This window comes from Caloenas nicobarica, chromosome 3 (assembly GCF_036013445.1).
Source record: "Caloenas nicobarica isolate bCalNic1 chromosome 3, bCalNic1.hap1, whole genome shotgun sequence".
Lineage (NCBI taxonomy): Eukaryota > Metazoa > Chordata > Aves > Columbiformes > Columbidae > Caloenas > Caloenas nicobarica.
In genome coordinates this window covers 21,514,543-21,586,631 of record NC_088247.1, presented here as the reverse complement: position 1 = coordinate 21,586,631, position 72,089 = coordinate 21,514,543, and the positions used below count along the sequence as shown (strand labels likewise).

Sequence of the window (72,089 nt, the reverse complement as noted above, 5' to 3'; positions counted from 1 at the left end):
GGGCTGACATATGTGCAGTGAATGAGACATCTGTTCCGAAACAAAGCTGTCTTTTAGTCTGGAATAAACGTCACTTGTACTTCAACTGCAAACAGCAGAGGTAAGGATGCAAGCCAGGTGAATGTTTCACGGTGCATATCAAAAGTGATTATAATGATCAGAGCTTACAGGACATGTGATTTAATTGTTGCCTCAGAAGCCAGGGCATTTGTCTGCTTTTTGTTTTTACAGAGACCTCACTGTGGTTAACCAGGTTTGTTTAACTAGCTGAAGATGACGTCGCAGCCCACCTCATGAAGGTACACGGGGCAGTATCTGCGTAAAGCCTCTTTTCTCTTTGGCCAGCTGCCCGGATTCAGCAGATGGGGCTGGGACAGCATGGCGTGGTCTCTGAAGGACTCCTGCTCACCTCCAGCGGGGTGTTAGCGTTCCCTGCTGTGTTGAGTGTTGGTGATGGAACCTGGCTAATCTCTCCCCATGGAGGCAGCTGTCATGGATGACTTCACCTCTGACCTGTGAGAAGGTGCTGGATGCCAGGGAGGGACTCCTCTCCTTCTCTGGAGACATTCAAAACCGGCCTGGACACATTCCTGTGTGATCTGCTGTAGGTGAACCTGCTTTAGCAGGTGGGTTGGACTAGATGATCTCCAGAGGTCCCTTCCAACCCCAACCATTCTGTGATTCTGTGACTGTGGGGCCAGGCTGGGAACATTCCCTCTGGCAGGGACGGCTGGAATGTGGTACCAGCCAGCACCAGCACGTCCCTGTGGTGCTCCTGTCCCGCTGGTGTCCCAGCCAGGCTGGCCACCTTTGCCAAGCAAGTGGGACCACAGAGTGGGAGAGGTGCCACAGTGACAGGGGAGATTGGGCCTTGTGTCTACAAAATGATGGGGTGGGGAGGAATGAACTGCACAAGCCTCTTGGTTTATGGGGTTTGATGGGACTGCTGAGAGTTGAAGGGCATAGAGTCAGACAACTCTTGATTTTCTAGTTTGGCACCATTTGTAAGGGCACACACAACACGAATAAACTGGGATGTGGCAAAGTCAGTATTCAGCCCTGAGCTTGCCAGACATTTTCGTTTCCCCTAAAATCTATAAAAATGACAGGGTTTGTGTGTAAAAATTTGAAATAGGTCCAGCAGCTGAAACATTTTTGGATGCTTTGCAAATTCAAAACAACTGGCAACCTTCTGGCAAAAATGCGAGTGCTGGCTTTCGTGAACTGTGTCATTTCTGTTAATACAGGCAAGAAATACTATTTTACATCCCAGAGGACTGTTCCTGAAATAGAAAAGACCATCCCCACACTTTTCATCCAGCATGGCAGCTTGGTCACTGTATGGCAGAGCTGGATGCATGACCGCGAAGAGACCACACTTAGTGCTCCCCCAGTTACTTGCTACAAACAACCAGCCACAGTGAGAATGAAGGCGATGACTCATTTGGACTGAATTTGAGTTCTGTTCAGGGTTTGGGCTTCTGGCTTCATACAGCCACTTAGAAAGGTAGTGAAAATTTCATTCATTTTTAGACACTGACTCTTGGGAAGGTCATTTCAGGGCCTGATGTGATAGATGGATTTTCTTGACAGAAATGTTTCTGCAGGCTTCAGTGCAGTATGTACATAATGGGCTTAATACACCTGGGAAGTATCAAACTTACTGCGCCTGCGTTCATTCTTCATAGTGAGACATTCTGAGCATGTCAAACATAGAGCAGAAACACAGATCATCTGTGAAGTCCATGCACTAAAATCAAACCCCTTCCACTCCCAAAGAACCAGATTTTTAAATGTTTGCTGAAGAGCAACCTTCCTCCTCAGTGAGCATATCTGTGGTATCTGGATGTTGGGCAAGTCAGAAATCATGGACAAAAGCAGAGAATCCTCACGTTCTGCCCAGGTGGCATTTCTGGGTTGGAGAAATGAGAGTGGCAAAAGACACCCTCTTGGGTGGGACACTGTGGGAGAGAGGTAGGAGGTGGGACAAATGAGATGCCGTGAGAGGCTGCCGGCAGATCTTAAGAGGAAGAAATTCCATGGAAGAGGCCTTTTCTGGTGTTATTTCAAGCTGGTCTTGACAATTGCTTGGACAAATTTAAATGGACACAGCCTACCTTTTTGGGGGATAGCAAATCCAGGTAGAAGTCCCATGTTTTACTTTCAAAAATCTCAGAAGATATATTGGCGTGCCACAAGTACAGCATATGCACAACTGAGCAGGAGATAACAGGATTTCTGCTTGAATTTCAACTACAAACCACAGCTGGTATTCAGCACAATTTTTTCACTGATCTGCAAATGTACTATGGTTCATTATTAAAGCTAACTTCTCTATTAAATTCTTTAAGTACTTTTTACAAGGTTGCCCCCAGCATCACCGAAGACACCTATTAAAGGTAATTGAGACCTGCCTAGAATAAATGTCTTTATGCAAGACAAAAAGGAAAGGGGGAAAAAAACCAGGAAATCCTTCAAACAGATTAGTGTCAATAGTGTGACTTTCTCTCCTAGGGGGTCAATGATGTTGACTTCATGTTATTTGTGCTCAAATTTTACAGGGTTTTAGGAGAGTGTGAAAGGTCCTCCCCAGACAACAATAAGCCATTTTTCATCAGTCTAATTTTGAGCCTTGTGATATGGCTTTTGTTTCCTGGTGATCTTCTGTTATCATCTACTGTTTGAAGTGACACGGCTGTAAGAAAACAAAACTCCTTGGTACGATGCCCATGCAGAATGAATTCAATAACTGCTCTTACCTTTAGAGTTCTTCCAAACATAGTAAGTTCTCAAAGCAGCCATGAGGGGAACTTTTCTCATGGTAGCAGTTGCAGAAGACAGCTGTCAATACCTATCTTGGACTTGTTAAACACAAATAACCTGCTAAGTTACTAACCAGCAGTTCAACATCAAGTGAAAGATTTGTGCCTCCTTTTCCATGTATCCCAGGTACCAGAAAATGAGAGCTCCTAAGGCTATAGTGTGAGTTGCAGAGAAGACAGTTTGGCCACAGTAAATTAAGCCTCATCACGGGCATGTTGAACTGTGATGACAGCTACTGCAGGGTGATGTTAAATGTGTGAAAAGTGCTGCAGGAGAGGGCTGAGGGAAACGAAGGGAAAACATGTTAAAATTTGCAGAGTCTAGTCAGGGAAGGACTGGAGAAAAATGTAGCGCAGATGAAAAGGTTTGCAATCAATTCTGGTAAGAGGTAGGTCTGCAGTTGTACTTCTCCATGTGGATAAAAGATTTGAAATTGAAGGCAGAACCTCTGCCAGTGAACTGGCAAAAGGGCACAGGAGTGATCAGCTGACGAAAAAGTAGTACTCAGCCCAAATGTGTCTCTACTGCCTCTTATTATAGTCGTTCTTCCCTCATCCAGGCTTCTCTGTGGAAAGACACAGAGCTAGAAACACATTCCTGCATCCACTAAAATGAAGTATTCATGCAGAACAATAATGAATGTTTTTCAAATGTGGAAATAGTGTTAAATTGCAAAAGGCCTTTGCAGGATTAAAAAAAAAAAAAAAAAAGGGTTTGAGCAGAGACTAAAACGCCCATGAATATTTTGAGAACAAAGCTAAATAAATCCAGAAATGAAACAGATTTTTGAAGTGTGAGAATGAAAAAGAAAATAAAACATTAAAAATTTTGGTGGATATTCGTTTTTTTAAAGTGCAACACCTCATCCCTTTACAAACAGTAGCAAACCCAGTGTAATAAAGTATGTGAGAGTCTTACCAGTTCGCAATTAAAAGAAAACAGTATTTAATGTTTTTAGGCACAGGCACCAATGCATTTCAAGAGGTTTCTTTAAAGTGAAAGAAAATACAAATAAAAACAGGTCACGCATTTTTATTATTATTGAAATTTGGATTTCATGTTTTATATTTTTTGAAAATGCACAAACTACTCTGAATTATTTTGGTCTATTTCATGGTGTGTGAGTTTTTAGATACTCATTTTCAAGCCTGTGTCCACAACAGTGAGAGCGGACAAAGCTAATAATTATTATTTTAATGAGCCAGGATTTCCACATAGTCATTTAACTTGAGTACAGGATTTTAAGCAGGGCGTTAAATGTTATGATACAGCTCACGTATCTGATAACACTATTTCCATCACAAAACTTACTACAGAGCTATTGCAAGTCAAGTGAAGTGGCCTTACATGAGAGAGCCTTAACCAGCAAAATTAGCTAAAAAAAGACCTGGTTTCCCATGGTTTCATAGCAGCAACATATCAGTACCTCAACAAGAAAGGCAAACCCACTGACTAGATGGTCTTATCTCTTTTAGTGTTTGGCCTTATGACTTGAGAAAGAAGTATGGTAACAGCTTTTTCCAAACAGGATAATCTACCACTTTAATTGGCCCGCTTGTTTGATTTGAGTAAATACTATTCCCTTGCATGCTGGTGCAGCAGCTCGGTCATTTAGATAAAGAGCTGTTGCTTGTTCTCCTCCTATCAGGCCAGCTCTGCTATGAGAGAAAACAGAAGCAAACTCCTGTCTGGAAACTCCTGAGGAACCGGGGATTAATTTCATGAGGAGCCTGGCACGGGACTTAATGTCTACCAGATCCTGACGATTACTTGATGAATCCTGCATTTACTTACAGAGGGCTTAATTGAGTTGACACAAGAATATTCCCTTTGCAGTGCAAACAAACAAGTTAAAAAAGGCTTAGTTAGACTTGCTTAGTGGAGTCAGATCCATCCTCAGTCCTAGCAAAATGCAGATATTCCCCTTCTGGTTTGTGTGATGGATAAGCAGCCTGTTTTACTGAACAGCACGTCTTTTCTTACACTTAGCAACAAAAAACTACTCTGTTTTTGCAGCAGAGTTCAATATTGTAGAAATGGGCACAGTGATTTAAACTCTGCACTCCAGTAATGTTAACATCTACCTTCTTCTGCATCCAAAGGGTTTTCCTCAGAGATACTGGAGATACTGTAGTCAAATGGCCTTACAGCAAAGCTTTAAACTTCCTTGAAATTAAGGAGAAGAAGCTTTTAATACATATTCAATTTTAAGACAATTATCAAATAGGTATTGTAATCAGTAGTAAGCCACAGAATTTAAGTTAGTTGTCTCTCCTTTTACATCTTCTGGCAGCTTATTTGGGGCATTACTACTATGGATTAGATCATGAAAACAGAAACTATCTCACCTGAGACAGCTGCCAGTTTTCAGCTTCACAGATTTAACTGTGTGGCTCAATACTGCGACATTTTGTCAATGCACTTACCAACAAATATTACCAGTGTGAGCCCTGACACTGTGCTTATTCTGCAGATGTGGATTGACTGAGAGAGGGCTGAAGGATGTATCTTACGTTGTTCATCCTGAACAAATCCTCTAGCAGGCATTTACCTCCATCACGATTCAGCCTTTATCATACAGGGGTACAGTCACCCTACCCCATCACGATCTTTACGGCCACCTCGACCCTGCCCTGTGACAGCTGCATCGGAGCAACTGGGTTGTCAGGTAATCACAGAATACCAGCTTGGAAGGGACCACAAGGATCATCTGGTCCAAATTTCTCGGCAAAAGCACAGACTAGACAAGATGGTAGTTCCTCGGAGGAGCTGGATGATGCCAGACGTATTCACTTAGGGGCTTTGAGGAGCCCCAGCATGCAGAAGTCACCATGTCCATCTGTCTTTGCAGGACCGAACCTCTCTGTGTAACTACACCCATATTGTTCTCCTTGCCTTTCAATTCTGTTTCATTTGTGGTTTCTTTTTTCCTGCAAGCTCTTTGGGAGGCATATTCCTCCGTGCCTGCCCGGTTTCTGTTTTTCAAGGTCATTTTACCCACAGAAAGTGATGTTTCTGCTGTTTTTCCTAAAGAACTTTATATACATACATATTTATAAAGGCATCATTACACTACATTCAGACCACTGCCCAGATTTATGATCATGGAAACTTGTTTTGACACTGTTGGTCCTCAGTGAGGCTGTGTTATCAATCTGTAGAAGTGGAAGACAATGTTTGCTATCCTACCTCACTGTCAGCTCACTGCTTCATGTATCAATGTTATCACTGCAATTCAGTTCATAGTTGTGAAGCCCTGGTAAAATGTTAAGCACTCTAAGAGTGCTGAAGATTAATATTATTTTGCCCTGCAGAGCACACAGCTACTTCAACAGGACAGAGTGGTTCAAACAGGTCTTGACAGTGCCTGGATAAGCAAACAACTAACACCAAGGAACCCCTCATTGAATTTGTTTCTGCAAGCAAAAAACCTGAGTGGTGTCTGACTGAAGGTCATCCTTCTTTCTGCGTGTTTCTCTAAAATACCTTAGATCACAAGATAACTTGCAGGAAGAAAGCTGAAGAAGCTGTCTTTATTAACATTTCTTTGCAGCCCTGATACCTCTCCGTGTTTATAGGAAGTGCAGAAAAGCTCTACTTGCTGTGATTTATTTTGATCTCGGACTTGCACCTGCTGGTACAGGGACCTGGAAGCATTCAATGAGTGATGGTACAGCAGCAGTCGGCTACAGCAAGGTTAGAGATCATGGGCAAAGGTAGGTCCATACTTCCCACTGCGCTTTCTTCAATCCCATCTCTAATCTTTGTAGTATCTGATTGGAGAAGTAACAGCTGTGAAAGATGAATAGCAGTTCCAAGATTACCCTTCCTGCCTGTCAGAAAGCCTTGTGCAAGTGCACTGCAATCAGCATTTGAAGGAATGCATGTATTTTTCGTTCAAGGAGTCCTGGATGTGCTTACACCTGGAATGGCCCACCTGATCTCACAGCTAAAATGGGGTTGTGCACTGTGTGCTTCCTAAAACAGACCTCTCCTGGCAAGCCACAGGCACTTAGCCTGATTAGTGGTCTTTGAAATACAATCTAATGAGTAATACAGTAAGAAAGGAAGAAAGTAATTTGGAAAATAACAGAGAGAAGGGGAACAGTACTTCTTAAACATTTTACTGCTGCATTTGCTTCTGCTTGGCCATATTAATCAAGTTTAATAGCCAATGACAGAAACAATCCAGATTTTTTCAACAGTTTCAAAGTAAACCACAAGGCACGGAGGATTTTTTTCTGTTCGATTGCGTACTTGAAAAAGTTACAAAAAATGGCTTACCACATCCTCACATCCACTACAAGACCTGCTTAGGCAGTGCAACTCATGGTGGAGGGGTGAGAAATTTGCCCACACTGCCAGGCCCCAGATCCCGGTGCAATCACAGGAGACAAGCAATCTTGAAGATTGGATTCATTCACTCTAACTAAAGCACCTAGAGTTCAGCCCATGTTTAAGGATTTTTCAAGGCTGTGGCATATGCACTACTCATCTATGGCAGATTTGCCTTGCCAAGCAATCTTCTTCCCCCTTTGCCTATGCCTGAAGCGAGTTCTGAGTCAGGGTGTGAGTATTTCTTTGAGAAGGATAGTTTAAATTTCCCCTATCAGCTTGACATTTTTAATTGCATAGCAAGGTACAGAATTACTAGACTGAGAATAATACGACAAGTCAGTAAGAATTACATTTTTAACCTGAGGCTTCAGAAATCCCTGTATTTTTGTAGGTGTGTTTCCTGTACATGCTTTGAAGCCCAGGACATATATAGCTTAAGGGAACTGTACAAACTTCTTCATTTTATATAGGCAGCCTTGTGAGTGAATGGAACTTACAGCTTCGGTCCACACCTACAATAATTTTCCAGTTGTTGGGAAATGTTCCTTTTTTCAAGTACACGGGAGCATTAAATATCTTGAAAGAACAGAAATAATGACTCTGCTTCATAGCTCAACTCCAAACAGGAGACTTCTGACAACAGACACTCTGCCCTGCGTTTACACCTGCAGAAGAGCTGCCCACATCTACTCTTTCTGGTTTAGGAGTCACTGGGAATTTGTGACATGAAGTGGATATGAAGCCAAGTAAACGTATTCTCTGCCCAAGAAAAAGAACGATCTGTGTTTTATTCCCTTGACTATCAAACGAAAAAAACATTACATTTTTACCAAGATGTTTTCAGCCTGGCAGCTAATGAGCCCTTCCCTGGGGCTCATGCACGTGGGATGGAGAGGCTACCATCTCCAGCATCATTGCCAGTCCAGAAGTTACCATCCTCCTAAACCTTCTGGCTCAGTGCAGACTCCTTGACCACCATCACTCGAAGTGAGCTGGCTTAGCAAGGCCCAGTCTCTATTGAAACCCTTCGGGCCAACCCTGGCCTATTTCAGCTGGGAGGAGCAGGAGGTGAGAGGGCAGTAACGTGCACAGACAGTCCCAGGTGAGGACCTGCACCAGCAACCACATGTATGGATGCATGTCCATAGATTCTGCCCAGCCGTGCCTATGGATTGACCCCAGCCAGAGCGCAGTTTGGCAGGCAGATTTTGCCTGGAAGGAGGACAGGGTCCAGCATTTGTTCAGCACTTTGGGGAATTAGTAAGTAAAAGCATCTGGGAGATCTCAGTCTAGCAAGGCATTCAAGTACCTGTTAAATTTTAATCGAATCAATAGCTTGTCAACTTTAGTGGGACTAATGATGTGCCTTCATTTAAGGCTGTTGTTTAAGTGCTTGGCTGGGTTCAGGTTTGAAATATTAGTTGCTGCCCAGTTTTGTGTATTGTAATGCAGTTAAGTCTGGAGAAAATGAAAGGAGATACCACCCCTAGCATGAATACAACTAAATGTGTTTTAGAAGAAGAAGGTAATTGCTGTTCAAGGTGGCAAACCAACCATCTGTTTTGAATAAGCACATGTTTTACGGTTTCCTCTCCTTGCTCACTTTAGGACACTCTGCCATCACTGGATTTTATTTGCCTTACCCACCTCCATGTCTCTTCTACTTGTTTTTCTTCCTTGTTCCACCGTTCTGGGAACTGGAGTTAAAAGGAAAGCAGAGCCCCTTTGAAACTGCAGCAGGTTTGATTAACTGGGACAAGCAGCCCCCGCTCCCCTCCCCTGCCCTGCTGTTTGCAGCTGAGTGATAACATCAGCTGGCCCTTGTTCCTTGCTGTGTCCCATGTGTTTTCTCTTTTTCTTTTTTTTTTTTTTTTCTGTCGCTGGCTTTAATTCCACATGCACCAGTGAGCAGCAGCCACTAATGTCTGATCTAACCACCGCACAAGAAAAGCTTTTACACAGGCTGCAACCTGAGCTCCCGCAAACATATTTCAAAACTCCAGCTGGTCAAGGTGCACCTCGGCTCCCGTTCCTTTTATCAAAGGGCTGCAGGGGACTCTGCTAAGCAAGCTATTTACTCTGCTCTGTATGCAGCCTTGCTGACCTGTATTATCTGGGGCAGCATTTTATATTGGAGGTTGCCACCCAGTAACTAAATATGAGATAAGTAGTCGTGGGTAAAAAATATTTGTTATTTGCAGAATATAGTAAAATCATTAGGGGAGCACACACTGTTCATCTACCCAAACAAGCGGGCAGAAGCCGAGTAGCGGAAGATTGTCTGCACTGAGTCTCTGTTCATTTTTAACCCTTCTTGGCAGCATAGCTGGGGATCCAACATGCGGAAAATAACCAAGACTGCCAGTCTGGGGCCCCCAGAAGGACATTATAGAGTATGGTGGTAAGGTATAACCATTGATGTGGCTTGCTTACTGCCCAGTGTTATTAAAAAGGATTTTGAATAGGAGTCCGACCCTCAGTGGAGGCTGGCACTGAACGCTAGTTCTCTATCCAGAACAGGGGGGTAAGAAAGACCAAACACCATGAAAAGACCAAAAGGAGTAGAGGAAAACCACATGTAAATATGCAGGAGGAACACGAAAAGGCTGTTAAGGCTGTTTCCTTCAGGATTTCTTCACTCCTGTCTGTTGTTGGCTGGCAAGGAGAAGTCACTTCTGCAATGATGTGGCTGGGACTTGGGGTGCGTTTCACGGGCAGGCTGGGGAGACTCTGCTCCCCCCTCCCCAGTGACTGCGGAGGAGGGCAGTGAAGCTCTGGCTTAGCCTCGAGTGTAAGGCACAAGTTGACACCCTGTGTATTTAGCAAAGAAGCAAAAATGTCCTTGCAATGTGTGGACATGACAGGCACTTTCTTGCTCTGTTGGATCTTCTCGGGGAGGTCTCATCTAGTCCGTATCCTTCTGCATTGCACCACTTTGGGGAAAATTATAGTGCTCCCTCTTGTAACGATGTTACGTAAAGCATCTGAATATGCCAGCCTCTGAGAAGATGTACCAGCTCCAAGAACCTCATTCAGATATTTCAGATATGATAATGACCCATTTAAAGTACTAATTAAAATAGGATTAGCTTCATATCACCCCAACTTTAGAAAAGAAAAATCGCAGGCCCAGTATAAATTTCATAAATGCTTGATAAAACCTCTGCAGGAAGGAATTTGGCAGAGGGCATCTAGACCAGGCACTTCTGAGCAAATGAAAGTACCTAAAGCAAGACTTTGAAGTCTGCCCTTCAGATCATATAATAATACACTGGATGACAAAGGTAATAAATACCACCGAGTGGGACAAAGTATATCTAATTAAGCAGTTTTAGTGATGCTTTGGCATTCTTTTCAAATACGCTTCTTACCAGAAGGATTTTCAAACTTATCATCACAGCTTTTCTGTGATGTTACTTCTGAAAATACTGCTTTCTTTTTCTCCATGCAAAGCAGCACATCATCATCAGTCATGTTATAGTCACATCCACTTCAGTGGTGTAGTTTCCATTACAACGGCGGAAAGGCCTGAGAGAGCTGTGACTAGTGATAGTCATCACTTCACAAAGAACTATGGACCAAACATGTTATTCTGCGCTTTATGTTAAAATCAATGGATAACCTAATTGGCTAGGCACTGCCACGTGAACTGGAACCCCAATGACTTCTGCTCTGAGTGGATAGACTAAAAGTTGTGCTTTCTTGCTCTTGCTGTCTTCTCAAATCACAGAACAAATGAATTGGAAGGGACCTCTGGAGGTCTCTAGTTTGACCCCCTCTTACTTATTTACACCTCCATTGGTTATTTATACACAGTGACAAGATCCCCCTGAACCTTCCCTTCTCCAGGATAAACAGTTCCAACTCTCTCATCTTCCCCTTGTAGGACACATGCTTCAGTCCCTCTATCATTGCCATGGCCCTTTGCTGGACTCCCTCCAGTATGTCCGTGTCTCTCTTGTACTCTCCTGTCCCTGCTTCCATCTCCTCTTTGTTTCCTTTCATGCTTGAGTTTAATGAGGAGTGGCATTCCTCCTGCTACCTTTGCTTTTTTATCTGCTCAGGAGGATGGACCATTCTTGCGTTCAGAGAAGATGATATTTAAAAATAAACAACTCTTCTGGACCTCTCTTCCTTGCAGGACTGTATCCCACACCATTCTTCTAAGCAGCTCTCTGAACAGGCCGGACTCTGCTCTCCTGAAGTATATGGTTGTGATCCTGTTGCCTTGCTCCCTCCTCTCAGGATCCTGAACCCCAACATCTCACGATGCAGCCAAGGTTGCCCCCCAGCCTTCACATTCCTGAGCAGTTTTTGTAAGCATGATCTTTTGAGGTCCATCAGAGCACCTCCTCTCATCAGCCCTTTTTTCTGAGCTGTTTAAAACTCGGTGGGTGGAGGGAGCTGGGTCTCTGCTGGAAAAGCCCAGGAGTGGCTGATGAGGTGAACCTTACAGGCACTGGTCACAGATAGGGAGGCATGGCAGAAGCACATTCCTCATTCTCTGCCTGGGATCTTGGTTCAAGGACCCAGCACAGCTGTGCAAAATGATTTTGCATAATTCATGCTGCCAATGTGTGTCATGAAACCTTTTCCCAAAAGGCACCCGCAGCAAGGATGTTCTGGCACTGGCCCCGTGCCCCAGGTGCTCGTTTCACAAACTGTCCTATATAACAGGAACTTGCAAGGCTGGGAAAGGGTGAGACAAAGCACAGATGGCTTAAGGAGCTTTAGGCAGGGGAACAGACAAATCTGCTATCCCAGGAGCTTTACAATGCTTATGCCAGGGCCCAATACTAATACACGGAGAGCACATTTGAAATTCTGGAGGCTTTTACTTGTGGGGTCAGTTCAGTCATTTTATGTAGATCTGTGTGTGCTCTGTGTGAGCACTTGCTGGAGGAGAAGCGGACGACTGTGGAACTGTAAGATGCAAAAGGCCACTTTTCACAAATAAAGTTATGCTGTACGCTGGCACTGTCTGAGGAAGAGGATGCAGACTTGCATCTGGTTCCCTGCCCAGTCCAGGGCATATGCATCATGCTCTGCAATTGAGAAAAATCCTCTGAGGACATCAGAGAGACTTTCCAAACTGAGTGCTGTAAGAGGTGGACATTAAATGGTCCATTACAAGTTACGACCAACACTATCTGGGTATGTATCACAGAAGTTACCCCCCTCATAATCCAAGAGAGAAGATAGCATGTTAAAACCTGTTAACACCAGTACTTCTGCCTGGTCCTGAGATTCACTCCTTCTTTCTTTTCCTACTTCTTCCAAGCCACTTTTCCCAACTATCAAACAGTCATCTTCTTTGCTATTCTCTCTTCATATTTGATTTCCTCATCTAATGCCGTAACAGCATGCAGCAGAGTGGACATACTTTTCAGTCTTTGCCTGATATTACTTCTCATCAAAAACACCTGCCTATGTGGAAATTAATTTCTGATTGCATGCAGTTTGCCTAACCTAGATTCTTGAACTGTACTTAAGCACCCAATGCTTGGTGAAGCAATCTTGCTGCAATGAGAACTTCACAGGGACACTAGTTCTCGGTAGTTTTTCACACTTCTCACAGAAGCACTCGGACACAGACACAAATGTCCTGCTGGATCATATACCCACTGGGGGATGTCCTTTGTCCCCTGGCTGAACTCATCTCTGACTCCGCGTGCCATCACAACAAGGTGACATGCTTTCTGCAGACTGACACGTCACTGGGGCAGTAATGGAAGATGGTCTTTCCAGTCCTCACGCTTTGAATTGTGAGGAGGGAGCAGCTTTTATTCCTTGCTGAGCTGGGTGACATGTGCTTCTTGCAGACTCATAGAGAAAATTTTGGGGCAGATGTGGATTTTCTCCATGGGGACCTACTGCAACATGTACCTAACCTGGAGGCTTGGCAGTTTGAGGTGCTGCTGTGGGACACTCCAGTGCTGCCCATGAGAGCTGAGAGATCAGTATAAGTATATAACCATGGTAATAATTTTTACATGCATCTATCCATCTTCATCTTACATATGAAAGATGATTAGCAGTGCAATTTATAGATAGTTTTGCACTCCACATGTTGTTCAAGGCTCTTTGTTGTTGCTCCCAGACTTTGCAAAACTTCAAAAAAAATCACTGATATCCTTGGAATACCTTGTATATTATTGCTTAATTATTTTACATGCCTCCTATTAATTAACCATGGCTGGTAGGCACATGTTTGTGCACTGCACTGACTGCACCATAACAGGCACATACCTGAATATTATATAGCATGATTAATGGTGAGTTCTTCTTAAACACCAGCTTTGCTGGTAAAGAGATTGAGTGCAGTTATCTGGGTGACCTAAATTGCTTCATGAGCTGAGGCTGCTAAGAGAAAGTAAGTGATGGCATTATGAAATCATGTTTTCTCTTGTGTAGCTAAAAGTGGCTCCAGCCAAATAACACAGGCTCTAAGTTTGCTTCAGGGTGTGATGAACTTGTATGTTTGCATTTTCTCATAGGAAAGGAATAAAAAAATCCTTTATTGGAAGTGCTACTTCACTGAATTTTAAGAGGATTGGGCAAGAACTTCATCTTCTTGCTGAAGGAAACATGTCCTAGTTGTGTTTGCCCTCTGCCAGTGGACATTTTCTTAACTGTTTCATACTAAAGGGTTGACAACAACCGCGACAAAGCACTGCAGGTACCTGCCCCAGAGCTCGCCTGCTCTGCCACCAGCGGTGCTGGCAGCTCCCAACAGCCCCTGGCCTGTGCAGCACCAGCAGAGCAGCTGCATTGAAAGCCCAGCCTGGACAGTGTTGGATGTTCTAAATTTTCCCTGATAACATGAAGGATCATCATGTTTCAGGTTTTCAGGGGAATCTTCTGCATCTAAGGGATGCAACAAATAGTGACTATTCCAGTCAGATCTCGATAAATGACCCATTAGAAAAGAAGGCAAAACAAGGTTGCTTCTGACGTAGTAAGCAAGCACTGTATGGCTTTGAACCTAGGCTTTGCACAGCTCTTGTTTTTCTTGTTTATAATGAATATACATATGAGGCCTTTAATTGGTTTAGCAAAGTACCAATGAGTAAAGGAATGTTCAAAGCAGCATTTTGCTATACTGTGGAGGGAATTCTTGAATATCCCAGAGAAAATCAAACCAAACTCCTTAAAGGCATTCAGATGCATTTCCTGTCGTGCCATGGGAATGATGATTTTTTTACTGTGATAAGGGTACACCAAATCCTACATTCCTTTAGAAGAGGAAAAAAAAAAATGAAGACATCTTCCAGGGATCAGAGAAGTTGTCAAAATTAACTGTGGAGTTAAAAAGCTGTATTCCCATTTCACATTTCCTGCTCTAAGCAAAGACTAAGGACTGGATAAACTCTTTATACTGGGAATCATGGAGCAAATGGAGGCACAAACTGAAAAGCTGTTTTTATTAGTCACTATAAATGAAATTTGTTTTGTTTTGAGACAGCAAACATTTGTGTTGCTGAATGCTCTTAGGGTTACGGTGGCTTAATTGCAGCAAAACCAGTTGTCCTCAGAAGAACGCTTTTAGGTAGGTCTATGGCTTATGTGACTCTAGATTCGACATAATGTTTAGAGCATCTCGACTGATGAGTGTGTGAAGTTAATTTTTATTCATGGGACACTGAGGAAATCCTTACAATGTCAAATCCAATATTCTGCCCTCTAGTCCTAGTTATCATTGTCCCCTCCAGAGAACAGGTTTTACATTTGTTTCTATTTCTCTTGAAAAAGTCAAATTGCAGTCCTAGTTCTCCTTTCACTGAAACGATAGTGGGGTTAGAAGCCTCTGTGACCACAGACTGTACTGCTGCTTTTCAGAAGAAAGCTCTCAAAATTGTCAGCTTAAACCTTTCAAAATCACTGGAACCAAATGTTTCAGCGGTTCCAGCAGTTTGATCTTGTACAAAATGAAAATAAAACCCATTCATATTCAGCATTACCTGAACTTCTGTGGTAAAAATTTTCTTTTTGTAATTTTATTTTTAATAGTTCTGAGATGAAAGCTTTGATTGTCTTGCTAGTGTGACATATTCCACACCAACGCTTAATAATCCTGTGATTAGTTAGTATTTAAGGGGTTTATGAATACTGTGAAGAGTTTATCAATTTGACCTTTCTCTTTGGCTTATTGCCTTATCAGGAACATGACTTTGATCATCTTCCATTTCAGCAGGTTTTGGTGCTTCTTTTGTGTAAACACATGTGGAAGTGGCTCTACGTATCACAATGATTATTAAATCGTTAATATCTGCAAACTCCAGAAATGTTTGTGTTGTGATATTCATTTTAACTGCTAACCAGGCAGTGTTAATGAGGGAAAATCCATTATATTGTAATTGGTCTGTCAGCTGTTCTCTCACAGTGTTGAAACTCTCTTACGAAAGTCACTGAGGAATTCTGAAGAGAAATTGCTCTTAATGGGTGAAGCATACAACTAAATGGAAAGATCTATGATAAAGTAAAGATAAAATCACCATTTAATGATTTGGAATATTAGTCATGGTTCAAAATTATTTATATGTCTGCCTCTCTTTCTGCCTATTCATCTATTATTTCATAGGTCCATATTGCTCTCCAAAAAATGACAGGTATTTCTAATTCTACAGAATGAAAGTGAGTCTGTGTGTAGCTCTGTTTCATGTTTCAGGTTGTTGCTAGTATCTTCAGATTTTATTAACTTTATTGGTGGATAGATAAGAAATTGGATGAGGCACACATGTTTACAAACAGGTCTGCCAAAAAAAAAAAAAAGGGAAGAAAAGAAGAGAGGGAAAATGTTGACGTATTTCATAATTCTGTTGTGTGCTTGTATCTCTTAGAAGAATGAATCTTTATCAAAAAGAGACTGGAAAGATTTGTCATTGTGAACTGTGCTCTTATTGATATTTTTTAAAGCTCGGTTCAAATCCATTTGGTGATCTAATGTACTTTCCCTTCAGCACTGCTAATATTGAAGCATTGAAAGAACAGTGAAAGCCTACTCTGAAATCTAAACACTGAGTGCAGGTTGAGCCTGTATGTTCAAATATGGTATTATAATCAGGAATCCAAACCAAAATTCTCAACATTTTAAACTACCAACTACAGGAGACACATTGTCAAGAAGGGGTGGGTTCCTATCTGGCATTTTTGCAAAACTAGACTGACAAACATGTCTGAAGTTGGCCTTTCTGAATCATATCCGTTAAAAATCCCTGCTTACTGTTGTAAAGCTCAGTCCTACACTTGTGTTCACGCAACAAAGTATGAACATATTTATTTATTTATTTATTTCAAGAATTGGAGAACTTTCACAACCATTAATGGCTTTAATGAGGACTGTGGTTGAGTAATTAAGTTGCCCAACTATAGATTAAGATATCGAGCAGTATTCTGAAAATGTTGGCTTTGTTTTAACTCGTGCTTGTTGTCTTCAGCGTATCTGTCTGTCATTTCTTTACATCTCTTAGCATGTGAACTGCTTTTTCTGCAAATATAGTTTTGGTTTGTGTTTGTGCCGTGTCAAGCAGCGTGGGCACGTAGGAACGCAGGGTTTGAAGGCACTGCTGTCCTGGTGCAGAGCACCATCCCACAGCTTTGGGTGGGATCCGAGCAGTGTGGATGCATTTCCCACAGCTTTGGGTGGGATCCGAGCGGTGTGGATGCATTTCCCACAGCTTTGGGTGGGATCCGAGCGGTGTGGATGCATTTCCCACAGCTTTGGATGGGATCCGAGCGGTGTGGATGCATTTCCCACAGCACAAAGCCTGGTGCAAAGTGGGCGGCTTCCTGGTGGATTCACACAAATACTGAAACTTGTCCCAGTTATATATTTTGCCCTTTGCAGCTTTTAATCTTTGTCAATTTAGTCAATTTTTCTTCCTTATAATGTGTGTGGATTTCCTAAAGCAAATAAAATAAAAATACTGATTCATTTAGTCCAGTATCTCATTTTCAAAAGTAACCAGTTCAAGAGACTTCAGAGAAATAATTAAAGGTCTACAAAAGAGAAAAGAGCCCTTAGGTCTGAAGAGCTGAGGAAAGGAGCTGAAAAGCTATCAGAAAGCCACAGGTTAAATTTTATTAGACAATAATAAGAGATATTAGAGTATTTTTAATAACCTATTATTATTACAAGCCTTTATTTTAATAATAAACTAGACCATTATTCCCTCTCTACCAGTCATCCCATGACATAACATCACATATCTCTGCTCAAAATGTTTTTTCCATTCCTTTGATCAGCAATTCCCTTTTAAACTATGTCCTCTCAGCTCCTTCTTTGATCACCTTTGACAGACTGCTAGAGTGTGGAGGACTAGTGTATTTAGAAGAGCAAGGAAAATCTCAGGATATAAAACATATTTATATGAAATGCAATGTAGACATGTCTCCAAAGCAGAAGGTCAAAGTAAAAGATGTGTGTGTTAGTGGAAAGAAATGGCAGAAGCAAGAAAAATTGGCTGCTGTGTCTCTGGTGCTGCAATTCATACTTTGCCTTGGGGTTTCAGCAAACAGTATCTGCATAAACCTTGATGGCTGGAAATCAATAATATAGATTTCATCTGCAAACAGATGCAATCTCTGCCCCTCCATGGGAGGAGCAGCTCATACCTCAGGCAAACACCGGGCATGACTTTCAGGTACGCTTTGTGTTTGCCGTGGGAGCATTGCGTAACCTTGCGAGCAGCCTTATTTTCATAATAATCACAATGACAAATCAAACGGTCAGATAAGAGGGGGGAAGACTGCTGGGGAAGGACAACTTTAGGAGTAAAGTGTAAAATAATGAATTTGTAAACAGCTTGTAAAAATCATGTAAGTAAGACTTCAAGAAATATTAACAGAGCCTGATGTTGCCTGCAACTCTTCCTTCCTTTTTTTTTTGGTTTTGTTTGGTTTTTTTTCCCTGTTTTTCCTTCATAGTTATCTTTCAGAGATAATAAATATTACATACATTACATACATACATACCATTAGCATATGATTTCTCCATTTCAATGGAATTTTCATTTCTTTTTGTTTCAGTTTTCCACCTGGAAATAAAGATAGCGTTGCTTAATAATCTGAGAGGATCTTACTAGAATTCCTGGATGATTTAAGAGTGTTTCATGACAGACTTACCTTTCATAAAAGTAGGGATAAGGCGATATCTAGAGAGGGAACTTATATCTTTAGAAAATAAGATAGCTAAAAGTGATATGGCCTTTACTTCCGTCTCCGTTGCAAACTGTATTTGTTAAATACGAAATGTTTTATCACAGCACATGTAAATCACAACTGTGAAAACTGCAAACAGACTCAAACTGCTGTTCCAAAGTATCTGTCACTTAGTTACACATTAACAGTTGCAGTAGTTGTACGTTCACATACTAAGATATTTTCCAATTTCAGAGATAAAATGAAAGCTTCCTTTTCAGTGCATTACCACTGAAATAAGGGTATACAATTTTTCTGGAGAAAGTGATGAATCTTTATATAGCACTCTAATGGCCTACAACATATTTGGCTGACTGGAATACTAGCAAATATTAAACTTTAATCTTAATAGACTACAGAAAGTATATGTATATATTGAAATTTTAAGATTAAGGAGGTACAGTACGTACACTCTGTAGTGCCAGTACAGAATGTTTTGCATTAATAGCATCATGAAAGCTCTCTAAAACTCTTGTCACAGCAGTTCTGGCCCTTACTTGTAACCAAAAAAATTGTTACACATTGGATGCACTTTCAAACTATTTCTTCCTCCTTAAAGTTCAGCTGAACAAGTAATAATTAATTATCTTTACATTATTTCCACCACCCCCAAAAACCCTGAAAATGAGCCTATTTGTCTATGTGCCAGATGCTGTGGGCATAGTGCTCTCTCTGCTATGTGCTTCCCATACAACATATGTGATGTTTTGTTTTGACCTGTGTTTGTTCTTCCTGGAAAAAATATATTGATTTCCTTAGATTTGTAATTTTTTTTGAGAGTGTTTTTTTTTGGTTTTGTTTTTTGGTTTTTTGTTGTTGGGGTTTTTTTTGGGGGGGCGGGGAGGAATTTATTCAGTACTTTTGTGAAAAACATGAACTCAATGAAACTCAAATTTCATTATGAAATATGTTTTTCTGGAAATTTTTCAACCAGTCTTCCTTTTTTGATATCTAGATTTATGTACATTAATGACTCACACATCCTTCCCCCACTGATTTTCAACACTTTTGCTATTGTTTTCACAAACTGCTCTTCCCTCTTTCATTCCGAAAAACTACAAAGGCAGTTGTAATCAATGCTTGCCTTGCTTTTCCTTGCCTTTCCAACAATTGCTTCACTATTTGGCTTAAACCCCATCTCTTTTCTGAGATAGAAGCACACCTCTTGATCTTTCAGATTTGTCTCACGTGTTGTGCTCTATCAAAGGGATATAGCAAATGTCACCATGGCTCAGTTAGCACCACTTTAAACTGTGGGTTGAGAGTTTAATATAACTTTAAGAAAAGAGACTGAACCGAGCAGACAATGCAGAGCTTGTTTGAGACAGCCGCACTCATGGAAGTTAATCAATATGCCAAATGTTAAGTTTATCTTTAACTAACTTGCGTATTCCTAAAGAAGTAAGCACAGATTTTACACTTCCTCTCAGGTACCACTGTGGTGCTACATTTCCTGAGCCACACTGGGACATTCTGCCAATGACCACGTTTGCTCTGCAGCATTTCTTCTGGGGAACTTCAGTTTTGACAGACGGCAGGTTCACCAAACTGAAGCTTCTTCCAGCCACACCTTGGTGAGGATTTTCAGAAACAGCAGCCGCTCCAACCAAAGTGTTTTATCTCAGTAAAGGACTGGAAAAAATGACAGCCCTGCTCTGAAAATCCCAGTAGGCTTTACGGCTTCAGACAGTCACTGCATTCACAATGCTATAAATTATGAATGTCTGCTGAGAGTGGAGTTGCTCTTATCTAAGTTTAACTGGCCAAAGGTTAGTAGTCTAGCCTAAACTAGTCGTCTAGACCCCCTCTTTAATCAGCAGGGAAATATAAGTAGCTCCAGAAGTGATTCATTCCTCATACCCCAAATCTACCTAATGATGGGATGAGTCACTGACTGCAGAGGGAGCTGCTAGGGGGTAGATCCATTGTGCTGCTGGGTACTGTTTGTGTTAGCCTGCCCTCATAACGAAGCAACGTGCCCCGGCTGTACAACGCCTGCAGGCTGGGCTGCAGCATCTCTGCGTTGGAGCAGGGCAGGAGCTCGCACCTGGACAGTCACGGCAGCTCTGGGGACAAGTGCTGGCAGGTTCAGCTGCCAGAGCTGAGTCATGTGGCTGAACCCTTCGTACCAGCAGATGTTTGTAAAATGGGCTCTGAGATACTTCTGATAAAGAGAATTATGACTCAGAAAGGTTGTGACTGCTTTTGAAACGTTACACCATTTCAAACAGCTCAGGCTATTACCAAATAGCTTAGTGCCCGCTCCTCGTGACTGCAGTATCCCGTGGCTCTTTCTAGCTGCAATTACTGCCAATAATTAATTAATTACATCACTAAGCACACTGAGAATCTTTGAGCCTGACAAGCCAAACATCATATAAAGTCAGTATCTAGTCCCTACAACTTCATTAAAATGATTCCCACCTCAGCTTTCTTTTACCTCAGAAGCTCATCGGACTCACACAGAGAGCAGACCCACCCCAACTATTTATAAGGAACCCAGATAGTCTGCATGATCTTTCACTTTATTTCTGATGAATCTTTTTTGCATCCTCCACACAACAGGAAACCTCATCATCACAGCTGCATCTTCTGCTTTCCACAGTCTGTGAGCTTTCTAGTTCACCTCATATCTCGTGTTTTTAATTTTTTGAGAATCCTTTTTGAACTGATTGCATTTTCACCTCCTCATTCAGCTACGCTGGCTTTGCTCTTACTTCTGGATTTGTTGCTATACAGCACACTTCTCCCTATGGAATACATCCATTTATGTTTGGATATTTTGTGTTTCCACTGCACCCTCCCATTTGATTTCACTCGGAACCACCCATGTTTACTTCCTGCTCTGATGGAATTTGTTGTCTTTGCTTTATGTTTCATCCTTGGTCACAGTGGCAAATGTGTAATCCTGACCATATAGACACCATCTGTGTGTCTCCAGCTACGTCTTTGAGCTTGGTCACAACAAACAGAAGTGCCAGGGAAGGCTGAGAAGGCAGCAGGAAATGCACATCACAGGGCTCTTCATAATGGGAATATTTGTACTGGGCAATGTTTATGTTTTGCAGTCATGCCCAGGACCTTATCACGCTACATACTATACACCTACAAAAAAACACAGCACTTACCCATGACCAGATATACCACATGCCATAAGTTCCTCACAGCACTCCTGCCTCCTCCGCTGAACCGTGAATTTGGATGAAGACCAGGCTTGAAGCAAAATGTAAAGTGGAAAACTGGTATTCTTCTGTTTCTTCACAGAATCACAGAATCACAGAATGTTAGGGATTGGAAGGGACCTCGAAAGATCATCTAGTCCAATCCCCCTGCCAGAGCAGGAACACCCAGATGAGGTTACACAGGAAGGCGTCCAGGCGGGTTTTGAATGTCTCCAGAGAAGGAGAATCCACAACCCCCCTGGGCAGCCCGTTCCAGTGCTCTGTCACCCTCACTGAGAAGAAGTTTCTTCTCACATTTAAGTGGAACCTCTTGTGTTCCAGCTTGAACCCATTACCCCTTGTCTTACTGTTGGTTGTCACCGAGAAGAGCCTAGCTCCATCCTCGTGACACCCACCCTTTATATATTTATAAACATTAATGAGGTCACCCCTCAGTCTCCTCTTCTCCAAGCTAAAGAGACCCAGCTCCCTCAGCCTTTCCTCATAAGGGAGATGCTCCACTCCCTTAATCATCTTCGTGGCCCTGCGCTGGACTCTCTCCAGCAGTTCCCTGTCCTTCTTGAACTGAGGGGCCCAGAACTGGACACAATATTCCAGATGAGGTCTCACCAGGGCAGAGTAGAGGGGAAGGAGAACCTCTCTGGACCTACTAACCACCCCCCTTCTAATACACCCCAGGATGCCATTGGCCTTCTTGGCCACAAGGGCACAGTGCTGGCTCATGGTCATCCTGCTGTCCACCAGGACCCCCAGGTCCCTTTCCCCTACACTGCTCTCTAATAGGTCATTCCCCAACCTGTACTGGAACCTGGGGTTGTTCCTGCCCAGATGCAAGACTCTACATTTCCCCTTGTTATATTTCATTAAATTTTTCCCCGCCCAACTCTCCAGCCTGTCCAGATCTCGCTGGATGGCAGCACAGCCCTCTGGCGTGTCAGCCACTCCTCCCAGCTTGGTGTCATCAGCAAACTTGCTGATAGTACACTCAATTCCCTCATCCAAGTCATTGATGAATATATTGAACAGTATTGGTCCCAGAACTGACCCTTGAGGCACTCCACTAGATACAGGCCTCCAACCAGACTCCGCCCCATTGATCACAACTCTCTGGCTTCTCTCCTTCAGCCAGTTTGCAGTCCACCTCACTACCCGATCATCCAGTCCACACTTCCTCAGTTTTGCCGTGAGGATGCTGTGGGAGACGGTGTCAAATGCTTTGCTGAAGTCAAGGTAGACCACATCCACTGCTCTGCCATCGTCAATCCACCTTGTTACGTCTTCATAAAAGGCTATGAGGTTGGTCAAACACGACTTCCCCTTGGTGAAGCCATGTTGACTGTCCCTGATGAGGGGTCCCTTGTCCAGACTCAATAAATGAACAGTCCAAAATGTTTGGATGTTTTTGATCTGGATCATAGCTTTGTCTATTGAACAATGAAAAAGTTTTCTTTGAAAAGAAATATACCTAGATACATCTTGAAAAGATATATATGTGGAAGAATGTTGGGTAAAATCAACAGAGAACAAGCACCGGAGTCCTTGGTCAGCATTTGTTTTAATTCTGGAATGAGCTAAATCATTTTAATCTGGACTCAAGCTGGAAATATATATTTGTGATATATAGGATTGTTTGAAATGGCAGAGCATTCGTTTAGATGAATAGAAACCCTGTCCTCTCCTTTAACTTACTGGTATGTGTTCTACTTTTGCAGTGGGCATAGGTCTTGAAGCCGATACAGCTGCTGTTGAGAGGATGAGCTCTAGCAAGAGGTTTTAAAGTCCAGGTCAACCACCCCTCTTCCTAGCAGGCCTCCTTTCGCAGCAGTCCCCAATCCTTCATCACTACCTGCCACATGGACAATAACCTGAGAAGATGCCCAGGAAAGTACTAAATTGCTAAAGCAGGACTGGAGGTGGCAAGGGTGTTTTATTTTGCACTTTGGCACACCTCAGAGGTGAGATGTGCAGCTGATAGATGGTAACGAGTTCAACTGCAAGGCCATCGCCTTTGAAGCAGAATCTCATTCCGTGGCCCCATGGCAGCTAAATGAATGTTTTGGAGTTTCAAATCTTTTCAGTTGGCTTTCTGTTCAGCTGAAACCTGCAGCAAGTTCACTTGACCTAAATAGGGAGAGGATTGCTAAAGTACAATTGCACACAAGGAGGTTTGCAGTGCTTTTGAATCAACTCTATTTTACAATTACAGTAATATAAATAGATTTCAATCCATATTTGTAATTAAAACAACACAATTTCCTGTGCTTCCCAACTACAGGCAGGATCTGAGTTTTATTCTGTGAGGAATCATTGCTTTTGCAATTTACTGCAATCTCCCCAGATCTTGCCAGCTCGGCTAAACCATTAGATGCTCTTCTTAGGGTACTCTGAAGAAAGTGGGCTGATAAATTTGGAAGGCCTTTTTTCCTTTTTTTCTTATTTGAATCTATGGGTAAGTATTCAGAGTGTGGGATTTACATGTTATGCACATGACGAAAGACAGAAAATACATCAAATTATGTAACTTCAGAAATTAAACATTCCCCCAAATTCTTTTTCATAGTTTCCTTGAATTTTGCAGGACACAATTTTTTATTGCGGCATATTAATTTTTTCTATAAGAAATCTGACAGATTATCCTATGTTCGGTAGGTTAATTGGCAGAGTTAAGATTTGTATATACTCCAGCATTTGTACAAATGTTTTACACATGAGGACTGTTGCTAATATTGGCCTCTGTACTCAGATAAGATGCTCACATAATACAGGATACACTGACTTATTTTGTAAATATTTGAACATTAGGAGAACTTACTTGTGATAATTTGAGATCAGGCACGGGTAGCTGTAAATGGGGATTTTAGACAAAATGGCCACAGAAGGAAACGATCCTGTCGGATTGTGCATGATGGGACTTCGTACCAGCGGGCAGAGAAGTCCTCTTACCATTCCATCGCTTTGTTTCCTCGATGGTTTTAGAACAATATAAGATCATCTATGAACATCTCATGCTCTGGATGAAGCAGATGGCCTTTCTATAAACAACTGTAGGGTAGTAAAGTTTCATGATATAAATAACTGAAAATTAAAGAAAACTGGAGCCTCCAGACTATTAGTCTGTTTTGGAAAGTTATATTGAATGCCTATTCTCAGAAATTACATGTTTTCAGTCTCTTTATAGTAATCAACATAAAGAAATTGAATCCTTTTCTGTAACAGGGAGAAAGAACAGGGGCCTGTTCTTGCTGCCACTACAGAAGACAGAGGCAGCTCTGGGAGAGCTCTTCTTAAACCCAGTAGAAGCCTGGAGAGTCACTGCAGCTTGTGTTTGCAGGTGAACCCAATAGATTACACCACCGTTTGATCTCGGTTGACTTTTTTGTGTGATAAACTGCTTCTTAAATCTACTTTCCTGGAGAAAATAAAAGTTGAGTGAGGGCTGGTCCTCCAGAAATGAGGGGCGAACTACATCCTTACAACAAGTTCAAGAGATACCTTGCTGTGCTGGGTACCACACAGAACTGCTTCAGATGTGCTTCTTTTTCCAGTCCCGCTGCTGCGAAGCTTGCCCAATTTGCTTTCACTGGCCTGATGTTCTTTTTATTTGGCTGCACTGAAGTTCCTAGAAGGTTCAAACTATTCACTAATTTATTAATATTTATTACTATTTCTTAATTTATTAATAATTAAACTACTACATTTTTCACCATGAAAAGATTTGCGATTTGGCATTTGATTTTGAAGTAGCTCTGCTCAGGACACTTTGCAGACAAAAAATGTGTCACACAACAGCTCTGAGAAACTTTCTATCTAGAAGAGCTAAAGCCAGGCCAAGGATGATGTTACAAACAGATACCGAAGAGAAAAACTATGAAAACCAATACATGAAGTTATGCAGCAATAGCACGAAAAAGGACTGGAGAGTTGGCCTCTAATCTAGTAAGCCTCTGCTTAACTATGCAACTCATTCATTTCTTGACTGTTTGCATGTTTAGTTTTTAGTTTCCTTGCGGTAGGGACAGATAAAGATTGAGCGGAAGGATGTAAAACCTAACTGGAAACATTACTCAGAAAAGAACTGTACAAAAATGAGGATAGAATAGTGCCTTGTGTAACATGATCAGCACATGAATGAGTTTATTGGAAATGTAAACACAGAAAGGGACTGTCAGAGAGGGCGTCTGATGAGCAATTCAAACTGATGAATAACTGTGGAAGCAGTTCAGACTTCCTCCTCACCAGTGAGAAAAACAGTGATGTAAGAGGTTGGGTTGACAGGAAGGAGTAAGAGCAGCATTCCCCTTGGCTTGCTCAGCTCTGCCTGCCTCTGTGCATGACTCTAAATCTTGGCTCTGGTTGGTTTGGCACTGTCTTATGTTGATCATCTCCTGATGAATAATCACATGTTTTTGTGGGTAACTGTTGACGATTGCTACCCTCTGGGTTTTGCTGCAGGCAAAGAACACAAAATTGGTGCTCCCGTGGGGCTCTTGATTATTAAAGCGAGCTGTGAAACCCAAACAATCAAAGCTCTCAGGTCTTCTTAATCATGTTGATTGCTGAGGCAGCCCAACTCCCCTACAAATGCATAAACTAATTTTACAGCTTTTGCGTGATTTCAGGAATTAGCCTGATTCCTGGAGGTGGATATTTGCAACTCACTTTGATCTGGAGGTTGTTTTTCTCTGATACTGTTTATTTTTCTTGTATATCACCAGTTTTATATGCAAACAATCGAAATTCTCAACACATTTTGACACGGAGTCCTCCGTGGACCAAACTGCCTGTTACACCGTTGACTACAGATGAGCTAGATAGTCCTTTCGAAGCTCATTTCGCAATGTTCCACTTAAGTGAACTGGTCCCCTTTAGTCCTGCAGGGTAAATCTAGGATAAAGATGGCCCAATAACTAAACCTCCCCAAAATTTGGAGGCATCTCTTTGCAGAGTAAAGCTAAGCTCTTTATTTGCTTATTTGTCTGCTGTTGACCTAGACTGTTCTTTATCAAAAGCCCTTGGAGATACTAAGTACTTTTACAGTTCTGTGTTCAGAATGCACCAACATCCACAAAAGACCTGAAAAAGCCTTTTTACAGATACTATATCTTTGCAGTTTCTTTCCAACACCTATTTACTACATAGACATGAATCAAAAGAGAAGCAGTGAATCAGTAAACTGTGGGTTTTAAAAGGTCATTTTCACCAGACAGTCCAAGAACAGGAGCTTGCAAATCCTTATTTATGGAAGAAATCCACTGGACTTCATAAAATGTGGCACAAAGGTTTTACATGTGGCCCCAGGATATTCACAGGCTGTGCTGGCTCCCTCCTCTCTAAGGCAGCAATACCAGGGAAGGCTTCTATGGGAGATTAACCTGCATAGAAAGGGCATCCAAAAATTATCTCCCCTTTCCGGACCTGCTTTGTACCTTACACTGACACAGGTCAACAAGGGCTTGTGTGGGGAAGGCTACATGTCAATGATGATAAAGTTGCTTGTAGGTTTTTGTGGAAGAGCTTAATCTGCACAGTGAGCATCAGTTAGCTCAACCTCCAGTTGCGTTCAAGTGCCGGCAGGTGAAACACTTGTGTCTGAGCAGGTTAGACCACACCAAAATGATAGTTATGCAACTGGAGTGCACTGGTCTCTAGTAAAAGCTCACTGTATGCAACCATTATTTCTGCTGTTTTCTTCACAAAATACATGCACAAGGAATTAGCATCATATATCGAGCTCTTCCTATGGAATCCAGTCAAACAACAGCTTGTTATAATATTCTGGAGATAACGTTTTTGCCAAGCAGAACTTCAAACTCCCTGCCGCTTTGGATGCTGGCTGTGATGAATGTGGTATTGCCTGCAGCATACTGTAGTTTTTGACAGGGAGTAAACCCAAATATAATACTGAAGTCTGGAAGAAAATACTACCCTCCAGAAATAAGCTACATTTTCAGCCATATTCTGGAGCAAAAAATATCAGGATACTGTGGAACAGCTGTAGCCTCATACATTTCAAATTTACTGATACCAAGAGCTAACAGTTACCATGAGTGCCATCTCCTTACGAGACTCCCTACCCAAGCTCTCAGCCAGGGGCCTGGGTATGGCCCAGGGAAGCATTGTCCTTTCAGATGCTCACAGCCTAATATCAGCCTCACAGAGATATTAATTCCATAATGCAATCGTGGCTTTAAAATAATTGTAGCCCAATAGAGACAGCAAAGTAAAAGTATACTTTTTCAAGAAAAAAACATTAACTGTCAGAGCGGTATTTTTATTTGTATGCATTCAATAGTACAAAGATTATTTTATAGTTATACAAACATAGCAACTTAGAAACGTCCATACCAGATCTGACCAGTACTCCATTTCAAAGGATGCAAAAGCAGGTGCAAGAAACTTCACAGGAGGCAATGACAGGACAACCTGCTCCCAGTAGAAAGTTTCTGCTTAATAACCATCAATATAATGTTTGGCTGATTTCACAAAACACAAAGGCTCACATCCCTTAGAAAAGTAATATATATGTATTATAGAACAATTTGTATTTCTTACTTATAGATTTCTGTACAGTAATATTTACAATATATTGCAAGGATTACAGTCTCTATCTCATACCCTTATTGCAAATGCTTGCTTGCAGGCCATAAAAACCAGACTTTGTACCTCTCACCTGTTACACTACAGCCACGGACATTGCCCCGTGTCACAGCATTGGAGCACCTGGAAACCCTTGGGTGTAAATAGCAGTGAGCACTGCCCGCTTGCACTCTGTTTAACTATTTTAGTTTACGTAGTTCTAGTCAAACAAAATCGTTCAATTTATGACTTGCCTTTGTCCTCAGCCCCAGTTTTAGGTTACCCAAAAGACTGGAAACCCAGTTCAGTTGCTAAAACTTGTGTTCACGCTGCAATGGCCCATTTTACTGCGGTTTATCACTAGGGTTGAAAAATCCTACCCCTTCCAAAGCTTGTGATTTATAATGAAAATTTGGGGCAAAGAGATAAGTAGTGACTAACATTAGCAAGTTCTTCTCATTTTGAGGGATATGATTGAAAGACCCAGCAAAAGGAAGGAAAAGCCTTTACATGTAACAGTAACAGGAGCTGAATGAAGCCAAGAGCTCCTCCTCTTTGGAAAAAATACTGAATTACCCATTCCCAAGATGTATAGAGAAAGAAGGATTGCCATTGCTCTGGCACACCGGGAAAGGTAGGTTATTAGCTTACCCGGAAGGTATTATTAAATAAAGAGAATCTATAGTTTATCAGGGAGAGATCTTAGATAGCTCCACATCATCTCTGAAGTAAAGGATACCTGGGAGAGCCTGGGGTTCCTATCAGAGTTTGAACAAAGCCAGGGAAATTTTGCCTGCCACATATCAGCGTGGAAAGTCACCACAACCCCACTGAACTGTTCCAAAAGACAAAAAGGGGGATTAAAAAAATACTCAGGATGGCACCAGCTCTGATTTCACTAACCTCTGCCATAAAACCTTCATTGATTTTGAGAAAGGCTGATGTTCAGTACTTTCGAGTAAATTAAACATATTACTTCCTAACGTCGAAAACTCACGACCAATGCATCTTTCATCTTACCTTTTGAGAGCTGCTCAACTAAAACAACAAAAACAAACAGAAGCTTGAAAATGAAACAAAAAATTTCCTTGGAAACAAAACAAAATAATTCTCCTGTGGCAGGGCACAAAAGAATTTTCCTACACTCTGAGCTGTCTACAGTCATCCATCCATATTTTCAAAGAAAAGCAGTCCTTAGCTCTGACAAATGCATATAAATATTTATGCAGTACAGCACCTTGCAAAGCGAGCATGAAAAGAACAGATATGTCAGGTTGCATTCCTGAATAATAAACCTAGACTGTGTCCCTTAAAAACCTGCACGTTAAGTGCATAAATCTTATCATATTAGCAGCATCTTGGGTTGGAGTTTTCTGAGAATCATCCTTTAATAATAATAATAATGTAACAAATACACATGGAAATTTCATTATTTAATGAAAATATGCCCATGTATTACCTTCCCTCTAAATTTGCAGAAGTTCACTCATGCAAACTATTCAGTTTTCTCCCAAGCGGAAAGCACGTCCAACAATTATTTTATCTGGAATTGTTATCTACCTATTTCAACAACTTCAGACATGTAGGCCTTAGTACATAACATTGGAAAATTATGACAAATGCCCTGCATTCCCAAACTGTTGCTGTAATTGAGAACTAACCATCCAGGGACTGTTAAGCACATTTAAAACATATGGAAATGCAACCGTGACGATCTCGTTGTGAATGTAACTGATATCAACTAAACCGCTTGCTGAGCACTTCCAGGGCAACTCTTCCAGTGCACAGCGTTGGCGTATGTTAAAATAGGCAACCTCTCCTCCTACCAACGTTTTATTGAAACCTCGACACTCACCCTCAGCCTTTCCGCTCCTCCAGATGCATTTACTGAGTAGCAAACACTTGAGAAACGCAGCTCAAGTGCTCACTTGAGCTCGGCATCCACCCGGCCCCGCCGGCAGCTGTTCTGGGCCGGGAGAGGCAGCGGCGGCAGCTGCGGCGGTGCAGGCAGGAGGAACGCGGAGAATGAGGCTGGTGTTCCTGGAGTCCTCACGCTGCAGGTCTGGCGGCCAGGTAAGCTGCACACCAGGACACCACACTCACGGTAACAAAAGTAAACTTCTAACCTCTGCAGGACCCTCAGTCAAGTCACTGTTATGCCAGCAGGGCAGCTACACAGATGGGCATTGATGCCACTGAAAGGGGAACTGGCTTTGGCTTTGATTGGTGGGGGGAGGTTGCATTTTTTTGTGGTTTCCCATGTTCACAAAGAAACACTTCGGTGCAAGACATTTTCTAGTGAGCAATGACAGATTGGGATAAATGTTTGAGGCACAGCCAGCAAATTCCATCAGTTATTGCAGAGGCTTCACTCACCACTCTGATGATACCAAGCACTTTTTATCAGCTTTTAAAACACATTTAGCTCCGCCAGCCCAAATGAAGCGTTTTATTGATGATACTGAGTAAGGTGCTGTCTACACTGGGTATCTCACCCCATCAGGACATTTACCTGGCACGGCTGTGCCCTAACGTGCCTTCTTGCCTTGCAGCACAGGGACGCCATCCTGCACAGCCCAAGCACAGCCCTACTCCAGACCTGTGCCAGGGAAGTGTGGCCTCACATAGCCTGGCATGCAGCTTCCTCATGAGATTCTGTAAGCCCACTGTTCACTCACAGTGCATAAAATTAAAGGTGTTAAACCACAGGCTGCCAAACCCTGCAATGTTTGCAATGTCAGAGTCAAAGACATGTTGCAAACAAAGTGGAGGAGCCTGTGAGGTAAATGTGAATTGTCCCGTTCTGCAGCAAGGTGGTATCAATGTAAAACCCTCCCTCATTTTTGACTACTTGTTTCTTGGAATCATGCTCCTGAAAATATTTTGGGCAGGGTTTTAAAGGCTATTCCTCCCCACTGGCTGAGCAAACTGTGTGACAGAACAAACTAGATGGATACAAGGTATTGCAATTTGGCCTGAATACCCTTAGAGAAAAAAAGGCTTGGCAGGAATTTAGCTTACCACATGTTTGCCAGGTATCCCAGATAAAGCTGCCACAGTTAGTCCTCACCAGCCAAGCAAATACCATCTAATGATGTCAGGATGAGCCCTAGTCAAACAGCCCTGGTAAGACAGAGCCTTTGAACGCCTGGGTGGAGCTTCCCTGCCTGCAAGGAAACGCCTGACCCAGAGGTCATTGCCACTTCGTTCCCACTTTCTCCCTCCACTCCTGTTGACAAATTCATTGCTGGAAGGAGACGAGTGCACAACACAGACCTTCTGTCATAGCCTGGATTGGCATCCTGGGGCAGTGAGTTGATGCTGAATAATATCGTGGATGGCAGCTGCTGCCGCGCATCGCTCTTCCAGGAGCTTTCGTTTCCCACTGCCTCACTGGGGCACAGTTCGCCATCTCCACTTGTTACCACGCTCTTGGACATCCCTGCGCTTGTGACAAGAGTGAGGCTGCCAGGGGACAGGGACGAGGGTAGGAGGCAACAATAAAATACTAAACTTGGACAAAGTAGTCGTGAGCCAGATGATGGAAGAGTTTCTTCCTGTGTCTGGTTTTGTTCAACTTCTAAGTCGAGGATTCTGAAGAAAGAGGAAAAAAAAGTGTTGTTTATTATTTATCACATCAGACAAGCACAAGGTGATACTCTAAAGCTTTTATTCAGCTACTTATGGCTATCGCCAACATAGTAAATTCCCCTTCCAGGAGATTTCCACTTGAATAATGAACATCCATTTAAGAATACTGCTGAAACTCAAGGCTGCACAATCTTGATTTAGCCCAGGAAGGAGGACGCAGAGTAAACCCTCTTCTCAGAGTCAAGCAGGACTGACAGCAAGAGGAACTGAACTGCAGAGGTGAGTCTCGGCAATGTCCCACCAAGAAGCAGCAATGCTCGTCTTGCTGAGGACCTTGGTTTTCTGAAGCTCACAACCTGCACTCTGCAATCATCACTCTGATTAAATGTGTTATGAGACCTGATCCTTCAAACAGCTGTTTTATCTACATGGTGCCCCACCAGTTCCCGGAGAGCTCATGAAAAATTAAATGGAGAACATCAAATATGAATGGGATGATCACTAGCCCATAAAAGCCCCGCAGTTCTTGAAAGGTTTTACTTGCAATGAACACTCGATTTTGGAAAACAACCTTCTGCCTCTTTTTCTGAAGAAGGTGCAACAATTTTCTAGCCTCCGTGTAAAAGGAGGAGCCTTCAAGTATGTGCCTGGGAATGCCAGGGAGAGCACATCACTCTCCCGTGCAGCAGGCTTCCCCTAGCACACAGGAGTCCTCTGCCCATTAATAACCAGTAAGCAAACTAAACAGAGACAAATACGTGGATATAGTGAAAACACACACGTCTGACTTGATGATGCATTGTCAGAGAAAGTGTAGAATTGAAAGATGAACATTTGATCAGAGCTACAGGACTCATCTTGCAATCATGTGGTGATAACAACCCCCAGCTTAAATCCTGCCTGGTAAATGTAATATTTAACTTATGGTAACTCTTGATGACTCTTGTCCTTTATTCTGGGTGCTGTGTACAGGTATTTTTAGCTGACCTTTCTGAACTTTCTGGATCTGTGGCCAAATGGTAAGTACATTCTCAGTTTTCAGAAACTACCCTGTAAGCAATCATAACCCTGCTGCTGAGGTCTATCAGCTAAGAGTCAGCCCTAGTATGCTTAAAATTAGGTTTATAATATGGACCCTACAGATCAGTGTTTCCTAGGCTGCCAAAAATTTTGCTGCCAAAGGAAACAGCTGCCTGTGTAAAGCACTCCCTTGTTCTAGGTATTAAAATTATTGCAGAATGAACACAGACTTGAATAAATTTGCTGTTTACTTCATGGAGGTCTTTTCATCACCCTGTTAGGCTATGTGCTATGAACATTCATTTTGACTTAGATGTCAAATTAAAAAAATTGACTAAGCCATGTGAAGTTACATTGGTTCAGCTCTTGGAAAAGAGCTTCCCCCCTCTTGCCCTTGCCTTTGCCCTGGTGAAGCAGCTCCTCTGCAGACTGCGCGTTCCCTGGGGTGGTCACCAGCATCTCCTGTCTCAGTTTCAGCGCTGGACACGCTGTGTAAATGGATGGGGAAAGGGCCAACAGGTCTCTCCTGAGCAAGCTCTGCAGCGATGACCACGGTTCTGACCCTGGACTCTAACCCCAGCAAGGGCATTCAGGAGCAAACAGGCTATTATTTTGCTTTTCTTAATGGAAACATGGTTGTTTGTGTTTTTTTTTTTTTTTATGTGGCTCCTGCTTGCGGTGAAATCTGCCTCCCAAGCTCTGTGTTTAGCAAAGCCAGCAGCTGCAACGAGCTCCACAAACTGCCACCTGCATCATTTTGTTTTGTGTATCTCCCTGGCCTTTTATCACAGAAGGATGAGCAAGGAGAAACTATTAGCTCAGGAGAACCCTTTCTTCTCTCTAAGGTAATTTGGGAAAGGATCTGTCACATAATAACACTTCTTTAAGTTGTCAGCCGGATACCTGACAACCATTCTTATCTACAAGGGCTTGAAATGTTTGCGTGAAAATGGCTCTCTCTCCCTTTCCTCTCCCTCGACTTGCGGGAAGAAAATAGGCTTTTGAGAAAAATTCAAATTTTAAAAGCGATCCAAATTTCACATAATGAAAACCAATTTCAAGTAAGTAAATGGATTTTTTGCATTATATAGATTAAAGAAATTGGGAATGACAGCCCCACATCCACGTAGGAAAGAGGCTCGAGCACTACATTTCTCCACGTTCATAAGGCCCACACGCTCTATCAACAACTGTGTCTACACTAAATGATGTTCTTCTCATGCACCAATTATGACCTGTCAGAAAATATACATGTAATCCTTCATATGAAGACCTACTCATGCAATTTTTAAATACAACACTGTAAGCTGCGGTACTTATCCTAAGGGCTTCATGTATTAGAAGGAGAAAACACTGTTATCTACTAGATCATCAATTCTAAAGGCCCCACAAATATAGATCTTTATCAGACTTGATGCAAAATTAAGACCACTTTTATTAAAATCACGGTATCACCTTCTACCTGGCCTGAATTTTTTCTGCTTCTGTCTGTGAAGTAACTGATTTCCAAGCCTAGATGCCACACGTTTATATGTATTATCTTTAGTTCAAAACAGTGAAGTACCCTTCTAACCAAGGCAAACCGCACAACTGATTTTCAGCTACCGGTGCCAAACTGCACAGCAAAACCCACTGCACAGGAGCCAAATCCACTAGAGTCAAACAGGACAGAAAACTTAAAACCTGTGAAATGCTGAGGGGTCACCTGGAGCAAACTTTCATGGTCCAAACAGAAAGCTGGGGGGGGAATGAACACTGCTAGCAAGGAGCACTGACTTGGTTTTGCTTTCCTGATCCTTGGGGGTGCCTATGCATAAGGGCAAGGGAGAAAGAGTGAAGGGGACCAAGGAGGGGAAAACCGTAGCAGTACAGTATAAATACAGCGTACTCCTAATTAGTAACAGTTTCAGCAGTATAGTGGAAATACTGCACACTCCTAATTAGTGATAGTATCAGTTCAGTCTGTTGTCTAAGCAACTGTAATTAAGAGTTGAATACTTTTCTAAGTTTTTTTCTAGCATTTAATACAGCAGAAATTAGAGAAAACAAGCTATTTACAAAGCAGGAATCTGAAAGGACAGACATCCCTCATAGACATTGATGCTTTAATTTCATGTGGGGGGTCTGATCTAAATTTGGCAAGCTTTATGCATTTGTTTGTATTTTGTTTTTTGTAACAACACGGATTTCTGCTTTGCAAAAAGGCCACGCTGGAACACATAGTATACAAAATACATTTTCCTTATGCTCTTCATGAAAAGACTAAAATAAACTAAGAAAAGCCAACCGCTTGCTAAAGAGGAAAGAGAAATACATAAATTGATAGGGCGAGGCTTCACACACACCTTGAGATCGCCAGGCTGCAATGCATGCTGAGAGAAGCCATCATACCAGTTCCTGGATCACCTTGTTGTTCTCCTTGGCTTTCTTGCATGTGTACAGCCACTTGATTATCCGAGCGTTGCGCTCGATCACGGAGGTGCTGCTCGGGACCTGCTCCGTGAGTTCATCCTCCAGCAGCCCCTCATCCCCGCTGTGCCTCGTGAAGTCGCTCTCGGATGTGGCCACGCTGATGCTGCGGATCTTGAAGGAGACGTTGTCAGATACCACAGAGAAGTTCTCTCTCCCGAGATCCTCGATGACCTCCTGCTCGAGGCCACAGTACTTGAAAAATGTATCAAACTCGGAGAAGGACTTGGAGTAGCGAGAGCTGATGTCCGACTGGGAGCGATGGAGACCTCTCCTCTTCACCTCCTTCCCCTCCTCAGGAGGTACACTCAGTTTTGAGGGTCTCTCATGCTCTTTTGTACATACCCCTTGGGCTTCGGTGCTCACAGCGATGGTTTGCTCCGTTCCACGGTTGCTCGGCTCGCAGTCACTGTCTTTTGCTGAGAGAGGCTCTTTGCTCTCGGTGGCTGCGGTGTCCTCCATGACTCTGGGCATCTCAGGGGAAGCCAACTGCTTCTCCTTTACAGACCCTTGGAAGATCCTCCTCACCAAGCTCCCCCGTGGGCTGTCCTGACTTTGACCTCTCCCAAACTCACATTTCTGGCGGTAAATCACCAGGGAATCCGGCCGCATCTGCCTCCTGGGCGTGCTGCGCCTGGCTATGGGGGGGCCGTGCTGCAGGGGGGCACGGCAGGAGTACACAGCCTTGGCCAGCTCCAGGGGCTTTGCCCCCTTCCCTCTGCCCAAGTCCCTGCTGATTTTTTTGCTCTCCACCGAGCAGGTCTCGCTGCTGCTCTCTGAGGCTGAGCTAAGCACGATGACGGGTTCCTGCTTGGTGCTGATGACCTGCTGGCTTTTTACGTACTTGGCCTTATCGGCTGCCAGCCTCTCCACGGCACTTTTCCTGCCCGGGCTGCCGGCCTCCATCTGCCTGCGGAGGTACTCGGGCCCCTTGTTGAGGAGTCGCAGGGTGAGGGACGAGTGGAGGTCGGAGATGGCGTGCATTCTCACGGCCCGGGAGAGTTCAGTTGGCATAGCAGTTGCAGGGACGCGGCTCCCGCTTCCAGTCCTGGGAGGGAAGGAGAAAAAAAAAAAAAAAAAAAAAAGAAGAGGAAAAAGGAAAAAAAAAAAAAAAGAAGAAAAAAAAAAGAAAAAAAAAAAGCGGGGGGGGGGGGGAGAGAAAATCCCGCTCGCCGAGCTGCCCCGCGCGCACCCGCCGCTGCCGTCCCGTCGGGGCTCCGCGTGTGCGCGCTGCCGCCCGCCCCGCGCCCGCCCGCGGCAGCGCCCGCCCCGCCGGCCGGGACAGCCAATCCCGCCGCCGCGCTCGTCACTCCCGGCGCGGGGAGCGGCCCCGGTGCGGGGAGCGGCCCCGGTGCGGGGAGCGGTCGGGCTTGTGCCGGAGCCGCCTCCGCGGGGTGAGCGGCGGCTCCGGCGGACTGCGAGCGTCCGCTGCCGGGCCACCTGCCTTTCCAAGGTGCGGCGCCCCGCATGTTTAAGTACCTGGACGTACCGAGTGCGGTGCTAAAAGGCATTTCTGCCGCTGTAATTTTTGGGAAAAGCTTCAAATGTACAGCTGGAGAGCGTGACTTGTCCAGTTTTGGAGCTCTCGGTACAGGAAAGACGTGGACCTGCTGGAGAGAGTCCAGAGGAGGCCACAAAAATGATCAGAGGGCTGGAACACTCCTCTTATGAGGACAGGCTGAGAGAGTTGGGGTTGTTCAGCCTGGAGAAGGCTTTGGTGAGACCTTAGTGCAGCCTTTCGGTGCTTAAAGGATGAGGACAGACTTTTTAGCAGGGCCTGTTACAATATGAGAAGGAGTAATGGTTTTAAACTGAAAGAGAGGAGATTCAGGTTAGACATGAGGATTAAATTTTTTACAGTAAGGGTGGTGAAAACACTGGCACAGGTTGCCCAGAGAGGCATGTCCCATCCCTGGAGACATTCAAGGCCAGGCTGGATGGGGCTCTGAGCAACCTGATCCAGTTGAAGATGTCCCTGCTCACTGTTGGGGGTTGGACTAGGTGATCTTTGAAAGTCCCTTCCAGCCCAAACTAATCTATGATTCTATGGCACGCGGTGGCTGATGCCACCTCATAGACAGCAGCTGCTGTGCCCCCAGCTGCTGCCAGCAGCATCCCACCCTTCCCAGGGCACCAGCAACAGCAGGAAGACATTTGTCGGTGGCCCACAGCTGTGCTGCGGAGGTGCGCATGTAGAGTGTAATGGAATGGCATAAATCTGAATTGCATGTTGTGTTTGCCCTTCAGAAAACACAGGGCAGATTTCCAAAGTGGCAGAATTCCTGTCTGGGGCTGGCAATTCTGAACAGGCAGGATGGAGCCATTGGCTGTAATTTAGACACCTAAGTCATAGGTAATGACCCGGGGCAGTCTGAGCATCTACCTTTCTAACTTTACTCGTGATCTCATGTGAGATGCGCCTTCCCTGGGGTCACTAATAACTAAATTACAGATAACTTTTCTCCTTATAAAGAAAACAAAAGCTAGTTTATATCTACAAGGTTTTTCACACACAGGGTTGTTTGTTGTTGTTTTTATTTTGTTTTATTTTTTAATTATTATTTGTCTGTTATTTCTGTGTAATTATAATACCAGAATGTATTTGTGGTGATTGACTCATACTTGTTCTTTACAATTGCTAAATTGTGATGAATGTGACCAAGGGAGAAGTGGGCTAAAGGCTTCCCTGTCCTCTTTATGAAGTTTCAGGGTACACCACTTTGCTATTGGTAACAATTTGCTCATAGCTGTGTGGCTGGAGAAATAAAATACTAGGCATCATTAGTGTGTAGAAAGTGTATGTCAAATGTTGGGTACGCATCCCCCTCTGCACCTGCTGGAGGCAGATGGTGGGTGCCTGGGTACCTCTGGTGCATGGAGCTGCTTTATTTTGGGGTGGGAAAGCAACAGCTTTTGTGCTTATAGATCCCTCCAAGAGTGAGGCTACCCAGACTGAGCCCTGCTGTGATGGCTGCACCCAGACACTGTGTTGCCACCAAATGGTCGAGCCATGTGAGTGGCACCAGCGTTATCCTCGTTCAGGTGTAAGAGAGTACAGAGTGCTGAAGTATGACCTGAGCAGCTGGGCTTTCAGTGGAGCTGCACTCTTCTGGAAGCATGCCCACCTTTTGTGTGGATGTTTCCACGGTTTCTGTGTGCTACCAGAACCATGCTGTGGTTCATAGAACCACAGAATCATAGAATAGTTTGGACTGGAAGGGACCTTTAGAAGTCATCTAGTCCAACCTGCCCCCCACACCCCCGCAATGAGCAGGGACATCTTCAACTGGATCATGTTTCTCAGAGCCCTGTCCAGCCTGGCCTTGAATGTCTCCAGGGATGGGGCATCTACCACCTCTCTGGAAAACCTGTGCCAGTGTTTCACCACCCTCGTTGTAAAAAATTTCATCCTTGTATCTAGTCTGCATATTTTCTCATTTAATTTAAACACGTTGGGTTTTAATAAGCTTGGGTTATTGCCCAGGGGACTGTGGAAGACATGGTCCAACTTTCTGAACAGACTGCAGAGCACTGTATTCTCATTTTTGAGTGTTATGAGCATGGAGTGATTTCGTCTTTGCCCTCAAAACAAAGTGGATTCTCCAGTCATGCTGAAAGTATCGGCCACATTTCAGCCTACTGCCCTGGACAAGCCCAGCAGACTTGGGAGAGAGATTCTTGCTGTGACAAGGGAAGGGTTAAAAGCAACCCTGGGGTAAGAGTTTGGGCTAGCTCTTCAATGAAGACCTGCTCAGAAACACAGAACAGAAATACTCTCTTGCCGACATGATTCTACAGTTGGTTTTCCCCTTAGTTTTGCATCCTCTTTGTTCCTAGACATGTAGGTCTAACTCCACAAGCCCCTTAACACATACTTTTACCTGTTTGCAGCAAGGATCCCATATGGGGTCCTTGCTTGAATCAGGACTGAAACTCATGATGTCCTTTGTGATCCCTTAGAGTGAAATCCTTGTGGATACATAGAATGGGCATATTTTTCCACAAAAAGATTTTTTTCCTTCTACAGATATAAAGGTAGAGCTTACCAAAATAAAAATGTCCTCAAAAACTAATCGATAATAATAAAAGTGTAAGTGCAGTTAATTACCAGGGAATCCTTAATGGAAGGCTGGGCTTATAGAGAAGGGTAATTTCTTCTGACAATGACTCTTAGCAATAAGACAATAGATGTGATGAATTTAGTGAGGAGATTGTTTCATTCCCATCCCTGTATTGACAAATTTGGCTTAATTTTTTCCTTGGAGTTCTGTGACACTGTATAATGTAACAACATACATTCATATTCCTCCATGCATTTTAATTTGTGTTTGTTCCAATTTTTGTACCTTGTATCTCTGAGCTTTAAGAACTTACAACAAAATCTCAGATGTGATTTGTTTGCATTCATTTGAAATAATGAGAAGAATGAATATACATGAGCATAAGTAAGGGATCTTATTAAGCAACTCCAGTGCATTGCTATATTAAAGCTATTTATTCACTCCTTGCTACATGCAAAAGCCACTAGGAAGAGCAGATGTGTATTTTTGTCACAGGACAACAGATTTTTGTTTAGAGTTGATACACAAAACCAACTGAAAATTATTTACTGTTTTGGCTGCAAAATGTTTTTTAAACATGAAAATTTTAATTTCACTTAAAATCATCTAGGTTTTGAAAGCATGCCTGAAAGACAAACCCAGAAACTTTCAGAGGAATATTTTTCACTTTCAACTGATTTATTCCCCCTCTCACTGAGAAAGGAAAAAGGGAGTCTTGATTTTCCACAAAGTGCATGTCAGAAGAAATTTCTCATGAAAAATCACAACAGCCCTTTTCAGCTGACTTTCTTGATATGTGAGATGCTTCTCCCTGTGAATCCTGGGTGATGACAATGACATTTGAAGTGGGAGAAGAGTCTTCCCAGGGTCAGAAAACACTGTGAGCAACAAAATTTGTCTCCCTTTTGATAAAGTTCTTTAATATAGCATCTGCACAGTCATGTGATATTTTAAATATATTTAGGTCAGGTATTTAAGAACTTAAACACCTTTAAGTTTAAAATATATTTATATTATTTGAAATATGTTTATATATGTGTTGGAATTAGCTCTTATATTTATGGATACTCTGTTAAAATGTTCAAAGAAGAGACAGCCACTGCATTTCTTCTTTCTGGAAACCAGAGTGCAATTTAGTGTATTGTAAGAGCTCCAAGCAAGCAAGATTTGCTCCTGGCCCAGCACGGGCTTGCAGACAATAAAATGGAAGAATCAAGGGGCACAGCAGCACTCGTCCCTCAGCCTGTCAGCTGGCATTGGTCTCTCTCTGGCAGCGAAGCATTAAACAAAGGTAAGAGAAGCAAATCATGCACACACTAAGCCTTTAAACCCTAAGCGTTTAAAGTTATCACAAAACACAAAACAGCTGATTTTTTGTCTTTTTATGTAGGGTGAGACAAACCACTTCTCACTCTATTTATATTAATAAGAGATGTGTCTGGGGCACATTTTTCTGCTGCTGGCAGCTGGAATTCCAGGAAAGCTGCAGCAACGTGACTGCAGGTAAAAAGTATAATGTGTGCAAAGCTCAGGTCATTGCTGTCTACTGCTCCCACCCCACTCCCTGTGTCAGTGTCACTCCTTTGATTTCTAGTAGTCAAAGGGCAGAAACAAAGCCATGGCAGTGGGAGGGAAAAAGCAAGGAGAAGAGAGGGTGGTTTGTTCAGGCTGGAGGAGACTAAGAGGAGGCCTCATCATGGTCTACAGCTTCCTCACAAGGGGAGGAGGAGGGGCAGGTGCTGATCTCTCTGGCAACCTATAACAGAATCTGAGGGAATGGCAGGAAGATGTGCCAGGGGAGGTTTAGGTTGGATATCAGGAAAAGGTTCTTCACGCAGAGGGTGGTGGAGCACTGGGACAGGCTCCCCAGGGAGGTGTCACGGCCCCAAGCCTGACAGTGTTCAAGGAGAGACTGGACAAGGCCCTCAGACACATGGTGTGAACTGTGGGGTTGTCATACGCAGGGACAGGAGTTGGACTCGATGATCCTTGTGCATCTCTTCCAACTCAAGACATTCTGTGATGAAAGAAGGGATATCTCAGGTCCTAACAGTAGTGGGACACTTCCATCTTGGAAACCCCAGCACAGCTGTGTCCCAGGGCTGAGGTCTCTCCTCACAGCAGCTCTTGGGGGCCTGGGCTCATTGATTGCCTGAAGAGCAGGAGCAGCCCGGATCAGAAGGTGGCTGATCCCTCTGTGACATACTGAGCAGTGCCACCGGGTGTCCTTTTTTCTGCACTCAGGTGACGTAAAGGAGCCATAGAGCGGAAATGAACAGTTTCAAATTAGATGTCCCCAGTGTTGAAATTTCAGGCCCTTCGACATGATCCAGTGAGGGTCATGATTCACCCTCAGGTTCAAACAATGGAAGATATAGACATGCCTGCACATCTTCAGGCAGGAGTTTAGGACTTGAGGCTTGAGCACTGTACAGCCAAGATTTCAGCAGAGGCAGACCCCCATCACTTCAGTGTCCTCTTTTAGCCTCTCCCACCACTGCCAGACTGCTCAGCATCCTTTCCCACTCCTGCAATTCTTGGTCATTTGCTTCATTAAATAACTTGGCATCTTAGTCAGAAAACATGTTCCTCCTAAAATGAATCCAGCTTGTTCACAATTGTCACTAGTGGCCTTTATTTTTTAGTAGAATTATTTTGTAAACTCCATATGTACTGCTTTCCAAATTGAAGAGCCATCATGGATCTCAACAAGACTGTGTAATTTACACCACAGTGATTCATGTGAACGTATGGGGAGCCTTACTAAAACAAACAGCAGAACAAAAGTGATGGAATAACACAATGAGAGCAAGAAATAAAAGGGAAGACAAATGCAACATACATTACACCAGGCAATGCAAATGGGGAAGGTGCAAACTGTGGCAGGCTCCCTTCCCCTCTCATGTCCTTTTGTCCCTGCAGTACATCTGAGCCTACACTAACTCCTTTTTTTCATACACCTCTGACATACCTAATGCAGTTGAAAATAAAAAATCCAACTCAAGTTTAGTACCAAACATATTTAACCGTGTGTTAAAATGTTGAGGTTGAATATTTTGATTTAAAAAGACTGATCTATTTAACATGTTGTTAGAGGGGTCAAATTCCATGAATAATGTATAAAAGGATGGGAATGAGACAAAGTTTTCACAATAAAATACAGCTATGATGCTGTAGAGGAAATAAATGAGTTAACTCCCAGAACAACTCTGCTTGGTCCAGGAAGAGATCCTTTGAATTTTGAATTGAAATCCTTTATGAATGAATATAAGTTACATGTGTTAAAATAAACTTTGCATTCAATAAAAGGTTCTTACTCTTGCTTCTGTCATGCATAAGTTGGATAAATGTTCCCACAGTCTTCCCCCATAGCCACAGTCATAACTTAGAGTTCTAAAACTGCATCTCTTGGTGGTTGCAAAACCCTTTACAAATTAACCAAACTCATATGTGGTCACTTCACCCAACACATGGATGGATCAGGACACTTCTTGAAGTACTTTATGCATTTATAGGCAGCACTACTGCCATCTCTCTCACTCATCTGCATGTTTATCTACACAGTTTTCGTCTGGGGAAGCACTGTTAGCCTAGTTTCATATTTGGTCATGAAAAAGCCCTTTCACCTAATCTAAGGCTAAAATTCATGAAGCTGTACAGATCTCTGTCATTTTAGGGAACTTCAAGAATTTTTGTGTCACTGAGATCCTCAAAACTCTCTTCTGCGGTTTCATTGCCCTCTATATGCCTAAAATAATCAGTGCAAAGTTTCTGCTGTTACAGTGCCAAGGCATTATATGTCTACCCATGGCTACAAGGACCATCATATGCCTCTTGTGCTCAAGAAGCTGAGAGATGTAGCACATGCTTACATCCCATGGATTCCTCTGCTTATTCTCACACATGGGCTCTCTCAGAGGGCACATGCCCGATTAGGAAGCATATGAAAGTTTGCTGGTTAATGGACTTCCGATGGAGGATTACCTGTTGTCTGTTATGTATAATTTATATCATGCTGGTTGGGCTACTCACCTGGCAAGTGTCTGAGGCCATTTTCCCCTCCCAGATTTGGAGCGAAGGTTTGAAATCGGATTTGAGGCTTCCCAACATGGTATCTGTAATATGGGTGCTGTAGTTCATTGTCATTCAGATTCTACTGCTGCAAATGGTTTTATTTTGTTTGACTAATGATAAATTTACTGATGATAGCAGGCAGAAGATATTAATTCTATAACCCAGGGTCTGTGTACTTAGGAAGTGGGGGATATCCTGTGAATTTTTAGTTACCCTTGAAAACTGGAAGGATTTAAACAGGGTAGGTTGAAAAAGTCTCACCTTCAACGGTGGTCAAGGTGTTCTCTGGAGATGTGGGTTCAAATCACAATATGGTATCTAAAAACGTCAGCTTTATAACATATATATATATAAAATATATATATAACATACATATAACAGCTGCAGGCTGTTATAAGCTCTCCAAGTCTCATTTTCTGTGATAAAGTCTCAAATTTAGACATCAAACAACAGGATAATATTCATATTTGAAAATCCTAATTATACATAGGAACTGAGCTAACTTCAGTGTAGTCTTCAGACATTTAAACATGTCCTACAAGCTTATGCAGATGTTGCCTCACTCAGACACTGACTTCTGGAAATCCTATCCCTCATTTATCTTATTCATTTTCTATATAATATATTAAATGTTTTATAGCAAGTTGTAATTCACTAAGCCCAAAATATTTCTACGAAGGCAAAAACTTTGACGTGTTTTCCTTGAGAAGATGGTCATGGGAGTCTTGGCACTGCAGCATTTTCTACCATAGCTGAGCATAGGTCTACTTCTTTGTTCTGGCAGGAGAGACCCATAAAAGACCATAGTGATCTCCGAGCTGGCAGCAGACGTGCTCTACTTTTTCAGTATCTGTGAAGCTCCAGCAGTGTTTGGAGTAGGGCAGCTTCTCAAAATCTGGCTGGTTGTAAGAAAGATGGCAATACACACAAAAAATCACTGCTCATCATCAAGCTCTTTTTAAATGTAACTGAATAAACTTGCCCAACTCTATCTATCATGGACGCAGCTCCTAATGTTTAAAGAAATGCATCTACCAGTCAAACACCAAAACACTCCAGATATCACCTGCAGAGCACAGTGCCAGAACTTGTGAGGTATGAACATACGTAACATATGAAGCCTCTCATCTTCTAAGGTTTTAATAATAATTAGGATGCAATTGTGATTGCTGCTTTCCTAACAATTTCTTGTGTCTATGAAATACTTAGTCTGAAGATACAGTTAGTGGTCCCTCAGCCTTCATTAGGAGTGGATGCAAATTTCACCCTCCTTACGTAATCTATGAAGAACTGACTGAAGACAATGTTTTTTTCTGTGCTTCCTATGTATTTAGATCTGGAAGAGATCTCGCATGATGTCTCTAGCACAGTTACTGGCCAGTGACAGTCTGCATGCTGCCTTTCCACAGAAGGAGCTAGTGCTCCTCACTTCTAAGATGCGTGGTAGTTTTCTAAGTTTTTCAAGAGCGTTAAGGCTTTCCCATACCCCTTAGCATATGGGTCAGTTCTTGATGGACATGTGTAGTTAAAGGAGACTGCTGGAGTATGGCTACCTAAGGGCTCCAAAGGGTGACTGCTTTTTACTGCTGTAGGTATAAGAAATATGCAAATCTAGGAAAACAGATAAATGTGCTTATACGTATTACTACAGCTTGTTTGCTTCCCCCTTCTAGGTATTTCCAGGGCATATTGAGTTCTCTGACTTAAGAGCTCCTTTTTGGAGTTTAGATGGGAAACATGAACTAATTTATCAAGACAGTTCCCCTGCCAAGAACAGAACTTTGCATTTAATAATTATCAGTCACTACATCTCTGAAGGCATGTTGGTTTCTCCTGTTACTTTCAAAAGGGCTTTTGTTCCATTAAGCCATAAAAGACAAATATCTTCTGAGGTTAAAAGGGAGCCTGCAGTCTGATCTGTCTGTACGTATAGGGGATACATAGGCTATATTTTCTTTGCCTAACTTGGGGAGTTAGCACAAGAAAATGACTATTCCCAGCTACCTTGTTTGGCTAACAAGAGAGTTAAATAGTGTAGATGTAGTCAAATCACATTTATTTTAATCTCAGGGCCAGGAAATAAGTCTGAACCCACAGATGCAACTCTGAGTCCTCAGTATAAATTTAATTCATTAACTGTTTGACCTTCTCTAGACATTCACTGTAACACGCAACAGGTTTATACATATACTAATTTGAGTTTGAGTCTATTTGGTAATTTTCGGCTTTGGTTTAGGCAGATGAATAGACTTCCACTATGGAGCTGTGCTTTAACTGAGCTTGGGAACATCTGTGTTGTAATTGGGTTCTCTGACGCAGTTGTTTACATTGTGAAATCAGGCCATGTCCGACAAAGCTCACAAATGCCCTGCCCTTTGTATTTCAGAGTCCTAAATGCACCCCAGCATCACCTGAGCCCTGCATAACAACAGAAGAGTGTTCCCAATACTCTTGATTTACAGGAAATTTGCCTTGGAAGTGATAACAGATCTCTTCTAATCTGATTGACTCTGAAGATTAAATAACATCTTGGATAATGAGAGTAAAATGGCTTTGCTGTTCTGTATAATTATGTCAATTCCAAAGCTATACAAAACAAATAAACATAAGCCCCGGTATTCAAGCCTCGTTAGGTTTATGTTGCAACAGCTATGTTAAACAAAATTACAGATTCAGTCAGATCTTACCATGCTGCTGTTGTGGCAACTGCTCTGGACAGGACCACACAGTAATTCATACTGCAGGGCTTTTCTGGGAACCAATGGTCCAGATTTCTTCAACAAACAGCTCCACTCCACCCTGCAAACTTTAACTCAGGTACTAGCAAGGTGTTCAACCCCAGCTTAAGCTGGGATATGTCCGCTTCTGGCTGCTGGACTGCAAGAATTTCCACACCACTCCTGTTTCCTTGCCTGAGAAAGAAGATTCAACCAGGAATTCACCTGTGAGCAAATACTCTTCTACTTATTTCTTGTCATTTTCTATCTTTGCAAGTACAGCTGGTACAGCAGCCTTATTTATGGCATCTTCTCCATAACCCAACCTATGTGTTTAAGACTTTCTAAGATATCTTTCATTGAGAAAAATAAAAAGGGAAAAACTGCCTGGTTTTCTAAAGTAGATACCCAAGGCTTCGGGGGTTTTACTATAGTCTGGTGGTGAGCTAGATCGAGGGATGGATTATGACCTGATGGGTATAAGGAGGCTGGGGAGGAAAGGTGAGCACTTGTCCCCTTGTTCCCACACTGGCTTCACTTTGGGAGCCTCTAGCCACTGTCCTCTAGGGCAGGCATGTCCCCTCAGACAGATTTCACCCCTGGAGCCCCTCTGGAGGGCTGCACAGACAGGGCTGGCCCAAGTCTGGCTCCTTCTGCCCTCCATCTCCTCTACCCTACGCCCTTGGACAGGCAACATGTGGTCTCCAGAATGGGTAGTTCACCTTGGTGGACCAAGTACGACCCCCAGTTTTCAGATGTTTTGGACTAAATGACCCCTGTCCAGCTCACACAAATGGTAATTTTGTCTCAGGAGAAGCACAAGAGTCTGGAGCAGAATGGCACAGGGTGGCTGTAGATTGCCTGTAGGTGTAGTGTGAGTAGGGGTGGTCTGTGTTCACTCACCAGTGTCCCCTCCACCTTGGTCACTGGGGTCAGCCCAGGGCCCTGAAGGACTCGACCGTGTGGGTGTAGCCCATGAGTATGCTTTGGCTTGGAGAGGGGAATCAGTGGAGGTGGCCCAGGTCATAGGATCACAGGGAAGTTCATGCTGGAAGCAGCCTCAGGAGGTCTCTACTCCAACCTCCTGCTCCAAGCAGGGTCAGTTGTGAGATCAGAGCAGGTTATGGCCTAGAAATAAAAATAGTGTTGCAAGGAAGGATTATATAAAGACCAGTCAGATTTTGCAGAACAAGAGGAACAAGGCAAACAAAAAATAGCTGATAACTTGATTTTCTTGAAGCCCTATCTAATTTCCATTTTTTCTGTGATCCACTTGTTTAATTTTTCTATATAGATTTTAGACTTCTGATTTGTATGTTAAAATGGTCTGTACATTACCTAGAACATCTTTAGACATCGTATAAAGAAATTATAGCAATATTAAAATCAACTGACTTATAAAGAAATGTGATATGCTATTTGTTTACAGTCTACAGTAATTATTTACCCCCGCTGAATGTCAGCCTTCACTGGAGAGAAAAATAACCTCTGTTTATTGTTCTTCGGCTTTCAATAGAAAGTCTCTATTATTTTGGTACCACCTGGACTTAGAGGGAGAGCTGTAATGTAGGCCTAATATAACTCATTTCTTGTTATTAAAAGTTAAAGAGTAACTGCAGATAGTAGTTACAAAATGACTTTAAAATTCTCTGTAGAAAATAGCCTTCCTTACCACATTTACTGACACCCTCCAGAAAACCTCCTCTCCCCCCCCGAAAAATACCACTTAAAAATATTTTAATGATTAAACTGTATTTTTTTGCCTTTCACATCATAAGAAAAAGTTTAATTATTCCATTGATGTTTTCATGATCCGTGTCCAACTTCTTATGGAAGTGAAGAAAGTAAGAATTAATACACAATCTCAAATGATGCAGTATGTTGTAGAAAAAAGTTTAGCTGAAATACTTAGTCCTTTGGTTTAAGACTAGTACTAAGCAATGAATGAACAGGTAATCCTCTTTATTAGCATTCTGGATTATCAGGAAAAAAATATTCCTAGAACCTCATAATTATTAGTTTTTCTAATCCAAGGTTTTGCACAGCATGTGTGTGGTTCTCCCAGTGACCGCAGTTACAGCGCAAATTTGGTCCTTCCAATTTTGTAGCAGGGAGCGTCATGCCCAGACCAAACTAAAGTGCTTTGCCAAAAGTGGGAGATGCTGTGCAAATGAGCACTGACACACCTGGTCATGCAAAATTGGAGTCTCCTGTTGAGTCTCCTGATGTCTCTGTGAACTGTGGGCATTCAGCACCTTGTGTGGTCAGCCCTGATGCATGGTTGGGGCTGATGGGGTAGCACTTGGATTAGCATCGTCTCCCTGAGCTAACCTCCCCTGAGAATGGAAGAGCAAAGTCCAAACATTGCAGATATTTTGCTGAATGGGGACATATCTCTCTCTGGGGGAGGAGTGGGGACCTGAGGAGAGAAGGGCCCGTGCATGTGCCCGCTGGGGCCCCTGCAAATCCAGCACTATCTCTGGCTTCGTGTGCTTCTTTGTGGGGCTTGGAACTGCCCTTGATCTGATTTCAGCAGAGCCAACATTTGCTGAACCATTTGTGAATCACTTGATGCTTGCACAGACTTGTAGAGAACACCAAAATCATCTGCCAGACCACAATGTTCCCGGCTTTTTTCCCTTCCTTCTTGAGCCTGCTGCTTCAGCCAACTTAAATTATATGGCAAGAGTGAGAAGATAGGCTACAGAAGGGGAAAAATTACAGTGTCTCCTCCTTACAGATTTTCACGCAAAAATGAAGACTTTTGGTGGGATATATCATTGAATGCTGTTAAGTTATAAACAGCTCAAGTCCATGCTGGCTTCAGTCAGAGATAAGGACATGCAGCACCAGGCAAGTTTGTTTGCTCAGAGATATGATCACTCAAGAAATAAAAAGAACTTGTGTCATGTCAAGCTAGCCAAAGACGTCAGTGCTCATAGAACCTTTACAAAGGCTTTTGGAAGGAGATGAATACTGTAAAGGGCTTAACTTATCACTTAACTAATTGTAATTATTTTATTTTAAAATTATTTAAGATAAATGAATTGTTAAATTATATTTAATCTTTATTTAACGTTTTTAGAAGCTTAAAAGTATTGTAGATGAAGTATACACACATTGATTTACTATTGTCTTACTTAGAGAGAGGTTTTTATTTTGAAAATATTATCTAGGCATTGCTAAGGCTGAATATCTAAATTGATATGGCATATCAAAGAGCTGGGTTGCATCTCTAAGCTTTAATGTCAATGCTCTGCCTTTTACGCTTTTTTACTATTCTTTGAAAAGGCTGAGATTATACATTGGTCTCTAAGTTGCCCTATATATTTTTTAAAGGATTTTAGGGATTGAAAAGGGGTGATCAGCAAGAATGTCAGCTGGCAAAAATCAACTTTCCATACTGCTGCACAGAGTATGGGAAAAAAAAAAAAAAAGACAAAAAATCTTTCCTTTTCCAAGCAAAGAAGACAGATAACAGGCAGTGTTTTCAATGAACACTTAAATCCTTTTACACATAATTTGAAGTGGTGACACTTCCAAATCTTCTGCTAGCAGAGCTGTGATCTAGTGTGGGTCTCATGTTTCTAATCGGTGTGTATAAATACAGCACTAATGAAACTCCCCACTTTGGGGAGGGCATCGCACGAAGGCTGTGATCCATAGCAATCCCCCCTCACCTTCCAAATAGGGCTTACGATCACCAAAGCCAGCACTGGCCTCTGCACTGAAAAATGAATTTTCTTCCACATGAATATGAATTTTCCTTCCATTTGAAACCAGGCTGCCCCTTTACATGAAATATTTCTGTTCTGTCTGGCGCTGAGGGTCTAATCAACAGCCCTGACGCACCCTGCACCGGTTTGAAGCCTGGCCCATGACCACTGTTTACGCAGCACAGAGTTCTTTGTGGCTCAACATGAGAAATTACAGCAGTGCCTGTGGAAAAGGGGGCTGCGTTCACTAGCACAACAACAGCAAGGTTTTGCTTTCTTTGCCAGCAACACATTACTATTCATCCCTGGTTTAGCCCTGTGTGGCTTGAGGTAAGGAGTATTAGATTATTGGCAAAATCATTGGACTACAGCTTTCTGCTGGGGAAGGCTGAAATGCATTTACTGACAGACGTGGTAGGAATGTTGTTTTATCTCTGCCAGAGCACATCAGTCCCACTGTCCATCTTCCCCCTTCCCTTCTCCCTCTCAGCTCTTCTGCTCAGTTATCGCCCTCCCTCTCCTCACACCATCACTCCCTCGCCACTGTTTTTGGCCTCCCCTATCACACTTGTGCTAATTAGGGCCTGATGAGAGGTGTTTGCCTTCCCTTCTGTGCTTATGGCTCCCCAGCTGGGGCCCTGGCTCGCTTATCCCTTTCCGTGTCTCTGGGCTGTTCCCGGAGCAGAGCAGATGCTCCCCCGTGGAGAGCAGCTGGCCGCTATCACTGCCATGTCACGGACCAGCCTGTGCTCCGTGACACCCGGCCGGGACACTTGGGGTCCTCCACAGGGATCCTGCTCTGCAGGGAGAGTCTCAGGTTGCACCAGAAACGAACATTTTCTCTCTCAGAACAAAAATAACCAGTTGTGTCCCAGTCGCAGCGTTTAAAACCCTCCAAGAACAGAGAGAATCTATTTTGAAAAAATACATGCAGATCAGGGCAAAGAATTGTGAAAATGACTTTTTAATTTCTAAACAGTAACATGGAGACTGCAAGAGCCCTATCCAATGGCCAAGAGCAAGAAGGGCTCTCACACACACAGATCTCAGCTATAGGGATAATCCATTAGTGTGTCTACATCGATTTTAATTCAGTTTGTATTTGGGTTTTTCAACTCAGTCTCCTGATCATCTCCTTTTACTGTGCTTTAATTTGCATTTTAGAGTGATCACAGATTTCCTGGACTGAATCCTTTTTGATAAAAGTAGACCAGAGCACCAGACATCCCAGCTACTAACAGGCAGTCGATGAGACCAGGTCTGCTCTGGGTGTCAGGTTGGTGAATGTGCTTGTGCTGCTCTATCTGCTGACCTTACCCATGTGTCTCCCAGAGCAGCAGGTTCTGGCCTGAGTTTCCCCAAGGTGGTAGCAAGACACTGAGCCCAGCATCTAATTTCAGGCTGCCTGACAGAGCTGGTCCCCCCTTTCCTAAGACATGATTGTGGACACTGTGCTCATGCATGCCCCGTGCTGAAGGGAGAGCATCTTCAGAGCCTTTCCAGAGACCATGGTAGCTCTGTTCCCACTCCACTCCTGGAAGCAGGGTGCTGCCAGGGACTCCCCACTCAGTACAGCTGCAATCTAGTTCATCCTCCAGGAGGTTTCTTCACTCCTTTCAATTAGATCTTTAATTCATGGGAACAGATTTAGTTTAAAAACATGATATGGAAAATTCTAACATCATTGTAAGAAGTCCTGGAAGTTTTGTTTTGCTTGCAAGCAGAAGAACACTAAGTTGGTCATCTTTAGGCTTTTGTGCACTGTTTGTACAGCAGATTGTGGCCATTTGGTCTGTGGTCACTGAAAACACGCACACAGGCCTGACAACTCCATGTTAATTAGGGCCCAATCCCAGCTTTCTCATGAGCCAGCAGAAACAATGCGTTTCTGTCAAGTATGAGGAACGCTCCCAAACATGTGGGTCAGAAAGGAATAAGAGTAAGAGGGAAAACTCTGTTGTCACTTAGATTTTTTTACCTTAAAATATTGCAATTGACTTTAATCATTTTATCACTGAACTGTATCAAAGTAGCTGAAGTTAGCAGAAGATGGTGAACAATGCTTCCTTTGAGCCATTTGATCCATGCGGTGTTCTGCTGGAATGTAACCAGCAGAAATAATATCTGATGGGCTTGTGCAAAGCCCACTTAAGGTATATTATGTTGTCAAGGCAGATCTGTAAACTAGGTCTTTCTGAACAGGGACTGTGTGTTTGATCTTAAATATTAAAACTTGGAATGTAAGCTGAAGGGAAAAAACATCACTTAGTCTTTGTCCACATCTCTATCGTGCTGCAGTGAGCCTTTGGACCAGGAGAGAGAGAGAAATCCTATGATTATTACATTTTAAATAATCTTATTTATCCATACCCACTGAGTCTATTGCTAGATTCACCTTGTCTAACTATGGGTGGGGTTCAGCATACGACAGTGTTAAGTGTCCCCATGTAGGTGCAATGAGTCTAAACTGCAGCCATGGTCAATGGAGGTCTAGTTGGCACAATCACTAGAGAATCATGTAGGTCACCTGAAAGTCTGCCTGAGTTTAGCTGCTAAGATGTAGTCCTGCTGCTCCATTTGAGATGCTTCAGGGTTATCCCATGGGATTTCCAGCTGCTGCTCTGGAAGGGCATTGGTGAACTATGGGATTTGTACTATGTTTGACAGCTGCATGAGGCCAATTTATACATCCTGTTGCGACTCAAATGGCACCATGTGCCCATGCTTGGTGAACTTGGTCTCAGTGTAACATTGGCACTGTAAGCTGCTACGTTTGAACTAGTCCTCCTGTGTTGGTCTCCTCTGCTCCCCTGTTGCTTGCTGGTAGCATCTTTTTTATTATGAGATGAACTGTGCCTTGTAAAACCTCTTTTAATGCATCAGGACTGCACAGGCGACAGGCTTCTATGCCAACATCTGTGGCTTTTTCTGGGAATACGCCTGCTTTAGGAGGATGCATGGAAAAGTCTGCGGAGGATGACACTGGGTGTAGCCCTGGTGTTGTTTCGGGAAGGCTCTCGAGTCACACCCTGCGGTCACACCACTGCTCCTGACATGTAACTACACCTCGCCCTTTGGTCAGGACTTTTGGTGATTTTGTAATATGGCCTTGACTGATACTACTGCCAAGTTCACCCAGGATGTGGCACAGGCATGACCAGCGCACTCCTGCCTCGATTAAAAAAAAAAAAAAAAAGGTTCAAGGAAGATAAGAAGTTTCAGCAAATAACCGTAACAACAGTATTATCATCGTCAATTTTTTTTTTGTCCTGGATTATGCTGAGTTTAAAACAAAGTAACTGGCAATTTTCAGTTCTTTTGCAGTCTTGCAGCCTTTGGACTGTGTCAGTATTAAAATAATAATAATAATAATAATATTACTGTTTAGCTGATAGCTTTCAAATCTCATGTCTACATCCTTCTCTGCTCTGTATTTTCAGCCACGGAAGCTTAGAAGTCCTGAGTGTGTTTTGCTGCATCTAAGGGTATATCTGCATGGAAAAAGCTTTCTATAGAAAACCGAGGTGTGAATTTGCAGAATAGTGCAATAAGGTTTTCTCCATGTAGACAGTCTTGTTCCCTGTCCTGGGCATGTCCACACTACTGGGGTCAGTGGCACATCGTTCTCTGTGTCCATGCTTGATGTGGGCAGACGTGGACTAGCTCTACTCTGGAAGTCGTGTAAGCTCATTATTGCAGCACTGAGTGTGAGCTTAGGAGCTGGTCTGTGCTGGCATACCCTGTGAGCTTTGTGCATATTGACTTCATTAATTTCCAAAATTCACTAGGCTAAATGAGGCAAAGAATTTTTTTAACAAACTGTCCACCTGAGAATCAGCACAACCTGTCATTCTGGACCATCTCCCGATAAAGAGAGGTTCTAAGAGAAGATCTCCAGGCTTTGTGTTTCTGGAAGATACCCTGTCACTCTGCTTAGTTTGTCAGCAAGATACAGAACTACTCGTGGAAAAAAGCAACTACGTTTGGGATTTTAAAAGGATCACATTCTTTTCCTAGGAACACCAAGAAGATACTTCATTCAATGGCTCTGTCACAAAGATGAAGGGGGTTGAGGGCTGCTCCTGCATAGCCTTTCTTTATAACCAATTGATGCACTGCCAGCTGTTTTGTGGACGTGAAAAAGGACTTGAGACATTTCTTCTTTTTCCTTCATGAGTGCTGGACAGCAGATCTAACAGAGCAGTTCCTGTTCCTGTGCCTTGGCTTGTGACAGGCTTAGAAGAATCAGAAGCTTGGTGTTTATTCTGGTTATAGATATTTTTAGATAATGTTGCCCTGGCAGTGACCATGGGACTCCCTTTTCTGTTTGCTACATCTCCACCATCAAGGCTTAAATTTTTGTCTCTTTGCTGAAAGGGCTTTTTTCTACCCACTTACTCAGTTTCATCATGAGATAGGTTCAAGAGGAGGAACGACCTGGGATGCAGCAGGGCTGCTCATGCAGGGAGCAATGTTTTGTCTTTTTCAGTTTGCTTATATATCTAATAGGGCTCAACTCTTTCATACAAGGGTAGAATATAGATGCCTGATTACACTAAGTGCATGTACAGTCAATTATTATTTTGCATTTGGCTTTAAGCTCAGCCTTTTCTCTCCAGGCTAATGTGGTCCTGGATTCCTCATACTGCCAAAACTCTTTCAGAAGTCCACATCATATGGACTACAATACCTCTTATATTCTTTAAAGTGGATTTCATCTTTCTTCCTTGAGCTAATATTTATGTTTCCATCTTCAAAATTTCTCTCTATATATTTTGTTCATCCTGAGAAATTGTATTTTTGAACAACAAGAAAAAAAAGAACCAAAAAATAGCCGTTGCTTTTTGTTTGGCTGTTTGTTTAGCTGGGTTTCATAATGGTGTACTGATGGTCCTAAAGTGCTGTCAGCATAGTGTTTTTATTTTTTTTCCGTACTGTCCCATTTTCAGCTCTCCATGATTCTTTGAATTTAGGTCTGCTAGCTGAGAAAATCCTGTGGCAAACAGAGGGTCTTTAGATGGTGAAAGGCACAGGTAATTAATATCTTTAAAGATGTTCTGAGTGAGTATATGTTACAAGAAAGTAAAGAATGCCAGGAGCTGTCAGTTTGCTAACCATGATTTATTTGACCAGGGTTATTAATGACATTCTTTGGATAGCTAATTTCTCACTTTTCTTTAGCTGAAGCCTTACTAGAAGATATGACCACCAAGACTCCACTTTTTTTTTAACGTATAAGGGCAATATGCTTCTTTAAATAGGTTGCAGAAACATACAGATTATATCATGATGTCAGATATTTAAGGAGATTTTCTTGTTTCCCCTAGAAGATGCTGAAAAATTGATGTGTAATATAGCCCACAGTTAAGTAGGATGAAAACCAGGCCGTTCTCTCAGCCAAATTCATAGGCGACATACATAATGGTGGTATAAGTTACACATAAGTGATCTGCCGTGTGAAAGTAGGAGGCTTAATTTACTGAACATGGGAGAAGGATGGGTTCTAGGAGAAGAAGCAGATGAAAATTAGTGTAATAAAACCATATGAAGGACAGTACTTGATTAGACCAAAGATACAAGTTGCCCAGTATCCTGCTGCTGGTACGGGCCAGTAATGGATGTTTAGAGAATGAACTCAAGAACCTGCCATACATCTGTCTCCCTCTTGTATAAACACACCTGTTTTCTCTAAGTTAAGATTGCCCACACTGTGTTTCTCTTTAACTGGCTCATCCTATGCTGCCCTTGCAGCTTTCCCTGGAGAATTTTTTTTTTAATGAAACTTTCGGAAATTCTCCTGAGCAACACTCCTGAGCATAATTAAAGTAAAATAAAAGAGGGGAGAAATCCCACTGTAAGTACAGATGAGAAATGTATGTGATAACATTTCAAAGACAGGCTTTAGGGAAAGTCTCAAAGAATGGATATAAAGATTGCAGAAGACAAGCTCTTCCCACAGTGGAGTGCAGGATGGCAGGGGTTTGACGTTAACATAGAATTCCACCATAATCTAGCACTTAAGATGTGATCTCCCTGGGCTTTAATGAAATATATATTAGTAGAGCACGAAATTCTTACAACAAAAGTGATGTCTGTGTTTACTGGCTGTTGTCTATTGCTAACACTTCCGAGTCTGCAGTATCCTTAACTAACCCAACACTGTTTTCTGGGATGTGACTGAGTACCTGACAGGGATGTTTGCTGTAGAAGTTTAAAAACGATTCACAGGAAAGGAGCAACACAGGAAAAGGAACACCTAGCTGCTTTTATTTCATAAGCTAGAAACAATGCATAATAGACTTTAAGTGTGTTACTTCTGCAATGTCAGCAGGTGCGTAGAAGTCGAATGATTATATAAAACTGGAAATCATTTTGTGGATGGTAAATGGAGCAATAACAGTATCTAGCAGATACAGTCATTTAAAAAATGCCTACAGTACTCAATTTCTACACCATTTAGATGAAAAGGCAGCCTGGATACCACAAACTGTATTTATATGACATACAGTAGATCTGGGAAAAGCCGTATGACAACAAAAAGTACTGCTGGAGCTTGCATAGAGTACCAAACTGTGTCAATATACACAGATGCAGAGGTTGAGGAGCCAATGTATTTGTGCTACTGTCTTGCACTTGTCAGCAGTAGCCACTCTTCTGGATGTGATACCAATATACAGGGAGAAAAAAGTATTTGTTTTAGGACATTTATTTTAGGACATCACAGCCCAGGGTTCCTATTATTAGTCAGTTTATATCCATTGAATTGAACTAACCTATTCTAAATTGTATGGAATTTTTTTATATGCTACAATAACAACAATAACCTCTGCACTCATCTGAGAATGGAAAATGTCCCCAGCTCCACCTCTTTGGGTGGTGGTGACTCCAAAGTGAGCCATGGTAGAAAGACCATGGTTGTCTCCTGGTTCTTCCCCTAGTGTGGCATAACTTGCTGCATTTTGGGCTTTGGTGTTATATTGAACAACTAGCCTTAAAAGATCAACTGAACATATTCAGGGAAAAAAGTGTTTTGTTGTTTTTTTTTTTTTTTACCTAGGAACACCAGATACTTTGTTCTACTGCACAGAAAAAATAATAATTCTCTCATCTAAATGAGTGTGAATGCTCCAGATGTAGTAGCTATCCCTGAAATAACAGATGCACTTAAATATGCCCAAAGTGTAGACTCATTGACTTCAGCAGGGCAGTTCATGTGGCTAAAATTAAACAAGTATAGGCACTTTCACAGGTTGCAGCCATCAGGATGTCATTACACACCCCCAGGAACTATACAGCTCAATGATATCAGCTTTCTTTTGCATAAATAAATAAAGGCTTTAGGATTAAAAAATATTTCTGAAGAGCTGTGAAGAGATAATTATGTGGCAGGAGACAGATTTATTAACTCCAGTGGCAGATGCTGGGGTGTGGAGAGAGAGGCGGTGGTGGCATGGGGGTGTTACTGGGCCACAGGGTTCTGCAGTGCTGGACTAGTTCTGGCCCAAAGGGCCTTGCGAGTCTGTGAACACAGCCAGTGCTCTCAGGTGACACGCTGGTAACCAGAGAGAGACAGGGCTGCAGCTGTCCCATGGTGGCTGCTACTTCATCGCATCTTTCCTTTTGACTAGAGGTTTTGAAAACCTGTGATTTATCTCCCTCCTGACTTATGACACAAAGAATCCTTTCCGTTGATGACTTCTCTGCTCTGGATTGTGCATTCCTCAATGCACCAAGTTGTAAGAAAGATTAAGGGAAGAGTCCTCCTTTTTCTCAGTTACCTTTGTATGAATCGATAATGGATTCATTCGAGTTTAGGGCCAAAATCATGGTCTTTGTTTGCAATTAATTTGGTTTAGCACAGAGTGATGTTATGAAGCTGTTTTATAGCCATTGATGCTGGGAGTTGACTGACCTACAAGCCAAAGTAGAACAGCCACATGATATTTCAATGGCTCAGTCTAACATGTTTTTGGCGTGAAACTTCCAGGGCACAGGGTCTAACTTCTTCCTGGAAGAGAGACAGTGGAGTTGCTCCAGAGGGCTGGAAGGAGCTGAACTTTCTCTGCATTATAACTTAATTTCATATGTCAAATTATACAGATATAAAACCAGAAAGAAGAATTTCAAACCCACAGACTTAATCTATTTGAGTAAATTAAGCATGCTGGAGTTCCCCAGCATGGGGACTGACCAGCTAAGGCAGCCCATGCACATGGCTTTGAACTTGCCCATCCTCCCAGCCACAGGGACCACATGCAGCCTGCTCTGGGGCGGGCCAGCTGCCAAACTATGCCCCAAGATGGTTCCAGAGATTGCTAGTTGGCTGGACCCACATTCCAGGGACCGTTCAAACAGTGGGGGCGACTGAGTTGCCTAGCCTTGGACCATGTAATTTGCCCTTCTAGAGATAACCACAATGTGTATTTGGGAAAGGCTCCAGTGAGGGTAACGCTGAGGTACTTTGGTCTGTGTATGACCGTTACAGATTACTCGAAGTTGCCAGTTTCTCTGATGAGTAAAAGATATATCTAGTTCTGTTGGGTTTTCAGAATTTTATCAAGCAAAGGCTAACTTGCTCTTCTGTCTGCTAGGAAACCCACCAATACACACAGAAAGACCTACAAACCTGCTTGAAAGGAGGTTGTAGCGAGGTGGGCGTCAGTCTCTTTCTCCCAAGTAACAAGTGATAGGATGAGAGGAAACAGCCTTGAGTTGTACCAGGGGAGGTTTAGATTGGATATTAGGAAAAATTTCTTCACGGAAAGGGTTGTCAAGCATTGGAACAGGCTGCCCAGAGAAGTGATTGAGTCACCATCCCTGGAGGAGTTTAAAGGATGTGTAGGTGTGGTGCTTAGGGACAGGGCTTAGTGGTGGACTTGGCAGTGTAAAGTTTAGGGTTGGACTCAATGATGTTAAAGTTCTTTTTGAATCTAAATGATTCTATGATCTATAAAATCAGGGCAAAAAGCAGCTACTCTAGCTCACAAAAATATTAAGTGCTTTGGGTCAGTTTGACAATTTGTCCTAGTTGTGACAGCACATAAAAGACAGTGCAAAGCTTAGTGGAGGAGACAAAGGAACAAGGCCAAACTGCTCTTGTTAAACATGAGCCAAGCAGAGCTCTTGATCTTTGAGGAGGAGACCAGCTTCAGTGGAAACTGCTTGATCTGCTGAGGACAATAAAGGATGTTCCACATGTCTGCGGGCCTTTTACTCAAATTTATGGGTGCCACTACCATTGTATTTTTTGGGTAGCTAAAATATTGTCAGGTAATGAGTTAAAATAGCTAAATTCCACTTTTTGAAAGAGAAAATATTCAGAATTGGCATTTGAGCAGTGCATAGAACATAAACCTTGCTGTAGTGTGAATAGGCATAAGTATTATGGGATGTACCTGCTTCAATGCATTGTTTTGACAGCTTGTCCCTTGGAGTCTGCAACACCTGAAAGTCTTTTATACAGAGCCTTCTTCCTTGGATGATGCCTTAAGGTAATGAAGGATTCCTTTGTAACTGGACAGGGAGCTGAAGGTTGAGAATAAATTCTGTTTACTAAAACATATTCTGGTGCTTAATCTGATCCTGGGTGAACTCACTCACATAGCAGAGTTTGGAGAAAGGAAGGGGAAAAACCTTGGCAACTTAATTAAAATGATTGGTGGTGTGCGTAGGGAAGGGAGATGAAGACAAGGAAAGATCCTGCTAGTACAAGAAGGGCAAGTATTGGAGAAGATTAATCTTACTTTCAAAATAATGGCTATGTCTTTTTCAAGTATCCCCATAAATCTGTAATACAGCCTAGGATTTGAGAACTAAATCATTTTTCTTCCCGAAATGAATTTTTGAGACAATATTTCCGGAGCTCTTTTAAGAAACTAACACAGGAAAAATATCACTGGTATGTATAATTTTATTCAGCTCATTAAATTGTATTTTTCAGCACTCATTTGGCTTATGTATTTAGAAAGATCCTTCTGCCTCCAGTAAATTGTTATTCAGCACCAGGCCTTCCATTTTTTTCTGAACTCTCCATCGACCTAAAAAAAGTATGTTCTGTTAAACACCTGTTTAGAAATAACATGCTGCGTGATCTTTGTCCCACTTCCCATTGTTTAACATAAGCAGTTTTGAGGTTAATCAGTTGAATTTAAAAACAAATTACTGATCACTTCATACTTTTCATTACTAAGATGGTGCATTTTTAAAATTTTATCAGCATAGCAATCACAAAAAAAAAAAAATCTAAGTTCAGTCTGGGACACCATCTTGAGAAATGTGACATATGGAAAGTAGCCATGGAAAATGTCTCTACCTTTTCTCCCCAAGACACAAGCACAGTTCTCACCCTGCCAGAAGGCACCGCCAGAGACCCCGTCTGACGCTGACACCAGCCCGTGCTGGATTTGGCACATGGCTGCTCTGCCGAGCCTGTGCGCAGCCTCCCCACCCCTCTCCTGATGTCTGCTAAGTGAAAGAGAAACAACTATATATTGCTGTGAGGAAGTTTTTAAACTCCTTTGTGGTCAAATTGTAGGTGACACAGATCCTGACATATTTAGCACAAGGGGAAATGACTGCCAAGTCTCTCAAGAGGCGGCTTTGTAATTGCTCTTGTTGAAGCATTGTTATTATCACTAATAAAAGGCCTGGAGTTAAGAAAACAGAACTTGTGTTTGGGAGCTGGATATGCAAGGGGGAAATGGAGTAAGTAAGCAGATGTCAGCGGTTGTCAGCATCCAAATTCTCCAGTGGTGGAGATACAGGAGGTGGAATGTTAATTGCTTTCCTAGAAGGTGCCCTCTAATATGGGAATTGCTTATATGAGTCTTCTGTAGTCCTAAAAGCTTTATTTGAAATTCAAAAACATGTTTTCTCATCAGCGTGTACCAGCCAGAGTGACTTTTAATTTCACATTTCCCTACAGACTTTCACCAAATGTTAATAAATGATTGTACACAGCACACTCAGTTAAAGGAGCCACCTCAGAAAAGGCTGCAGAAGCACTTTATGCCATAGTTTGTATCCAGATAGTGTCCTGGGATCCAAACTGAACTTACATTTGTGCAGTTTGTGTTTTGTGTGCTTTGTATTTGTGTGGTTTTCCACCTATTCAAGTTCTGCCATATATGAATCCTTTGCTGCCTCAGCAGGTCACAAATATATAATCTCCACAGTGTGGTGGCAGAAGCTATAGAGTGGCTGCCCAACCCCACTGCAGATCAGAGTGGTGGTGCTGAGATGGGACAGAAGGACATTCAGGACCTGTTGTCTTAGGCGCTATGCAGATACCTGATGACAGACAGGAAGCGCACAGAGGAATTTATAGTTTGAAGGATGAGGTAAATGACGGGAAAAGGAAGAAATTCACTCCAAGTGACACAACAGATCCAGGGAGACTTAGAAGGAAGATCTCAGGACCATCAAGCGTTATGCAGCATCCATCCACTGTACATCTCACTGCCTTTTTGAAACCACACACACAAGAAGCAGCTGATATAAGAGGCTACCCTTCTTTGCCTCTTTGATTTTCTGCCACAGGGTACCAGTAGGAGAGGTCTGGGTCTGCTCTGGGGGTCGTAGTCCACCGCTCACACCTGGGCTGGCAAAGCTGAAATGTGTGCAGTGAATCATGAAAAGGGGGTCTGCACGGAGCAAGTGTCCCTTGTCCTCTGTCTCCACCGGATGCCTGTGGGCAGGACCCCCAGACAGCCCCCAAGTTCATTGTGCCCTAATTACTGTGCCAGGTCCCGGGGGACCTGCTGCTGCACCGAAGGCAGGACAATGTGTCCTTCTCTCCTGCAACAGCTCCTGCAACCATCTCGTGCTGCTGCAGCTTTCAAACTCGCATTGCTTTGATGGATTAAAACCTAGTAATAATTTATTTACCCTCGAAGCCTGATATTTCATTGGGGAAATGAAAGAGACATTCACAAGATTATGCACTCTCACCATCTCATGCCATCAGTCTTCCCTTTGGATTTTTCTGGGTAGGAACTGTACTGGGATTGTGCTGTACTTAGATAAGGGGAACTTAAAACTGTGCAAGGCTTTCAAATGCTTCATTTGAAAACATGACTCATACCAAAATAAGCATAGAATAGCATGCAATTCTTCCTGATTTTCGTATGCCAAAATAATTAACGGGAATGAAAACATGTTCATCTTTTGCTTCAGATACTTCAAATGATGCTTACCAATGGAAGTTACAATTATATATTCAGAGGCTTTTTTGGATACAGTAATATTACAAAGAACTACCTTTTAAATCAACCGAGCTAAGCTTTAATTTGCCCAGCTCAAATGCAGACCTCTAGAGTCTCAGTAGAAAGAAATAAGAATAATGGAAAAGTGCAACGTATATCAAATATCTAGAAAGACATGGAAAGTCTTAAAAGCTGTTTTAGAAATGGTTTTCATCTAAAAAATCAAAGAACTTTGAATTAAATAGCTTTAAAGGCTTTAAAACTCTACATACTCCTTTAAAAATGGATTTTTTTGGTGAATTATTTCCAGTGTAATGTAGACCTCAATTTTTCAAATGACGTTACATCAGAAATACATTTACATCTAAATATGAGCATATAATAATTACTTTTCAAAAAAAATAAAATAACAGTCACCAGTTTGCTAATTTTGCTTTTCCCAAAACTCGAAGTCCAATGTCCAAGCTCTACTCAGACTATAGTCTTCTACTTCTGTGAAGAATTCATAATCAGGAGAAAGCATCTCTCACCTGTCTGACTGCTTTTGCCACAACCAAATATGTCACATGTGACAAATGTGTGACAGTGAGCAGGACATCTGATACTGGAGAATGATCCAACAGTCCGAGTCAAATGGTTCACTTGCTCCAAGACAGATCATGAAATAAAAGTCACTCATCAAGTAATTTATGTAATTATGGCAAAACTATCTTGTCTTAATTTCATAACATTTCTCAGGTTTTGTTACATCTTTTTATGTACACTTTCAAAAATAGGTGAAAGCAGCTTTTCTGTCTGAAATCTCAAGCAAGTATCTACTGTCACTCTGCAAGCTGGTACCTCTCCCATTCATTGCAGTGGATTATTAATCCTGGAAACTAATGCTAGACATTTTAATTTCAGTATTGTGAGCAGTTCCTCCACAGATCATTTTGCCACATTCCCACTATAGGCTGTTCAAATCTTGCAACCTACGTCTGGCTTGATTACTAAAGGAGAAGAAACCGATGAAAATGCCACTGCCCTCTGGCCATGCCATTTGACAAGGGGAGGGCAGTCTCATGATCCTCTGTTCCTGCACATGTAGCTGGTGTGTGGAGGAGAGCTGGGGTGGGATGCTGGGGGATACCCACTGGCAGGGCAAGGGCTTTGCCCCTTGGCTGGCCACCACCATCACGTGCTGACCGACCAACTAGCCATCTCATGCCAAATTCAGACCTGGGCACTGCGTGAGCTGCCTTTTGCCACACTGGTGTTTGGGGAGCTGAGGACTTTGTTGGGGATGGAAGATGGGTTGTGTGGTACTGAGAAAGAGAGACTGTCTGCGATGGAGGAAAGGGACGTGCAGGACCCTGCTGCTGGGGGAACGTCAGGCGGTGGGAAACAAAGCTCTGGGAATTCACACTGGCAAAACTATTCTTGTTAGTGTATTTGAACTTTAACCAACTATTGACCTTGAAAACCAGGAACGAGATTTTCGAAGTGGTTATGGGAAAGATATGAGAGGCAATAAAGATTTCCAGAGGAGGAAGCAGAGGAGTAGACATGCAGATCTGCCTTTTCTTTTGACAGCTGACTAGCCAGCCCCAGGACATGGTGAATCAAATGCTGACAATAAACATGGAACTGCAGATGCTTCTGATCTCCAGGGCTTTCATTTTACCTGTACCAGGATTTCTGAGAAGATATCACAGCCTCTGGAAGGAGGCAATAGGAAGCTTTAAACTCGAACAATGAGCTATTTATTTTCTGGAAGAGCAAAGAGTAACCTAATTACCCTGTTCTGCTTTGCTTAGCCATCATGGAGTTCCCTGCTGAATACAAAGTGCTGAGCAGGGGTGGAGGCTTAATAGAAGAATCAGCACCAAGCTGATTCACTCTGTTTCGAGAAACAAATTATTATTTGTTTGCTGATTTCAGTTTCACCTTTAGCTCTAAGGAGAGGAGTAAACACTCTGTGCTTCATCCATCATCTGAAAGTCATCCTTAAAATGCACGATTCCTCTTTTCCTCAATTCCTGACTTTTCTTAACTGGATACGTTTTTATTTGCAGGGTTGCATTTTTGCTACCCTGCTGCCCGCTTGCCTATGGCCATTCTCTGATGCAGCTGAAACTTCACGAGACCTGAAAGTTTATATTTGTAATGGGGAAAGATTTGCTGATTATATCATTAAGCTTTAATGTACCTTCCACCCCATTTTCTTCCCTGTCGAGAGACTGTAGCCCCATGAAATGACTTTAAAAATACAAAACTAGGAATTTTCAGGTAGCTGGTTTTGTAGCTAATTTGTCAGAATGAGCTTTTTAAAGCCTTTTATTCTTTTTTTGGGTTTTATTTTTGTAATTCTTTTAGCTAGAATTGTCTATGGTCATGCAGTCCACCATTTTATGCAGCAAATGTGACCCCGATTCTTATTGTTGCTGCACACTCAAAATAAAGTGAATGGCTAATACAGATGTCTAATCTTTTAAAGGGAAATCATACAATTTTTATCAATGAACATCATGTTGGCTGAAAAACAAATATATATTTTTTTTTAATTTAAAGTATGTCTGCCTGGTATCATTGTTTTGTAGCTATTCATAAATAATCTTCACCTTGCAAAATTTATCTTATTCAACTACAAACATTTTCTTACTGAAGGGAAAAGAAAACATAAGTCCTTTAAGCATGCCAAATAGCCATTTAAAAAGGACCTTTATCTCACTGAAACTTCAGACAGGGGAGTAGAGTCACTTAAAGAAGGAATTCTCATGTCAGTACTATAAAAATATACATTTTTCTGCTGGAGAAAGTTCATAAACTTGGAACTTCTTGAAACTTCAGTAACATCAGATAAAAACCTGTGAAGAGCCAAATCCTGGACTGAGATGCTTGTTTATTATTCTTCACTTTTGACATTTTATGATCCCACACAGACTAGATGAGTAATTTTATCAATGCTAATTTTAACCAAATAATCAAATAAAGTGTGAGCAGAAACTGCCACTGTGGGATTCCATCCCCTCGAGGACCTCATTCACATTTTTCTCTCTCTGAACCTTCTGGCTCCCCTCTGTCCTCCACATCCTGTTACCACTGTAAACATATAACATGACAAGGTTGGTGGATAATCTTTTATGAGCACGACTTCTGTATTTGAAAGAAGTAGATAAGCTTTCAGACACACAAGTCCTTCTTTGGATGTAAACCAGAAGCAGCAAGCTTCAGAGCTAAATCCTAGTTACTCTGTTTTTAATTAGATATGTAAATAATATAAGACAGCTAAGAGCAGCTGGGCAGTTCGAACCTCAGGAATAGCATGGGGAATGCTAGATAAGAAGGTGATTATCACTTACTGAAAGAAAAAAAATAGTAGGTAATGTATAGCTTAAGGAGGAGAGGAAGGTTAATGGGGAGAGGGAGGAGAGATATCCCATTGTGTCATTAAAAACATCTCTCTTTTGACTCACAGTTTTATGGATTTCAGTTCCTAGGATCACCTTTTGAAAGAGTTTTGTATACTTGGTGATGAAAGCAACAGAAGAGGAAGCAGTGAAACAGAATAAGAGAGAACTGCTTCTGTGCACCTGCATGGTTGAAAAGCAATGCTCCTCTAGGGCAGGAATCAAAAAGAGAATGCAGTGCCTAAAAAAGTAGAGACAAAACAGTACTGGAAAAGAAAAATAAAAATTTGGTTGTTGAATGAGCCGTTGTTCGAGACAGAACCAGTTCCACAGCTGATTGGCTGCAGGACCGGGTGCAATACAATGGTGTTCACAGTTACAAAAACAGCTTGCAGAGTTCTTGTAGGCAGGTACCTAAAGAAGAATTTCCTAGAACACCTGAGTGGGCAAGAGAAGAAAGTTTTTATAAGATAACAGATAGAATAAAAATTAAGGAGATGCATTTACCTGGAAACAATTATTGTAGAGAAGCTCTAAGATAAACTTGCTCATTGTAGCACACTGTGCATTGTATATCGTAGTAACTGCACCTTACTAATATGACAATGCTTTACCCTGGTTTTTCTTTTTTTCCTCTGTAAGCTCCTCAAGCAGAGACAAGATCATCCTGTGCTGATAGAGATCCAAGCGTGCAATCTTTGAAATGATTTTGCTAGTTACAATGCTGTGGAAAGTCCTGTCACAATAATATCTATTCTGTAGATTATCTTCTGACTGTAAATAAAAGCCATTGAAAAGCCTTATGAGTCAATGCTTTGGCACAGCTATATTTATAACCTAATCCTCTATATGGAGGCTATCTGAATATGCTCTATATTTTGACATTTAAAAAAAAAAACCAACAGGGACTCTTTAGAGCTTAAAGTACAATACCATGAAATAATTTCCTATTGGTTGAAGAGGACTTTCAAATGCTGTTCCTTCTGCAGTTGCCTCTGAGGTGACTGTCAACTGTTTCCATGCTGGTGTGAAAGCTGAAGGACAGTGATGCCCGGTGCCGAGCCAGCTCCCCAGTGCCTGGGGATCAGCCACTTCCACTGATCCACATGAGCCACGGGCTTGACTTTTTGCCACATGTCATCTTAGCTGTTTGTAACTACAAAGAGGGTCATGTCAAATTACCAGTGGCAGAGGCAGAGGATAATATTTGTAGAAATTTCATTCATATCTCACTCAAATGCAAAATAACACCCTAAAAGGAACTTAGCTTTAGAGAAAAGGGAAAAGTGAGAGCTGTCCTGGGATACCTCGTGTCTGAGGGTATTTCTCCTGCTTATATTCAAAGACCTCTGGACTTTTCAGGCGCTGCATTGCCTCAGGGCTATTTCACAATAATGGGAGTCTTGTAGCAAGAGTTTGAACGTTGCAATAGATTCAACAGAGAAGTGGGCTGAATCCCAGATCCTGGGCTCTGTAGATTAACTGCAATTTTCTGCAGTATCCAATAATTTTAACTCTACAGAGAAAACCTACCGTCCTGTACTCCTGCCCACAGAGAGCTTGGAGTAAGTTTCTACCGTAACTCTGCAGCCCATGTGGCCACATCTTCACATCTAAAGGATTGCACTGTGCCTTACTCACCATCTCTCCCCATCAGAAGAAGTAAGAACCACTGCTCAGTTAAAACTCTTCATTGCTCAACCCATGCCAGCTTGAGGGCTCTTCTCCAGAGGACGGACTGTGCTGCATTTATAGAGTCAGCAGTGATCTTCACACAGTTTGCTGTCACTGAATAACCAGTTGTGAACTGGTTGATGGACATTGATTTGGCAGCCAGTGTGGGCCATTCTGGCTGGAGCAGTCTTGCTGTAGGAATTAGATCTGGTCCTAAGCAAAGCCCCAACAGGATCCGTGCCTCTGAGCCGCTCCTTGCCTGAGAGAATAGTGCACTGAAATGGTCATCAGAAAGAGAAGATTTTTATGGGAAAAGGCAAAACCAGAAAAGCACTGTTATTTGTGTTTCTCCAACAGTTTTCTCCAACAGTGTCAGTCCTACACAGAGTTTTCTAGTGGTGTTTGGACGGATCCCAGCCAGGCTTTAATTCACAGGGTATTTGGCAGGAGCTATAACTTTTGAGCCATCCCCAGCTGGAGTCACTTGGCACTCTGCTCTCAGCTGTGGTAGGTGTATGTGCCACCCTTGGCTGGCATCATTCCCAGAAATACTCTGTGAGTACAAGTGACACTGCTTTTTCCCAAGATGTTTCATTCTTAAGCTGTATTCGCTAGAGCCATCCAAAGCTATTGTGGAGCTTAAAGTTATTTCTCTGCCACAGAAAACTTTCTACTAATTGTAAACCACTTCTGAGTTTTACTAGAGTTATCAGTCACTATCTGGAAGAACACAGTTCAATGAAGTGCACCAGGATTTCTGCAGAAGACACTGGAAGGGTGATTCACTCACAGGAGAATGAAAGTAAACTACAAAGCAACCAGGAAAGCCGAGAGCAGTGGGGAGCACAGGAAAGTAAATACGATTTTATATAGTAGGAACTTGAGATATGAAGGGAAATTGAGATCAAGGTTAGAAAATGATGACTGAGCATAATGAAACAACTATGTCCACCTCATTGAAGCAAATTTATTTTCAGGTCATTACCTTCACATAACTTGCTCATGTATTCATGTTACATCTTTAGTCTTTGATGAAGAAAGTTGAATGAAACTGTCAGTCAGAGGAGGTTTATTTTATCCATCCTTTGCAATGTGCTGGCCACACGTACACTCAGGCAGCGGGACATCTTTCCCACGGTGCTGTAAACTGGAGGATTTTGTAGCTGGTAGTAACTGCAGTTCTGTGCCTGGGGCTGTCCCCTCTGGACTCACCTCCCGCGGCTGCCACAGGGGCAGATCATGGCATCGTGGCAGCAAATCCAGACGCGGGATCACAAAATTCGTTGTGATCCCAAAGAAATGGGTAGGAGTGTTGGTTGAGACTGCGCATCAGGACCACATCAAGCAGAGTGGCTACGGGTAAGAAAGTCTCTCTTCTCTTTCATGTGATTATCTACAGGTACATTCACACTGTGGGTCACTCTGTGAATCTTACCTACTTTCCCTGAAAACTGCTATCAAAAAAAGCTTTGCTCTTTGAAAGCTGAAGGAAAGAACAGGATGCATGGACTGGAAAATCTTGGCTATGAAAGGTGTCAGAAGTCAGCTCAAGTCTCACAGGGGATTCAGCTTCCAGAAGGAAACACTGAAAACTCTCTTCAGTTGAGTTGCAATACAGTAAGATGAGAGAACACTGAAAACCCCACATTTTGCTGATGCAAAGCAGATACGTGTTTCCTTCAGTTGTGGGAAGCAGGCCTACACCCTTTTACTAGGTAATGATGATGCTCTAAAAGAGGATTTTAATCTAGATTTACATCTGCTGAAAATCTGGTCTATTTGGCCAAATATTTTTTAATAGAACCTCTCCTGCAAATACTGAAATGCCATTACCGAGGATAAGCAAGCTCGTTTTAGCCTAAGAGCTAGCCCAGGATCGACCATCACTCTGCTTGCTTTTATGAGATCCAGGTGAATGGAGGGGAATTGGATGCTCTCCAATAGCTTTTGCAAATGTGAAAATCTCTTTGACTCTTAGTGCATGGGTATAGAAACATCAATCATAGGATTACACCTATGCACAAGCGCTTCGAAAGAAACCAGTCAGGGTGTTTCTTTGTTCCTATGTATATTTAATAATACATTCCCTTCTGAGTTGCCTCATTTAAACAGGAGGATCTGCCTGCAGTACAATGGGTTGCTGGATTAAGGCTACAAAACATGCAGGCGTCAATGGTATATTGCCTTCTGTTAGCGAGGGTTTGTTGTATCTTGTTAGTTCTAAGAATTTCATTTTCAGCCCAGTATACTGTGTACAGGATGGGCTGTACCCTCAGGATTTTGCTTTAAATTAATGTTTTAAATGACACAGAAGCGTTCCAGGGAAGAGAAATTACCTGAAAATCACACATCTTCTGGCAAATATTTCTAGTCCATAGTTGCGACATCAGAATAAAATTAAATTTGTATCACCTCTATTCCTATTTCAGAAGGAAAATTTTCCAGGCTTCAGTCGTTGGAATGAGGGACCAAAGGAAAAAGAGATGCAAAAGGAACCAGGGAGGACTTTCATTTCCAGATAACTAACAAGTTATGAACACCAAAAAGAAACTAATGTTCAGTAATTATGCTAGAATAATCACCAGGACCTATAGACAAAAACAGAGCCTAGAAGACTGATTCAAACATTATACATGATTTATTAAATTAAAAATCTGGAATTGCATTTAAATTGCTTTTGCATTCCAGAAGATGTGTGCAGAGAAATTTGGTTTGAAAATAACTGATTTCTCAAACCCACAAACTGACTGAAGGTAAGGTGGAAAGTAATTGTTTAATAATTCATACTCCCCAGCTTTGCTTGTTATTCCTTCCTTTAACCAAGGAGAAACAGCTGATTCAGTGCAACTGTAGAAACTTTATATTTTTTATGTGTATTACTCCTCAGGAGGTCTTGTAACACAAGTAATAATTTTCCATTGTCAACCTTTTTTAGACTACATGCTTCAACATTCAGATACCATGACTGAAGATTAGTATGCAACAAAAAACATGACAGACAAGGCTTTAATTACATTGTGCATAGGGCTTTAGCACCTTCTTTATCAGCTCTGGTTATGGGTCAGCCAGAACTTGGTATCTGACTTTTTAGAAACACTGAAATGACAGTGGACAGAAAAAGAAAACAATATTTGTCAAACCAAAGAATAATTTAATTTTACCAGAATAAGGGAAGCATAAAAAAGAAGGATTTGTAGTCCTTGTGGCCTTATCCAGAAGCAAACATGAAGATAACCCAAACAATTTCAAGTTACTGAAATTTTGTTGAAAACAAAGGTTTTAGTGATTTTAGATGTCCATACCACTTGAGTATGCAGGAGGCTTGTGTCAGATCTCTGTTCCACACTCACTCTTTGCTTTTTATAGCATGAATTCTTATGTGGTTGGAGTCATCAAATGTAGCTGAAAAATTCGTAAACTCTGCATGTGAATTTTAGCCTGGCTAACAGTGGATGCTGGAGATACTGATCAATAGCAAAAGGTACTTACTTTGAATAATAGACTTAAGGGTGAAGGGTGTTTATGCTGCATGCCACAATTTTTATTCGCACTTAATGACTCCTTGAGAAATTAAATATGACAGAGTACAAGGTAGTGCTCTCTGTCCAACCCTGCTGGGAGAGGATCTTGAGTCTAGAGTACTCACACATGAAATAATTTGGCTCTGCAAAAATAATCAAGCCAAGTTCTAGCTTTATAACATGACACTACAATATAAACATACTTTTTAGTCGTACTTTGGTAGCGGATGGCCTGGGACAAATCCACAGCTAACGTGAATGTGTGGAAATGGGTGAAGACTTCAGGGGGACTCAAAGCTCCTGATACAGCAGATATTCACATATGTTTCACTTTCCATTTGGAAACACCCTTGGTTTTCTATTCTTGAAAAGTTCATCCCAATGCAGAGTGGGGAGAAGGGCATGAAAGGTCGGAGGCCAGTGATGGTCCAGCAGGCAGCAATGGGCTGGGGAGGGTGGAGGGCGTCAGGATGGATTAGTCCATTTAGGAGCGGATTCATAAAGGAAAATAAAAATACTTGGGCACAATCCAGTTTTCTACAATCTGTATAGCCACATTTTCTCCTTGTGCAATTTGTGGGCCTGCTGCATATATTTCAGCCTGTTATACTGAAATTTTATGAACATGGGTTATGTTTGATGGTACAGTAAGAAAGTAACGCAAACAAGTTGCTTCTGCCCTTAACTCAGGCTGATGCACAATCTTGTTGTTTACAGCCAAGTTACAGCATTTCTTCTTTATCAGCTTGTACACACAGAGGTGTTTATTGAATTTACATTTCAGCTTACTGACTGCTAGCCCTGCTTTTTACCAAGGCTGCCAATAGCTGCATTTTCATCTGAAAGTGATATATACATGTGGGTTTTTTGCTTTTTACTTCTCCTAGTTCTTAAAAAATTTTCTCTTGGGGAGAAAGGTAGCATTTTCTCTCCACAAGGAATTGTATTACTTTCAAAGATATTTTAGTCCTTATGAGAAATATGTGGAAACGTCAATCACTTCCAAATGCTACTGCACTATCAAGGTTCCTTGTTCTGCATATTCTGGATACTCAGGAATTAATTAATTTTTTTCTTCCGCTTTCATGTGATTAAATATTTTTTTTGAAAAAAAAAAAAAAAGGAGTTTTTTGCATATTGAGTGTCATCCAAAATCCTAGCACTATGAAGCAGATTAATTGCCATGAGCTCTGTTTGCAAATGTGTGGTCTTGGCTATCACAGCGGGATGTGAGAAGCTCAAGGTCAAACAGTGAGGCAATTTGGAAGGAGAAAACGTGCCCTGCATCTCCCAAGTCCTGTTTCAGCACCTCTCTGCTGGTCCATCATCCAAATTAGTGTGGGCACAGAGAAAAGCCTTGGGAAAGGCGCCAAAAATCAGTGCACCTAGAAAAATGACAGAAAGCAGAGAAAGGGAGTGTACTATGTCTTTGAATCCCTCACCTTGCCCAAAGGCAGGTTTATTTATCTCTGCCTCTGCCACTCCTGTTAGCTATTTGTCCAACCTGTTCTTAAAAAAAATGACACTGGCAATTCC

At 42.3% G+C, this 72,089-nt stretch overlaps 1 protein-coding gene across 1 annotated transcript; it reads right to left on the bottom strand.

The window, feature by feature from the left end:
* Positions 1-31,100: 31,100 nt before the first annotated feature.
* On the bottom strand, positions 31,101-36,212 carry FAM110C (family with sequence similarity 110 member C). The gene is made up of 2 exons (XM_065632512.1): positions 35,075-36,212; positions 31,101-31,712 (listed from the first exon to the last, which is right to left on the bottom strand). The coding sequence occupies exon 1, from the start codon at positions 36,210-36,212 to the stop codon at positions 35,115-35,117; it is 1,098 nt and encodes a 365-aa protein (XP_065488584.1). The 3' UTR covers positions 31,101-31,712; positions 35,075-35,114.
* Between the last annotated feature and the right edge of the window lie 35,877 nt (positions 36,213-72,089).

Bases quoted from the DNA above. Each gene is read 5' to 3' on its own strand.
- FAM110C (XM_065632512.1), bottom strand. From the start codon at position 36,212: ATGCCAACTGAACTCTCCCGGGCCGTGAGAATGCACGCCATCTCCGAC.